Source organism: Oncorhynchus masou, chromosome 4 (genome assembly GCF_036934945.1).
Source record: "Oncorhynchus masou masou isolate Uvic2021 chromosome 4, UVic_Omas_1.1, whole genome shotgun sequence".
Taxonomy (NCBI): domain Eukaryota; kingdom Metazoa; phylum Chordata; class Actinopteri; order Salmoniformes; family Salmonidae; genus Oncorhynchus; species Oncorhynchus masou.
In genome coordinates this window covers 522,118-594,206 of record NC_088215.1, presented here as the reverse complement: position 1 = coordinate 594,206, position 72,089 = coordinate 522,118, and the positions used below count along the sequence as shown (strand labels likewise).

General features: G+C 43.8%; 2 protein-coding genes and 1 non-coding gene across 4 annotated transcripts; all 3 read left to right on the top strand.

Annotated features, from left to right (window-relative positions):
• Positions 1 to 14,766: 14,766 nt before the first annotated feature.
• LOC135520949 (serum response factor-like) lies at positions 14,767 to 45,911 on the top strand. 2 transcript variants are annotated; one of them, XM_064946825.1, is made up of 8 exons: positions 14,767 to 15,146; positions 24,260 to 24,529; positions 34,178 to 34,430; positions 34,958 to 35,113; positions 39,514 to 39,618; positions 41,577 to 41,753; positions 42,122 to 42,198; positions 42,304 to 45,911. In XM_064946825.1, exons 1-8 carry the CDS (start codon positions 14,808 to 14,810, stop codon positions 42,391 to 42,393), a joined length of 1,467 nt encoding a protein of 488 aa, XP_064802897.1. In that variant the 5' UTR covers positions 14,767 to 14,807; the 3' UTR covers positions 42,394 to 45,911. The 2 variants fall into 2 exon arrangements, with proteins under 2 accessions (XP_064802897.1, XP_064802905.1); XM_064946833.1 differs by lacking the exon at positions 34,958 to 35,113.
• Positions 45,912 to 59,673: 13,762 nt separating this feature from the next.
• On the top strand, positions 59,674 to 71,877 carry LOC135520938 (eukaryotic initiation factor 4A-III). Its single transcript, XM_064946817.1, has 12 exons — positions 59,674 to 60,253; positions 60,793 to 60,865; positions 63,725 to 63,791; positions 64,092 to 64,154; positions 64,583 to 64,715; positions 66,843 to 66,923; positions 67,232 to 67,373; positions 68,185 to 68,323; positions 69,195 to 69,310; positions 70,111 to 70,218; positions 71,311 to 71,438; positions 71,660 to 71,877. The coding sequence occupies exons 1-12, from the start codon at positions 60,100 to 60,102 to the stop codon at positions 71,674 to 71,676; spliced, it is 1,221 nt and encodes a 406-aa protein (XP_064802889.1). The 5' UTR covers positions 59,674 to 60,099; the 3' UTR covers positions 71,677 to 71,877.
• On the top strand, positions 67,871 to 68,004 carry LOC135524987 (small nucleolar RNA SNORA54). Its single transcript, XR_010453055.1, has one exon. It is a non-coding gene; the product is annotated as a small nucleolar RNA SNORA54 (small nucleolar RNA).
• Positions 71,878 to 72,089: the final 212 nt, after the last annotated feature.

The following is a 72,089-nucleotide window of genomic DNA, read 5'->3' as shown; positions in this document are numbered from 1 at the left end:
GCAAGCCTAAAATCGTTCTGAAGAAATGTTGGCTTAACAAATCACATAAGTTATATGGACTCACTCTGTGTGAAATAACAGGGGTTGACATGATTTTTGAATGACTACCCCTTCCTCTGTCCCGCATACATACAACATCTGTAAGGTCCCTCAGTCAAGTATTGAATTTTAAGCACAGATTCAACTACAAAGAATATGGAGCTTTTCGAAAGCCTCATAAAGAAGGGCAGTGATTGGTAGATGGGTAACAATAACAAATCAGATGTTGAATATATCTTTAAGCATGCTCAAGTTCTGTGGTTTATGTATTAATGCTCTTGCTGCTGGTGATTCTCTGATCCACCTCTACGCAGACAACACCATTCTGTATACATTTGGCCTTTCTTTGGACACTGTGCTAACAAACCTCCAAATGAGCTTCAATGCCATACAGCACTCCTTCCGTGGACACTGACTATCCTACCGATCCTTAACTTCGGCGATGTCATTTACAAAATAGCCTCCAACACTCTACTCAGCAAACTGGATGTAGTCTATCACAGTGCCATCCGTTTTGTCACCAAAGCCCCATATACTACCCACCACTGCGACCTGTATGCTCTTGTTGGCTGGCCCTCGCTACATATTCCACGCCAAACCCACTGGCTCCAAGTCATCTATAAGTATTTGCTAGGTAAAGCCCCTCCTTATCTCAGCTCACTGGTCACCATAGCAACCCCCACCCGTAGCACGTGCTCCAGCAGGTATATTTCACTGGTCATCCCCAAAGCCAACACTTCCTTTAGCCGCCTTTCCTTTCAGTTCTCTGCTGCCAATGACTGGAACAAATTGCAAAAATCACTGAAACTGGAGTCAATTAATCGGCTATGAAAAGCCAACTGACATTTAGTCCATTTAGTCCTGAGGTGCTGACTTTTAGTCCTGAGGTGCTGACTTGTTGCACCCTCGACAACTACTGTGGTTATTATTATTTGACCATGCTGGTCATTTATGAACATTTCAACATCTTGGCCATGTTCTGTTATAATCTCCACCCGGCACAGCCAGAAGAGGACTGGCCACCCCTCATAGCCTGGTTCCTCTCTAGGGAGTTTTTCCTAGCCACCGTGCTTCTACACCTGCATTGCTTGCTGTTTGGGGTTTTAGGCTGGGTTACTGTACAGCACTTTGTGTCACGCCCTGACCATAGAGAGCTTTTCTTCTCTATGTTGGTTAGGTCAGGGTGTGATTTAAGGGTGGGTTATCTAGGTGAATTGTATTACTATGTTGGCCTAGTATTGTTCCCAATCAGAGTCAGCTGTTTATCGTTGTCTCTGATTGGGGGTCATATTTAGGTAGCCATTTTCCCATTGTGCTTTGTGGGATCTTGACTATTGTTAGCATCACGTTTCATTTTTCTTCTGTTTTGTTTGGTGAGTTTATTAAACATGTGGAATTCTACACACGCTGCGCCTTGGTCCAATCATTATGACGAACGTGACACTTTGAGATATCCGCTGATGTAAGAAAGGCTAAATAAATAAATTTGATTTGATTTACAGACGTTAGGCAATTAAGGTCACAGTTATGAAACACTAAGGAGGACTTTCTACTGACTGAAAAACACAAAAAGAAAGATGTCCAGGGTCCCTGCTCATCTGCGTGAACGTGACTTAGGCATGCTGCCAGGAGGCATGAGGACTGCAGATGTGGCCAATATATTACAATGTCCGTATTGTGAGACGCCTAAGACAGCACTACAGGGAGACAGGATGGCCAGCTGATCGTCCTCACAGTGGCGGATCATGTGTAACAACACCTGCACAGGATCGGTACATCCGAACATCACACTTGCAGGACAGGTACAGGATGGCAACAACAACGGCCCGAGTTCCACCAGGAATGCACAATCCCTCCATCAGTGCTCAGACTGTCCGCAATAGGCTGAGAGCGGCTGGATTGAGGTCTTGTAGGCCTGTTGTAAGGCAGGTCCTCACTAGACGTCACCGGCAACAATGTTGCCTATGGGCACAAACCCACTATCGCTGGACCAGACAGGACTGGTCAAAAGTACTCTTCACTGACGAGTTGCAGATTTGTCAGATTCAGATGTGTGATGGTCAGATTCCCGTTTATCGTAGAAGGAATGAGCATTACTCTGGATCGATTTGGAGGTGGAGGGTCCGTCATGGTCTGGGGTGGTGTGTCACAGCATCATTGGACTGAGCTTGTTGTCATTGCAGGCAATCTCAATGCTGTGCATTACAAGGAAGACATCCTCCTCCCTCATGTGGTACCCTTCCTGCAGGCTCATCCTGACATGACCCTCCAGCGTGACAATGCCACCAGCCATACTACTCGTTCTGTGTGTGATTTCCTGTAAGACAGGAATGTCAGTGTTCTGTCATGGCCAGCAAAAAGCCTGGATCTCAAACCCCTTGAGCACGTCTGGCACCTGTTGGATCGGAGGGTGAGGGCTAGGGTCATTCCCCCCAGAAATGTCCGGGAACTTGCAGGTGCCTTGGTGGAAGAGTGGGGTAACATCTCACAGCAAGAACTGGCAAATCTTGTGCAGTCCATGAGGAGGAGATGCACTGCAGTACTTAATGCAGCTGTTGGCCACACCAGATACTGACTGTTACTTTTGATTTTGACCACCCCCCCCCTTTTGTTCAGGGACACATTATTCAATTTCTGTTAGTCACATGTCTGTGGAACATGAACAGTTTATGTCTCAGTTGTTGAATCTTATGTTCATACAAATATTTACACATGTTAAGTTTGCTGAAAATGAACGCAGTTGACAGTGAGAGGACTTTCCTTTTTTTGCTGAGTTTATATATAAAAAATGTAATAATGTTCAGTTCAATTAATATAATTTAAAAGTATGCATGAAGGAGACAGTAATCAAATATACTCGTCAAAAACAAATGTAGACATGTAACATGTCAGTGTGAGTAGTTTGTTCACTTGAAAGGAGGCCTAAACTTCCCTATGCACATTTCAATAACACAAATACAAGATACAAAACCCCTCATTTGGAAGCAAAATTCTCAAGTGATATGGTTATATTCAGATACAGTTTTAAGCTCATGATCTTATTGAGTTGATGCAAAAGAGGCAAGCTGGCTTTTCCAAAACAAATTGAAATCATTTTTCTGTAACCAACAGTTGGAATAGATTAGTACTCCTTAAAAGTGTGTTCCCAGCAAAACAATCTTGAATCCTCCCTCTGTTGTGTCTCTTTTCTGCAGCTGCCAACATCAACTGCTGGGGCCGACATTGAGCTGGGCTGCTCAACGCCTTGAGCTGAATACCTGCTAGATGCAGGTGAGCCGAACCTCTCCTAACTGGACTGCCTCTCTGTTTGGCTCTCTCAAACCAAACTACCAATCTCTATTTGAGATTCTCTCATCACTAACTTTAAGCGTCAGCTGTCAGAGCAGCTTACCGATCGCTGCAGCTGTACACAGCCCATCTGTAAATAGCCCATCCAACCACCTACCTACCTCATCCCCATATTTGTTTTGCTGCTCTTTTGAACACCAGTATTTCTACTTGCACATCCTCATCTGCACATCTATCACTCCAGTGTTAATTGCTCAATTGTAATTACTTTGCCACTGTTGGCCTATTTATTGCCTTACCTCCTTACTTCATTTGCACACTGTATACAGATTTTTCTATTTTGTTATTGACTTACGGTTGTTTATCCCATGTGTAACTCTGTGTTGTTGTTTTTGTCACACTGCTTTGCTTTATCTTGGCCAGGTCGTAGTTGTAAATGAGAACTTGTTCTCAACTGGCCTACCTAGTTAAATAAAGGTGAAATATATATATATATATATATATTTAAATCCTCATTTCAACCATTATCGAAACTCACTGGGCTATCACCAAAACCAACATTTCCTCCAAAGTTTTGCTTTGTTATCCTGATCTCACACACAACCTTCTATAATATGTCATTATAAACCTGTGCTCTTGTCCTCAAGAGCCAATGTCCATGCCACAATGGCGACAGGAGAACGGCTCTGGCGTACGCCTGTGATAACAGACGTGACTGAGTTGCTGCGGCAGATGGAGGCTGACCTGGTGAGGCCGAGGAAACACACTTCATGTCAATACACAGTGTTTTTGCATTAGTTGTTCACATGTTTGCATAACTGTGGGTGTGCTTCCCGAATGGCACCATATTCCCTTCATAGTGCACTAATTTTTACCAGGGCACTGGTCAAAAGTAATGCACTTTATAGGGCACGTGTCAAACACAAGGCCTGCGGGCCAAATCCGCCTGTGACAGATTTCTATCCGGCCCGCACAATGATTTGGCTTGTCAATCCATTTTGGCCCTGTTCCATACCGCCCCGCGATGCGCTGCACTACAAGTCACAGCAAGCACTGCCAACGTGATGCATGCCAAATAGCAGTGCATTGCCACACACCCCTCCTCCCAGACCCACACACACAAGAGCCAGCCAGTGTGGTGTATCATATAATCACTTATGGCACTGACTAAATTTTTTACCGGATCGAAAGTTTAAAGTGTTGAAGGCTTAATGTCCATGCCAGGTTTCGCTCTTAAAGGGTCATTGCTGTAGCCTACAGAAAATGTCAGTTTGCTCATCAACAAATTATAAGATAAAGGATTCACACATGGGTATAAATTACTACTAAAGGACAATAGGACACTGCAGGTAGGACACGGGGATGCAGGGTAGCCAAGTGGTTAGAGTGTTGGACTAGTAACCGAAAGGTTTCATGTTCAAATCCCCGACCTGACAAGGTACAAATCTGTTGTTCTGCAACCTGATCAGGCTGTTCCTAGGCCGTCATTGAAAATAAGAATTTGTTCTTAACTGACTTGCCTAGTAAAATAAAGGTCAAATAAAAAACAACACCCAGGCTGCATCCTAAATGCCACCCTATTCCCTATAACAGGGGTATCAAACAGCGCATGGGGGATTGGAACTAGGGACAGTGGGTTAACTGCCTGTTCAGGGGCAGAACAACAGATTTGTACCTTGTCAGCTCAGGGATTCGAACTTGCAACTTTTCAGTTACTAGTCCAACGCTCTAACCACTAGGCTACCCTAGATGCATGAATGCTTGAATACGCTCATGTGTTTCCATGTGTCTGTTTTACACCTGTTTTTCTCTTTGTCTTGCGGAGCGGGACAGAACCACTCTAATGAAAGTCAAGAAAGACCAAAGTTTAGTAAGGCCATCTGCAGAGTCCAAATTGTTAGCATTGTGCATCCTACTTTTGTGTCAAATAGCTATAAGGAAATTGTGGTCAGTTAACAAATATTATGCCTTGTTTGATTTTTGCCCTGTTCAAGCCAAGGCCAATGTAAATATGCATGTATTTTTGCTAATACAGTCTTACAATTGGTAATAGTTTTAGCTGAATGCACATGGATTTAGATGGTTTTGTGTGTTGTTTTTTCAGTTGCAAGAAGGTCCATGAAGTTAACATGGACAGCATCGCTAAGCCTGAGTTCCTGTCGAGTAAAGCTAAGGTGGGCTCACCTATGGAGCTCTATACTCACAATTCCCTTTAGTTCAGGGACTGAATGGCCATTCTTATGGAGAAATCAATTCAACTGAATTGAGTTTAAATTGATCTGTAACTCTTGACTTGCTCTGGCTACTCCCAGTGTTGAATAGGGCAGTGCATTTCCTCAAAGGTGGTCCCTGACAGCTGGAAGACGGACATGAACAAGATCTTAGAATCGTCCAGCATCGTCCAGATGACATGGAAGGAAAGGAGAGGAGAAGGAGGTGGTAAGGGCGGTCACACCATTGTGGTGTCCTACCTCCTCAACTACCCCAACAATATCCTATCGGTCCCCGCACAAGACCTATCTCAGCTCACACCCCTCTCCTATAACACCTCTCAAATAAAACTGTGAAGGACCTTACCCTGGACCCTGATCTCTCTTTTGACGAACATAAATGATGCAGAAAAATGTATCCATGCTTTTAGACTACTGCAATGTTCTACTTTCCGGCTACCCGGGAAAAAGCACAAAATAAACTTCAGTTAGTGCTAAATCCGGCTGCTAGTATCTTGACTAGGACCCCAACATTTGATTATATTACTCCAGTGCTAGACTCTCTATACTGGCTTCCTGTTAAGGCTAGTGCTGATTTCAAGGTTTAACTGCTAACCTACAAAGCATTACATGGGCTTGCTCCTACCTATATTTCAGATTTGGTCCTGCCGTACATACCTACACGTACGCTTACGGTCACAAGACACAGGCCTCCTTACTGTTCCTAGAATTTCTAAGCAAACAGCTGGGGGCAGGACTTTCTCCTATAGAGCTCCATTTCTATGGAATGGTCTGCCTATTCATTAGAGACGCAGACTCGGTCTCGACCTTTAAGTCTTTATTGAAGACTCATCTGTTCAGTAGGTCCTATGATTGAGTGTAGTCTTGCCCAAGAGTGTGAAGGTGAACGGAAAGGCACTGGAGCAACGAGCCGCCCTTGCTGTCTCTGCCTGGCCGGTTTCCCTCTCTCCACTGGGATTCTCTGCCTCAAACCCTATTACAGGGGCTTAGTCACTGGCTTACTGGTGCTCTTCCATGCCGTCCCTAGGAGGGGTGCATCACCTGAGTGGGTTGAGTCACTGACGTGATCTTCCTTTCCGGGATCCCTTGGGTTTGTGCCGTGGGGGAGATTTTCGTGGGCTACACTCGGCCTTGTCTCAGGATAGTAAGTTGGTGGTTGAAGATATCCCTCTAGTGGTGTGGGGAGCTGTGCTTATATCGTGCCTGTTTGGACCTGTCCGGGGGTATCGTCGGACGGGGACACAGTGTCTCCCGACCCCTCCTACCTCAGCCTGCAGTATTTATGCTGCAATAATTTGTGTAGGGGGGCTCGGGTCAGTCTGTTATATCTGGAGTATTTCTCCTGTCTTATCCAGTGTCCTGTGTGAATTTAAGTATGCTCTCTCTAATTCTCTCTAAGGACCTGATCCCCACGACCATGCCTCGGGACTACCTGGCCTGATGACTCCTTGCTGTCTCCAGTCCACCTGGTCGTGCTGCTACTCCAGTTTCAACTGTTCTGCCTGCGGCTATGGAACCCTGACCTGTTCACCAAATGTGCTACCTTGTCCCAGACCTGCTGATTTCAACTCTCTAGAGACAGCAGGAGCAGTCGAGATACTCTCAATGATCGGCTATGAAAAGCCAACTGTCATTTACTCCTGAGGTGCTGACCTGTTGCACCCTCTACAATCACTGTGATTATTATTATTTGACCCTGCTGGTCATCTATGAATGTTTGAACATCTTGGCCATGTTCTGTTATAATCTCCACCCGGCTCAGCCAGAAGAAGACTGGCCACCCCTCATACCCTGGTTCCTCTCTATTTCCTTCCTCGGTTCCGGACTTTCTAAGGAGTTTTTCCTAGCCACCGTGCTTCTACACCTGCATTGCTTGCTGTTTGGGGTTTTAGGCTGGGTTTCTGTACAGAACTTTGACATCAGCTGATGTAAGAAGGGCTTTATAAATACAATTGATTGGTTGATTGATTGATTGACCGCTATTTTACTAATAGACAAACAACTACTGTACCTCTACAAACATGTCTGAATGGAGTTATATTGACACCAATTTGATACCAAATATTGATACCAAATATACTTATTATGAGTTCCAAGCTCTGGCCATGGTGGAGCCAGACAGGGTACCCTCCAACATTACAACACCTTCACCCGTCATCAAAAAGGTCAGTCCAACAGTAAATATAGGTCTAACATTAGTTGACCAAGAAGACAACTAGACACCAGTTGACTACACAAGGCATCGATGCGTTATAATGATTACTGTAATATTGGTTGGTACAACCTTGTAACTCACTGGTTGTGTTGTCCTGTGTGGCTGTCTCAGGTGGCTCCAAGCAGAGGCTGTGCCCCCTACAGCATAACCCTGTCGTTACAGACGGTTCAGACAGACATGCTGCCCCCCTTCCACCCGTACCAGCCCTTGGAGTGCATTGTGAAAGAGACAGCGTGCAAGCTGATCTCAGCCATAGAGAATCTCAGCCATAGAGAAGACCCAGCTGCAGAATAAGAAGATGTTCCTCAAGGAGCAGTAAACTAAAGAGTACATGAAGGCCGAAGGCCTGAAGGATGACCCGGGGCAGCCCCTACCCAGCAGACTATCTTCACACCTTGGCCACCCAGCAGTTCAGACTTGAGCATGGCAGATTACCCTGACAGCTCCAGCCCTGACCTGCTGATGGTGAGCAAGCAGCAGATGTTGGGCAGCAGTTGACAGGCCTGGGACTGGACCTTCTCACCCAGGCCCCCGACAGACTCATACTGGTCTTCCCCGTACAGATCGTCACAGACATGCTGGTTGACATCATGGCAGGTACAGTGACTTCCGAAAGTATTCATACCCTTTGACTTTTTCCACATTTTATTGTGTTACAAAGTAGGATTCAAATTAATTTAATACTCATTTTTTGACAACGATCTACACAAAATACTGTAAATGTCATAGTGGATGAAACATTCTAACAAATAAAAAATGTAAAACTAAATAAAACACTTGACTAGATAAGTATTCAACCACCTGAGTTAATACATGTTAAAATTGCCTTTGGCAGCATTTACAGCTGTGAGTCTTTCTGGGTAAGTCTCTAAGAGCTTTGCACACCTGGATTGTACAATATTTGCGCATTATTATTTTTTCAATTCTTCAAGTTGGTTGTTGATCATTGCTAGATAGTCATTTTCAAGTCTTGCCATATATTTTCATGCCGATTTAAGTCAAAACTGTAGCTAGGCCACTCAGGAACATGCAATGTCATCTTGGTAAGCAACTCCAGTATATATTTGGCCTTGTGTTTTAGGCAATTGTCCTGCTGAAAGCAAACTGAACCAAATGTTCCTCTGAGATTTTGCCTATGCTCAGCACTATTCTGTTTACTTTTATCTGATGATAAGCAAACCCATAAAATGATTCAGCCACCACCATGCTTGAAAATATGAAGAGTGGTACTTAGTCATGTGTTGTGTTGGATTTGCACTAATCATAACACTTTGTATTAAGGACAAAAAGTACACTTCTTTTCCACATTTTTGCAGTATTCATTTAGTGCCTTGTTGCAAACAGGATGCATGTTTTGGAATATTTGAATTATGTACAGTCTTCCTTCGTATCAGTCTGTCATTTATGTTAGTATTGTGGATGTTGATCCATCCTCAGTTTTCTTCTATCACAGCCACTAAACTTTGCAACTGTTTTAAAGTCGCCATTGGCCTCGTGGTTAAATCCCTGAGCGGTCTCCTTTTTCTCTGGCAACAGAGTTAGGAAGGGCGCCTTTATCTTTGTAGTGACTCTGTGTATTGACACACCATCCAAAGCGTAATTAATAACTGCACTATGCTCAAAGGGATATTCAATGTCTGCTTCTATTTTTTACCCATCTACCAATAGGTGCCCTTCTTTGCGAACCATTGGAAAACTTCCATTGTCTTTCTAGTTGAATCTGTGCTCAAAATTCCTTGCTCGACTGAGGGACTTCACAGATACAGTGAATTTGTAAAGTATTCAGACCCCTTGACTTTTTCTACATTTTGTTACTTTACAGCCTTATTCTAAAAATGATTCAATCATTTTTGTTCCCTTTTATCAATCTACACACAATACCACATAATGACAAAGCAAAAACAGGCTTTTAAGAAATTTTGCAAATGTATTAAAAATAAAAAACTGAAATATCACATTTACATAAGTATTCGGACCCTTTACTCAGTACTTTGTTGAAGCACCTTTGGCAACAGTTCCAACCTCGAGTCTTCTTGGGTATGATGCTACAAGCTTGGCACACCTGTATTTAGGGAGTTTCTCCCATTCTTCTCTGCAAATCCTCTCAAACTCTGTCAGGTTGGATGAGTAGCGTTTCTACACAGCTATTTTCAGGTCTCTCCAGAGTTGTTTGATCGGGTACAAGTCCGGGCTCTGGCTGGGTCACTCAAAGACATTCAGAGACTTGTCCCGAAGCCACTCCTACGTTGCCTTGGCTGTGTGTTTAGGGTCGTTGTCCTGTTGGAAGGTGAACCTTCGCTCCAGTCTGAGGTCCTGAGGGCTCTGCAGCAGGTTTTTATCAAGAGTGTGCAAAGCTCTCAAAGGTAAAGGGTGGCTACTTTCAAGGATCTCAAATATAAAATACATTTTGATTTGTTTAACACTTTTTTTGTGACTACACAATTCCATACGTGTTATTTCATAGTTTTGATGTCTTCACTATTATTCTACAATGTAAAAAATAAAGAAAAACCATGGAATGAATAGGTATGTCCAAACTTTTGACTGATACTGATGTTTGAACAATTCCATGCTGGATGTAACTTTGAGCCGGATGCTGGGTGTAACTCTCTGCTGGATGTAACTGAATGCTGTATGTAACTGAGATAGATGCTGGACGTAACTCTGAGCTGAATGCTGGATGTAACTCTGAGCCGGATGCTGGATGTAACTCTGAGCCGGATGTTGGATGTAACTCTGAGCCGGATGCTGGATGTAACTCTGAGCCGGATGCTGGATGTAACTCTCAGCCAGATGTTGGATGTAACTCTGAGCCAGATGTTGGATGTAACTCTGAGCCGGATGCTGGATGTAACTCTGAGCCAGATGCTGGATGTAACTCTGAGCCAGTTGCTGGATGTAACTCTGAGCCGGATGCTGGATGTAACTCTGACCCGGATGCTGGATGTAACTCTGAGCCGGATGTTGGATGTAACTCTGAGCCGGATGCTGGATGTAACTCTGAGCCGGATGCTGGATGTAACTCTGAGCCGGATGTTGGATGTAACTCTGAGCCGGATGCTGGATGTAACTCTCAGCCAGATGTTGGATGTAACTCTGAGCCGGATGCTGGATGTAACTCTGAGCCGAATGCTGGATGTAACTCTGAGCCGGATGCTGGATGTAACTCTGAGCCGGATGCTGGATGTAACTCTGAGCCGGATGCTGGATGTAACTCTCAGCCAGATGTTGGATGTAACTCTGAGCCAGATGTTGGATGTAACTCTGAGCCGGATGCTGGATGTAACTCTGAGCCGGATGCTGGATGTAACTCTGAGCCGGATGTTGGATGTAACTCTGAGCCGGATGCTGGATGTAACTCTGAGCCGGATGCTGGATGTAACTCTGAGCCGGATGCTGGATGTAACTCTGAGCCGGATGTTGGATGTAACTCTGAGCCGGATGCTGGATGTAACTCTCAGCCAGATGTTGGATGTAACTCTGAGCCAGATGTTGGATGTAACTCTGAGCCGGATGCTGGATGTAACTCTGAGCCGGATGTTGGATGTAACTCTGAGCCGGATGTTGGATGTAACTCTGAGCCAGATTTTGGATGTAACTCTGAGCCAGATGTTGGATGTAACTCTGAGCCGGATGTTGGATGTAACTCTGAGCCAGATGTTGGATGTAACTCTGAGCCGGATGCTGGATGTAACTCTCAGCCAGATGTTGGATGTAACTCTGAGCCAGATGTTGGATGTAACTCTGAGCCGGATGTTGGATGTAACTCTGAGCCGGATGCTGGATGTAACTCTGAGCCAGTTGCTGGATGTAACTCTGAGCCAGATGTTGGATGTAACTCTGAGCCGGATGTTGGATGTAACTCTGAGCCGGATGCTGGATGTAACTCTGAGCCAGTTGCTGGATGTAACTCTGAGCCGGATGCTGGATGTAACTCTGAGCCAGATGCTGGATGTAACTCTGAGCCAGTTGCTGGATGTAACTCTGAGCCGGATGCTGGATGTAACTCTGAGCCAGATGTTGGATGTAACTCTGAGCCGGATGCTGGATGTAACTCTGAGCCGGATGCTGGATGTAACTCTGAGCCAGATGTTGGATGTAACTCTGAGCCGGATGTTGGATGTAACTCTGAGCCGAATGCTGGATGCTAGATGTAACTTAGCCAGATGCTGGATGCTATACTGGATGCAAAATCCAGTATCCAGCTCAGTGTTACAGACCCTACTGCAACCTGTCTGACCTGGGGTCTGTTCAGTAGGGTGCATTGTTACAGAATGTCAGCAGTTTAGATAGAAACGTATTGCGTGAACAGGTACACTATATATACAAATGTATGTGGACACCCCTTCAAGTTAGTGGATTCGGCTATTTCATCCACACCCGTTGCTGACAGGTGGGTCCATCATAGGATGCCACCTTTCCAACAAGTAAGTTCATAAAATGTCTGCCCTGCTAGAGCTGGCCCGGTCAACTGTAAGTGCTGTTATTGTGATGTGGAAACGTCTAGTAGCATCAACGGCTCAGCAGCGAAGTCATTCCAAACTGCCTCTGAAAGCAACGTGAGAACAAGAAGTTCATCGGGAGCTTCATGAAATTAGTTTTCATGGCCAAGCAATCGCACACAGCATACAATGACATTCTAGACGATTCTGTGCGTCCAACTTTGTGGCAACAGTTTGGGAAGGCCCTTTCCTGTTTCAGCATGACTTGACTGGCCTGCACAGAGCCCTGACCTCAACCCCATCAAACACCTTTGGGATTAATTGAAATGTCAACTGCGAGCCAGGGCTAATCGCCCAACATAATTTCCCGACCTCACTAATGCTCTTGTGGCTGAATGGAAGCAAGTCCCCGCAGCAATGTTCCAACATCTGATGGAAAGCCTTCAGGCTATTATATCAGCAAAGGGGGACCAACTCCATATGAATGGCCATGATTTTGGAATGAGATATTCGACGAGCAGGTGTCCACATACTTTGGTCATGTAGTGTATGATTGTCTGTCAGGTAGAATAGGTTCGAATTTAATATGAGACAGTGTTTTTCTAAACTTGGTGCATGAGGTTGTAGGTCACACCATGTTCTTTAGGCAGCAAGTCTTATGGCAGAATGACAATGCACAAGTGGAGGCTGCTGAGGGAGGGCAGCTAATAATAATCACTGGAACCGAGCAAATGGAATGTCATTAAACACCTGGAAACCATGTGTTTGGTACCACCAACCTCCTGGAATGCACATCTAGTTTGGAAGCAGTGCTGGAGAAAGTGTTTGCAAGTTGCTTCAAAATGCAGCATGAGTGCTAGAACAGTTGTATGATTGTTATATGCAAAGTTTTCCTTGCATAAACCTGAACAAAAAGGAAACGTGGCTTGCCTTACAACTTCCCTGACTGTGGAAATCATAGACTTATACCGCCACCTTGTGGCTACAGCAAAGCCTACAGTCTTTAACGAACATGAATTTGTTTGATGAATCTCCAAGACAACTCGTATAAGATACATTTATTTAAATGCATGTATTCCAAATGTATCTTATTCCCCATAATTGTCTACTTCATGTTGCATGGTTGATTTACATTTAATTCACAGGGTGGGTCTACAGGGTTAATTCGCTAGAGTCCCAAATATGGAATAAGAATCGAAATGCTGTATGTATTGTTATATACTGTTCCATTATGAGTAAATCAAGTAATGCTGTAATTAAAAATGCTAGAGAATTTATCATCACATTTACAATGGGGGGGGTGGTATTTGACCTCACATCCTACGTTTAGAACACAGGTAAAGTTGGTAGTTTTTTATAGGCAAAACTATTCAAACATCACTGGGAAAAAAATACGTTACGTGGTTTGCAATTTTAAAATCACTTTTATCCAAGACACATTTGGCTCTTTTCAATTACGAAACTATGTGGATGCCTTTTCGTCCAATCACAACCATGTTAAGGGCAAAGGAGATCTCTTATATTTACAAGATAATTGAGTGGCTGCTCTAACAATGGAAATGCATGTCCTCAATGATTGAAGGCAGGCGAGATCCGGTGGGACCATTCTAGCCAATGAGAGGGCAGGTACGCGTGATAACAACATGCACAACTAGGTAGTTTTATATCAGTACATTTGTAACAGCCTAAACATGACGTAACTTCTATTTGATCAAATAAACCTCACGAAATTCGACCCTCTGTCATAGACCTTTATACAAAAAAAGGGCTGATCTCACACAAACATTGTTTGGGTGGAGTAAATGCTCTCGCTTCGCCCTCTTCCTCTCTGCCTAGGGTTCGGAGCTATGACTCACCAAATAAGGAGCGACAACACCATAAAAGGAAATGTATCTCTGTATATGGCGGAAAGTAGATCTCGAAAGAACGTTTCCCCGGATAGAATTCATGCGCGCTAAATTGGTTACTCTTGTACATCTAAAATGTATTTTCAAATGAATACATTTTCCAGATGTTAATAACATAAATGGTCTATATTGGAAGAGAGACTGGGAATTGTCAAGCGTTTTCGTGGTGAATTATATGTGATCGCGGAGTAATACTAATGGGTGTAAATCGAAATGTCCTTAAGTGGAGAAGAGTAGGGGGTTGGGCTTGATTGATTAGTTGTAGGAGGAAACATAACTTCTAACTAACGTTACAACTTTGCACAGTTATCGTAAATTATATACAATGGTCAATTCATTTCGTTTACACGAGTCTGAGGTTATTAATTTGATCGTGTTTTGCTAAAGCTCACAGATAACACGCAGCAGCACTATATATCTAGCTAGCTAGGCTTTACTTGTTGATAAAGTCGTTAGCTAAAAGCCATTTAACTAACTAGTTCTCTCTCGAATAGCTGGATTCCAAGGTAATTTGCACCAAAAAGCTGAGGAATGGAGAGTTTTTGAATAATTTCTGTAAGATCACAACATCGTTCATTTACGCATAGACCAGTGGGTCCATCGACCGCAACGGGGCGAGAGGTTTGAAGGCCTGGGGGATGGGACTGGGTTGACCGCTTTGCAAGTTAATCACCCAGGGACGAACATGAGTGGTGCCGAAGGTGGAAGGTTTGACGACCGAATCAGACAGTACTCAGCTGACGTGGTGTACAGCGGCTCTGAACTAGAGTCCGACTCCGGGGATGATGATGAGACCATGGGTTCAGCCGGGGACAAAAGAGGGGTGAAACGGGAGAGAGCTGAGATGGAAGTCGCTGCATCGGCGACGTCTGTGGGGCTACCCCCGGGAGGTTATGGCGGTGCAACAGGGGCAAAGCCAGGCAAGAAAACCCGCGGACGAGTCAAGATCAAAATGGAATTTATAGACAACAAACTTCGGCGGTACACAACTTTTAGCAAGAGGAAGACTGGCATTATGAAGAAGGTTAGTTGTCAGTATTCGGTCTCTTTGTTTTCATTGCAGACATGCTGCCGACCTGTGCTCGTGCTCCCACACCTGCGCAGACGTTCGGTTTCACAGGCACACGTGTTGCGGCTATGGTATAAATGTGCTTTTGTCTTCATTTAAGGTTAGGAATACAGTTAGCGGTGTGCTTAGGTTTACAATCCATTTTAAAATAGGCGGTGACTGTGCTAGCTAGTGATGACCCTTTCTCATGTGATGTAATTTATAGCTAACTAATTGATTTAACCTTTATTTTATCAGACAGTCATACTGAGACCAATGTCTCATTTACAGATGAGCCCTGAATTCCATAAATCACAGAAATGCACATCAAAATATAAATGCAAGCAGAAAGAAAAACATGGTCATAAAAAAACATCAGTAACACGGTCCTTAATCAGCTTTCTGAATTGCCCTAGAAGCACAGACATCACATTTTAAGGACATTTTGAAGATTGTTAAACATAAGGTACACGAAAGGTAAAATCAGCGTTTAGTTAGCACGGATACCAAAGGAATTTCCGGAGTTAGCCATCCCCGAGACCAGTGTGGAAACGTGTATGTCGCCCATAAGAACTGCGTCTAACGACTAATGAAGTGGCAGCTGCGTTCATATCGATGTCGCCATAATCTAGGACCGACTTCGACTGAACAATCTGCTTTCTACTATTTAGTGAGAGGCAGGATATTTATATAGGAAATGACCAAATATTTGTAAGCACTGACATGATCAATATGAACACCATCCAAAGTACATATGCTTAAATCAGACATTTTTATGCGCTCTAGAAAACCACATACTTAGTTTTAGCTGCATTCAGTACTAATTTGAGGCCAGTCTTTCTGTAATACATTAAAGGCAGACTAGTTCAGAGAGCCTGATCAATCGTGGGGGCAATAGCATACACAACAGTATAATTGGCATACAAGTGCAGGTTACAATCTTTTGCAGACATATCTATTGTTAGTAAACATTAAAGTATCAGAATCAACCCCTGTGGGACACCTTTCGTAATGTCCAGGAAAGTTGAATTTGCACCATCAGTAGATATTGAGTTCTATCTGTCAAATATTTTTTTACGTGGTAACTTACAGCTAACTAATTTGAGTTCAATGGTCTGAGGGCCTATTATAGATTTTATTCAAAACAATGTTTTCACGAGTGGTTCTTGATTAGGTTGTCCAGGGTAGCGACTTTTCATGAGCTGCTATAAAGTTGCAGGACTGATTTTAGATGTGTATAGCAATTCGGCTTCTACAGAGGATCAAGAGACTGGTGCGAAGAACATTTGAATGCATTCCTGCAATCACCTCCCCAAGTTATAGCCAAGTAAAAACCTGAGCATGCAAATTCTTGCTGCCAAAGCCACGTTCTTTTCAAGGCAACTCAATATTGTTTGATCTGGCCTGTTTGGTTAGGTATAACACTATTTGCATTTAGGTTGGGTCATGTGTAGGCTGATAACCTCATCCTAGATAAGTCTGTCAAATGAGACTGCAGCATGCATGTGTTTCTCAGGCCTGTGGTCACGTGTCAAGTTTTAATGTCACATGCACAAGTATACTGAAATGCCTTTCTTGCAAGTGCCACAAAATAACAAGGTAGAACAAAAACATGCAAATGTAAGAAGCTATATACAGGGTCAGGTCCAATACCATATTTGCAATGTGCAGGGATACTGGAGTGATAAGAGGTAGGTATGTATAGGGGTAAGGTGACAAGGCATCAGGATATGATAAACAGAGTAGCCGCGGCGTAAATTATTGTGTGCGAGTGTGTGTCGAGTCATTATAAATGTGTGTGCATGTTTGAATTTTTTTTTTTTTTATTGATTTTATTTCATGTTTATTTAACCAGTTAGGCCAGTTGAGAACAAGTTCTCATTTACAACTGCGACCTGGCCAAGATGAAGCAAAGCAGTGAGACACAGAGTTACACATGGAATAAACAAATGTACAGTCAATAACACAATAGACAAGTCTATATACAGTGTGTGCAAATTAAGAGGGAGGTAATGCAATAAATAGGTCATAGTGGCGAAATAATTACAATTTAGCAATTAAACACGAGTGATAGATGTGCAGAAGATGAATGTGCAAGTAGAGATACTGGGGTGCAAAAGGAGTGAAATAAATACAGTATGGGAATGAGGTATTTGGATGGGCTATGTACAGGTGCAATGATCTGTAAGCTGCTCTGACAGTTGATGCTTAAATTTAGTGAGGGATATGAGTCTCCAGCTTCAGTGATTTTTTTTGCAATTTGTTCCAGTCATTGGCAGCAGAGAACTGGGAAGCCAAAGTAGGAGTTGGCTTTCAGGGTGACCAGTGAAATATACCTGCTGGAGTGCGTGCCACGGGTGGGTGCTGCTATGGTGACCAGTGAGCTGAGATAAGGCGGGGCTTTACCTAGCAAAGACTTATATACATGGTCATGTTGGCATGTGAGTGTAGAGTTGGTGCAAAAATAAAATACAAGGGTCAACTCAGCCTGTGTAGCCATTCTGTCAGCTATTTAGCAGTCTTATGGCATGGTGGTAAAAGCTGTTCAGGAGCCTGTTGGTGTCAGACTTGATGCAGAGACAAGTCTATGGCTTAGGTGGCTGGAGTCTTTAATGATTTTCTGGGCCTTCCTTTCACACCACCGGATATTGTTGTGAATAGTCAGATTTAATAACGGTTTGATTTTAAACTTTTAGCCTACATGCTGTGAAAAAATAATGATTTTCCCTAATCTTGTTTACATGACACATCTGCATGAAATCAGGCCACCTGATGGGATTTTGTAAATGCACAATGTTCCACCACAGCGACCATGTTATTTTGAGGAAGCCGATTTGATTCTGAGTTTGGACATATAACGTTTGTATGTGGACTCTTTGTAAGATGCATACTTTCAGTTTTTTTCTGAACTTGTTCATAAGCATAGTGAGGCTTGTGCTGCTGCCACATGTGCAGATCAAATACCCCGCTGCAGTTGACGTAGCCTCACAAGCCAATCGCCATATGTGGAGACAGAATTTAAGCAAATCGTACAATCTGGCCAAGTTGAAATCAAGATTATAATTTGGTAACATCATAGTGTAACGTGATAATCTTAAAACTGATTCCGACATACAGTCTGCAAAGGCCTTTGGGAGTTAAATAATCCCGCTCAGGGCAGGGTACTTTACTGATTTTTGTACCCAAGTGTGCTGTATGCAGCAGGGAGGGGCTTAAAAAAAGTTTGTCAACCTCTCTTACAAAATACAGGCAAGGAAAGGGGCTGCATAGTCAGTTGCACAGCTGAATGCATTCATCTGAAATGTGTCTTCCACATTTAACCCAACCGCTCTGATTCAGAGAGGTGCAGGGGGCTGCCTTAATCTACATCCACGGTGCCCGGGGAGCAGATGTGTTTGTGGGGTTAACTGCCTTGCAGATTCTTCCCCCTTGCCGGCTCTGGGATTCAAACCAGCAACTTTTCGTTTAACTGTCCCAATTCTCTTAACCACTAGACCACCTGCAGCCCCAGTAGGCTCTGGTTCGCTTGGAAAATCAGACTGCAATGTGGAAGGTAAGGTACTGCTTTGATGTGCCACAAAATCTGAGCTATCACTGCTCCTCCATAGTGCACTGCCAAAGCACACACCCCCTCTGTGGGTGCCTAGGCAACCACAGGGTTCCTTCCACTCTGCAATGATGAGGCAATGCCACTTGTGCATATACAGTGTGGGAAAGGGGATACTGAGTCAGTTGCGCAACTGAATGCATCCATCTGAAATGTGTCTTCCGAATTTAACCCAACCCTTCAATCGGAGCGGTGCAGGGAGCCTTCATCGACATCATCGGCACCCAGTGAGTAGTTGTTGGGGTGTTGCTCAAGGGCGAACGGCAGATCTTTCCACCATGCTGGTTCGGGATTCGAACCAGCGACCTTTCAGTTATTGGCCCAATGCTCTTAACCACTAGGTTACATACCGGCCCAGGGTTGGTGTGTGGGTGGGTCCGCACAAATGACAGCCTACAGAAAGTGTTGCTGCAAAGTAGAGGACACAGGAGAGCTAGTCCTAACTCGCTCAAGCTCTTCAACTCTATTCTCCTTCCTATCCTTTGCCCCTTCCTGACTTTGTAGCCTTGTTTTCTAATTAACACTGGTTGCTTTCTGATGTTGTCCCTGTTTTATGAGCACCATAAAGTGCATCAATACATTGAATTGCATACGCAGCCAACTGGCCAATGGCTGCTGACAAAACGATCCCATTTCCGTCCTACTACTACTATCCCATAGTGCCTGAGAGCCCTGGGCTTGTTAGAGCCATGCTCTCTGCTGCCTAAGGCACAATGTTATGCTTGGCTGTGGGATTCCCCTTGGAAACAACAGCTTTGTGCTCACCGAGATGCTGTTTAAAAGCTTTTAAGAAATGGCTATGCATGGTGGAAGGAAGCTTGGTCTAGGCTGCATTAAGTTGGGCACTGGGTTGAGGTACTATGAGCCTGTGTAGAACAAACATGACCTTCTGAAATGCTGAGTAAGGAATCCTGTTAATTATATTCATGACATTTCTATTTGCAATGTTCCACAACGTTTGCCTTCTGAACGTGGCCCTGCACTGCTCTAAGCAACTAATGTGCTTGTTCAGAAATATTGACCTCTTACTCTCCCAATAACCTTTTGCCTAACTCTCCACTCTTGGCCTTTGTCGGACTACAGCCCAGAGACCACATTGATTGTTCTCGCCAACATCAATAAATAAATGGTTAGATGTGCTTGCTGCCATACCACATTGCACCAGTGCTGAGCAATTGTGTGTGTTTGCTGAGCACATTTGTAGAAAGATCTCATTGAATATTCATGTACTGTGTTAGGCAGTACATGGATTGTGTTATTGACTGTACGTTTGTTTGTGTAACTGTTTGTTTTTGTCGCGCTGCTTTGCTTTCTTTGCTCATGAGTTTGTATGAATGGGTTTGCATTTAGATACAGCTTTTCATGAGGTCTCAAATGAAAAAAAAACACTAGGCCTAAATCCTAAATGCACATTTTTGTAGTCATTCATCCATTTTGTCATACAACAATATTCAAATCAAATTTATTTATATAGCCCTTCGTACATCAGCTGATATCTCAAAGTGCTGTACAGAAACCCAGCCTAAAACCCCAAACAGCAAGCAATGCAGGTGTAGAAGCACGGTGGTTAGGAAAAACTCCCTAGAAAGGCCAAAGCCTGGTTCCTCTCTGGGTTTCTTCCTAGGTTATGAGGGGTGGCCAGTCCTCTTCTGGCTGTGCCGGGCAGAGATTATAACAGAACATGGCCAAGATGTTCAAATGTTCATAAATGACCAGCATGGTCGAATAATAATAAGGCAGAACAGTTGAAACTGGAGCAGCAGCACGGCCAGGTGGACTGGGGACAGCAAGGAGTCATCATGTCAGATGGTCCTAGGGCTCAGGTCCTCCGAGAGAGAGAAAGAAAGAGAATTAGAGAGAGCATATGTGGGGTGGCCAGTCCTCTTCCGGCTGTGCCAGGTGGAGATTATAACGGGTCCTGTGTGGCTCAGTCGGTAGAGCATGGCGCTTGCAACGCCAAGCGTCGTGGGTTCGATTCCCGCTGGGACCACCCATATGTAAAAAGTAGTGGCCCCAGCCGACTTGTAAATCGCTTTGGACAAAAGCGTCTGCTAAATGGGATATATTATTATTATTATTATATTTAACAGAACATGGCCAAGATGTTCAAATGTTCATAAATGACCAGCATGGTCGAATAATATTATTATTATTATTATTAAGGCAGAACAGTTGAAACTGGAGCAGCAGCACGGCCAGGTGGACTGGGGACAGCAAGGAGTCATCATATCAGGTACTCCTGGGGCATGGTCCTAGGGCTCAGGTCCTCCTCCGAGAGAAGGAGAGAATTAGAGACACACTTAGATTCACACACTTAGATTCACACAGGACACCGAATTGGACAGGAGAAGTACTCCAGATATAACAAACTGACCCCAGCCCCCGACACATAAACTACTGCAGCATAAATACTGGAGGCTGAGACAGGAGGGGTCAGGAGACACTGTGGCCCCATCCGAGGACACCCCCGGACAGGGCCAAACAGGAAGGATATAACCCCACCCACTTTGCCAAAGCACAGCCCCCACACCACTAGAGGGATATCTTCAACCACCAACTTACCATCCTGAGACAAAGCTGAGTATAGCCCGCAAAGATCTCCGCCATGGCACAACCCAAGGGGGGGTGCCAACCCAGACAGGATGACCACATCAGTGAATCAACCCACTCAGGTGACGCACCCCTTCCAGGGACGGCATGAGAGAGCCCCAGTAAGCCAGTGACTCAGCCCCTGTAATGGGGTTAGAGGCAGAGAATCCCAGTGGAAAGAGGGGAACCGGCCAGGCAGTGACAGCAAGGGTGGTTCGTTGCTCCAGAGCCTTTCCGTTCACCTTCCCACTCCTGGGCCAGACTACACTCAATCATATGACCCACTGAAGAGATGAGTCTTCAGTAAAGACAAAGGTTGAGACCGAGTTTGCGTCTCTGACATGGGTAGGCAGGACTAAATCAGAGAGATAGGTAGGAGCAAGCCCATGTAATGCTTTGTAGGTTAGCAGTAAAACCTTGAAATCAGCCCTTGCTTTGACAGGAAGCCAGTGTAGGGAGGCTAGCACTGGAGTAATATGATCAAATTTTTTGGTTCTAGTCAGGATTCTAGCAGCCGTATTTAGCACTAACTGAAGTTTATTTAGTGCTTTATCCGGGTAGCCGGAAAGTAGAGCATTGCAGTAGTCTTAACCTAGACGTGACAAAAGCATGGATTAATTTTTCTGCATCATTTTTGGACCGAAAGTTTCTGATTTTTGCAATGTTACGTAGATGGAAAAAAGCTGTCCTTGAAATGGTCTTAATATGTTCTTCAAAAGAGAGATCAGGGTCCAGAGTAACGCCGAGGTCCTTCACAGTTTTATTCACTGAAACTGTAGGCTATACTGAACCTATTACCATATCACAATTGTAACAATATATTGATAAAGATGCATGCAAGGGCCTGTTTATCTATTGATGCTAGGGCTGGGCGATATGGCTAATAATTATCACAAGATGTGTGTGTGTTAAATGTTTAATTCGATAACATTAATTATCCTGATATTAATCAAATAATGTTTAAAAATCTGCTTCAGACTCTAGAATGCCTGAACAAACCAAAGGCTTTAATGTCCGAAGTAGAGCTGTAAACCCTTACAAGTCATGAGCAAGAAATACAATTTTAAAATAGTGCAAGTCAATATGCATTGTAACTGTTAGCCTAATAGCACATCACAGTTTGTTGGGTTTGTCTACGGTTTCTGGCTTTAAAGCTGCCCTATGGCAGGTCACTATGTTGCCACCTGTGCTAAAAACACTGGTTGCAGGAATGCACAGGTAGCGCTTTGCCAGGTGGCTGACTTTGGGAACGTTTTCTTTTGGTGGATCTTCCACCAGTCCAGTGGATTAGTTTCACTGTCAGAGTCAGGAGATGTTCAGGAGGTCATCTGTGGCTAGGTCATCATATGTCTCATTCAGATAGTCCATGACTATCGTTTTGATGGTTTGGGTGAGCTCTGTTTCACCATCAGGTTTCATGACCTCTGTATTGAACAGTTGTTGTACTGGCTTCAGATAAGACACACTGACATAAGACTCACCCGACAGAGCATCTGTGAATTCTAGGAGTGGGGTCAATGCCTGGTTGATGGACTCAAGAACATCTATATCTGTATAGGTGGGAGTTAAGTCCCGGGTCTTCTGGTCTCTGGACAAGACCTGTGAAATGGCTTTCTCCGGCTCCAGTACTCTTTGCATCTTTTGACGTGATCACCACCTGGTAAGCGACCCTGTCACCAACTTGTGCTGGGGTAGGTTGTTCTTTTTGAGCAACTGTCTCTTCTTTTTCCACGGATAGGAAAAGGCACCTACCACTTTCTTACACACTCCAATTGCTCGATCCACCCATTTTGTCTCTACCCACTCTCAGAGAAATCAAGAGATTTTAATGAAATGTTAATCACAATCATCCCTTTAGTTATGTACAAATGTAATATTTATTAATCTGTTGGAGAGAAAAAAAGACATTTAGTTACATTTAGTTTCATCTAACCAATCACTTCAATATACACAATTGACAAGGTTACTTACCAATGGCCAAGTGCAGAAGATGTCCAAAACATTGCAGTCGGGTCCATTTGTTGATTTGAGCAGCCTTCATCACGTTCGCACCACTATCCATCGTAATGCAGACCTGTCTGTCAGTCCCCAGGAGGCGAGAGCGTCAATGAGCCCCTCTGCTATAGCTTCAACTGTGTGGTCGTCGGGAAAGTGTGATGTTTGAAGGCATTTATTTAGAAGATTCTGTGAGGCTAATATAAGGCTCTGACGTGTGACTAGACCACCGATCTGGTGGTGGTAGTAGTAGCAAAATATGTAAAACAACTACCCCAAAATCACTTCAGAGAAACCGATTTTTGTCATTTTGGTGCGTATAGAATGGAGTCATGAGTGCATTCAAGTGTGTGTGTTCCGTGTCTAATTTTCTTCACAATAAAACAAACTCATTATCTTCAGGGCGTAACGTATGTCATCCTTGTAACTGTGGATCAAACATAAACCTTGATACTGTAAATTGGATGTCTTCAAATATGAAAATGTGATGTACATTTGGACTCACGGGTGTGTAGTTTGCTTGTATGACGAAGCGGTATTTATTATAACCCTCAGCGTATTATCTTTCAGAACAGCGACTCGTCTCTATTTACAGCATTTCCTTCACTCAAACGACATGTGCAGAGGTAGCCCAATTAGCAGGAAGGTTGGAGGCATCTTGTTGTCGCGCACATGCTCAAGATTATAATAGCTGTCAGTTAAAACCCATACAGTGCTGTGAAGCGGCGAACCTGAGCTCTGACGTCAATGTATAGCATGTCACTCTACAGCCACTGCGTTCCAATTTAGGCACTTATCAATGACCCGTATACGGGATAACATGACTGTGGGTGGAAAGGGCTACATTAAGTTTGATTTGATGCCTGATGTTCTCTCATCCCTCTTCCCACTCCCCCAGGCCTACGAGCTCTCCACTCTAACGGGAACCCAGGTCCTCCTCCTGGTGGCCAGCGAGACAGGCCACGTCTACACATTTGCCACACGCAAGCTCCAGCCCATGATTACCAGCGAGACGGGCAAGGCGCTCATCCAGACGTGCCTCAACTCACCTGACTCGCCGCCCCGCAATGACCCGTCCACCGACCAGCGCATGAGCGCCACAGGATTCGAGGAGACGGACCTCACCTACCAGGTGTCGGAGGGGGACGGCTGCACAGAGCCCACCAAGGTGAGGTGGTTACAGTCTCCTGGGGTTAACGCAACCGATAGCTGCTTCATAGCATCTGGGTTACCATGCATCAAGTTACCTAATGCTGTCTTATATGGTGCTTTTAGCCTAGCAGTTGCATGGAGGTGTTTTTTCGAACTCCTAGATCAACAAACCTGTTGTCACACTTTTTTTTGCATACTGTGCGTAATAATAATAATGCAGTATGTGGAAGAGGTATATTTTTGCTCTGTTCATTCTTTATCCTGTTGGGAAATGGGCACAGGCTTCAGAACCAAGGAGGTTTGCTAGGATGCTATAGAGTGCTGGAAAGAGAACCAGTGTAGGATGTCTTAACTTGTAGTAGCATTCACTTGAAAAGCAAAGGTGTTAGCGGTCTTAGAATTAAAGGCACTAGCCAGTGGTAGTTTCACCTCTGGTAAAGTGTGTGTGTGTGTGGGAGAACAAACTTTCCAGCCAGAGAAACCTTTTGTAGCCACCAAAAAAGAAATGTATTCATGCCTCAACAACAACAACAACAAACTGGATCAAAGTCATAGTACAACATCACAGGACCATCATTTTGCTTAAACGGTTGACATCACTACATGGGTCCTTTAACCAAAGCTGACCGATGGGTTAACTGGTACGTCTCCTTAGACTTCACTGTTATTCATGGGCAAATGAAAAACAAAAAATGCTTCACAGTAGATTGGTGAAAATAATATTTGGCCTCTTTGTCCTTATATGGGATGGTTTCCTCTAGTTTCTCTCTTGGCAGAGGGCTGATTGCATTCCATATAAGCTGCAGCTGTTTTCAGCGTTGGTTGGAGGCTGTGATTTTCAAGGAAACGTGGTGAGCTCTATGTGAGGAGGTTCAGCGATGTACGCCAACCTGAGGCTAAATGTTTTGCTTGAGTAAATAAAAAGGGCCTTTGTTGGGCTAGTTTTGCGCTTTATTGTCAACCACTTGTTGTCAGTTTTATCTCTCACCTGGCTTAATACCGAGGGGAATAAACAGTAGCTTCCTCGGATGGTCATGTTGCTGGTTAATTCACCAGGCACAGGCCTACACTTTTCGCTTTGGAAATATAGCGTGAGCTACACAAGTTCACATTAATATTTTTATTTATAGATGGACCATTGACCCCCATTTTAAAGCAGAGAAGCTTATGATAAGTGACAACAAATCATGTCATGATGCGCAGTTATTTTAATGAAATGGAAACAAATGCGGTAGTGTTAATTATGAGTGATGGCGAAGATTCTGGATTTTTCAGCTCATTAAGATTCTTTACTCAACCAAAAGCCAGACTTGCTTTGAAATACAATTGGTTGTTGGTGATGAACTACGGTACTACTTTTGCTCACAGGTGCTGTGGTGGGAGGAATCCTCACTGCTCACTCTGTGGAGAGAAAGTTTCTATTTAAAGGGGTTTCTGTCTGACTAGTCACCTCAGCTGTGGTGTTGCGCAAAGCACTGATAGAAAGAAAGTAAGTAAGTTGTCAGGAACACTGAAATACAGATGGACATGGATGCTGTTCAGGAGCAAAAGTGGGCTGGGCTTGGGTTCTGGACTCAATCAGACCACAGCCAGACGCCCACAGTCAGTGTCATAACAAGAAACAGGCCATCCAACGCAAACATAGTAGGGCATTACACTCAACCTAGTTTTTCATTGTTTGCTTTGCTCTCAGTAAAGAGAGTGAGCCCGTTGCATGGTGCTATTTCCTGACAGGTGAGCCGCGGGGCCCCTGGGGTGTTTGTTTACTAGTTTTGTCCCCTCTTTTGGAAGAGACTCGTTCAGCAAATGTTTATGGAGGAGGAAATGGACTTATGCTCAGAGGGATAACTTGTTCAAATAGGCTAATGTAGATATCCTCTAGAAAGAAAAAAGGAAACCAAGTGCCCTAGACTAGAATGCACTATAATGAATGCAAGACACTGAATGCGGTCAGTTGAGTCGGTTTATTTTCGCTTTATGGGCCGAGTGTCTGAGGGTTTTCACTCCACCTCGTACTTGATTGATGTATTAATGTCACTAATTAGTAAAGAACTCCCCTCACCTGGTTGTCTAGGTCTTTATTGAAAGGGAAAAACCTATACTCTGCCCTCCGTGGAATTAGTTCGATACCCCTGAGGTAGTACCTCCCTGTGGGCCCCCAAAAAGGCTAAAATGTCCCATCGTTGACACTTTGATCCCGGTTCCTTCAATTCGATACCGGTTCCAAAGATGTTTTTGTGTGTTGAATCATTTAATTAGGTTTCTGACTATATTCAATGGAAATAAGTATAACCACTAACAAATGTTTTTTACATTTTATTTACATTTTCATAAGCGCTTCAAAGGTAAATTTTTAGTGCTGCTGGAACAAAGTTGCGGCTGAATGCAGCATTGCTGTCGGCACACATGACATTTCCTGCTGTTGAGTAGTAGCCAGCCAGCCTACTACCAAAATGTTTCTGTTCATGTTTTCCCTTTGCAGTTTGTTTATTGACTAGCTTTAAACGAAGCCAAACTGTTACATCTTAGTAGAACTGCAGCACACATCTGTGCGTTTTCTCTCCGCTGCGCTATAAACTGTGGGTAAACAATGCAGGTGATGGTGAATACACCCAATGCAAGCTCAGAAAGTACATGGCAACTATTAGTGGCACTCCAGTCTCCTTTTCATCTCATTTAACACCTGATTTACTTAAAGCTGCAATATGTCACCTTTGGGCGACCCGGCCAAATTTACATAGACGTATGTCATTCTCATTGAACGCAAGTCTATGAAGCAGTATATCTGTTTTTATATGCGCTATTTCTATGCTTGCTGTACTTAACTTCTTGGATATAGGGGGCGCTATTTTAATTTTGGGATGAAAAACGTTCCCGTTTTAAACAAGATATTTTGTCACGAAAAGATGCTCGACTATGCATATAATTGACATATAATTGAAAACACTGACGTTTTCAAAACTGCAAAGATATTGTCTGGGAGTGCCACAGAACTGATGTTACAGGAAAAAACCCAGATAAAAATCCAATCAGGAAGTGCCGCATTCTTCGAAACCGCCTCATGCCAATGACTCATTATATGGCTGTGAAGGAGCTAGGAGTCAGCTTACGTTTTCCACATTTTCCCCAAGGTGTCTGCAGCATTGTGACGTATTTGTAGGCATATCATTGGAAGATTGACCATAAGAGACGACATCTACCAGGTGGTCGCTTGGTGTCCTCGGTCGCAATTATTGCATAATCTCCAGCTGCAGTATTTTTCCGTTTGCTTCTGATGAGAAGCCAACTGCCACCACTGATAGATTATCGAATAGATATGTGAAAAACACCTTGAGGATTGATTCTAAACAACATTTGCCATGTTTCTGTCTATTATGGAGCTAATTTGGAAAAAAGGTTGTAAGTGACTGCATTTTCCGGTCTTTTTCTTAGCCAAACGTGATGAACAAAACGGAGCTATTTCGTCTCCACAAATAATCTTTTTGGAAAAAATGAACATTTGCTATCTAACTAAGAGTCTCGTCATTGAAAACATCCGAAGTTCTTCAAAGGTAAATGATTTTATTTGAATGCTTTTCTTGTTTTTGTGAAAATGTTGCCTGCTGAATGCTAGACTTAATGCTATGCTAGGCTATCAATACTCTTACACAAATGCTTGTGTAGCTTTGGTTGAAAAGCATATTTTGAAAATCTGAGGTGAGTGTTAAAGTTTTGTACACCAGCTTAAAATACAATATTTTTGGTTATGGAAAATATATATATCAAACTCATTCCACAGAGGGCCGAGTGTCCATGGGTTTTCACTCCTCTCTTGTACTTGATTTATGAATTAAGGTCACTAATTAGTAGGGATGCACAATATATTGGTGAACATATCGGATGTCTAGTTTAACGCCGATGTGAAAAAATGATGTCAAAGCTGACGTGCATACCTATATAACGTAGATACATAACATAATGACACCACGTAAAATGTAGCGCTACACGTGCAACACAGCATTCCTAACCTAGCGAACCTGTCTGAAGTGTGAATCGAGCAGTCAACAAGTCGAGGAATCATTTGAAAGAGTAACATTTCAGCGAGACAACTCAAAGGAGAAATCCATTAAAACCAAGATAATGGAATTCATTGCCCTTGACAATCAACCGTTCTGTCGTGGGTGATGTTGGCTTTCGCCGACTGGTCGAGCACCGGGACACACTACCAAGTGCGCTATTTTTCAGATGTTGCCCTACCGGAGTTGCACAGTAATAGCGTCACTGCTTCAGACATACTATGGAATGGCGTTTGGGTCTTCACGTGTCAAAGATACAGTAGTACTGTCAAAGCTGTACAAAAAGTCTGCAAACACCGGCCCCAAACAATGCGTTTACAATACCGCGTTGGTAATAAAGCATTTGTTTGACCGCAACTTCTGGGGTAGCTAGCTTCAGCTTGGTAACTTTACCTAGCTAGCACCAATACAATCAGCCTGAAAACAATGACCAGTAGAAACATCAATTATTTTAATTCTTAGCAATGATTTATGAATCCTTGTAAGTATTTTTGTTCGCCTATTGAAATTTAACTTCAGTTCATGAAAATAAATAGTCAACTTAACCCTGTTGCCCAAAGCTAACGGTATATGCAGCCGGCTAGCTTCCTCTGGCTAGTGAGGCTCGACCGGACCGGGATGTGTTGTGAAGCTCGCCACAATAGTGGAATTTGCCTTCAAAATAAAAGTATGTAATTGACAGTGATGCAAATGTATACAAATAGAATTATGCCATACTTTTATTTTGAAGGCTAACCACAAAGTCCACTAATATTAACCTGTAGTGACACCCCATCCCGTGAACGGGACCGTTGTCATCATCTGACACTAATTAGCATAACGCAACGGACATATCTTCCTAGAAAATATTCCTATTCATGAAAATCACAAGTGAAATATATTGGAACACCGCTTAGCCTTTTGTTAATCACCCTGTCATCTCAGATTTTCAAAATATGCTTTACAGCCAACGCTAGACAAGCATTTGTAAGTTTATCATAGCATAGCATTATGCCTTGCTAGCAGCAGGCAACCTTGTCACGGAAATCAGAAAAGCAATCAAATTAAGTTGTTTACCTTTGATGAACTTCGGATGTTTTCACTTACGAGACTCCCAGGTAGACAGCCAAAGTTCTTTTTTTTTTTTTCAAAATATTATTTTTGTCTGTGAAATAGCTCAGTTTGTTCTATACGTTTGGCTGAGAAATCGCCCGGAAATTGCGGTCACCAAAAGAACTTAGCTAGGAACTTAAATATTCCAAATTAGCTCCATAATATCGACAGAAACATGGCAAATGTTGTTTAGAATCCATCCTCAAGGTGTTTTTCTAATATCTATTCGATAATATATCCGTCGGGACAATTCGTTTTTCACTTGGACCGATTGGAGTAATGGCTACCTCTGTATTTTACGCAAGAATCTCTCTCGGAGCCACCATGTGACCACTTACTCAATGTGGCCGCCTACGGCTATTCTTAAACAGAAATGAGTAAAACTACGTCACAATGCTGTAGACACCTTGGGGAATACGTAGAAAGTGTAAGCTCGTTGATGGTACATTCACAGCTGAATAGGGAGTCATTGGAACGCAGAGCTTTCAAAACCTGGGGCACCCCCGGATTGGATTTTGCTCGGGCTTTCGCCTGCAACATCAGTTCTGTTATACTCACAGACAATATCTTTACAGTTTTGGAAACGTTAGTGTTTTCTATCCAAAGCTGTCAATTATATGCATATTCTAGCATATTTTTCTGACAAAATACAGGAACGTGTTTTTTTTTTTTTTTTTTATGAAAATACTGCCCCATAACACCAAAAGGTTAAAGAAAATATTGGATATTGGTATCGGCCAAAAATGTCATCGGTGCATCACTACTAATTAATAAGGAACACCCCACCTGGTGGTCTAGGGCTTAATTGAAAGGAAAAAACAACCTGCAGACACTAGGGCCTCCATGGAATGAGTTTGATCACCCTGATCTACACTACTGAACAAAAATATAAAAGCAACATGCAACAATTTCAAATATTTTACTGAGTTAGTTTATAGAAGGAAGTCAGTCAATTTAAATACATTCATTAAGCCCTAATCTACAGATTTTTACATGACTGGGCAGAGTCTTCCCCCCCCCCACATCAACAGGTATGTATACAAACTTGTGCCCAACATTTGAGATAGAGGCACTTTTTGTGCGTATGGAACATTTCTGGGATCTTGTATTTCAGCTCATGAAACATGGGACCAACACTCTGTTTATTTTTGTTCAGTATCTTTTTCAGGGGGTAAATCAGCTTTAATATTGCAGATAAATTGTGTCTTCTATCATTCTAATTGTCTGCATCATTTCCAATCCCCCATATTTGTGTGTACAGTACCAGTCAAAAGTTTGGACACCTACTCATTCCAGGGTTTCTTTATTTTGACTATTTTCTACATTGTTGAATAGTGAATACATCAAACTAAGAAATAACACATATGGAACCAAAATAGTGTTAAAATATATTTGAGATTCTTCAAAGTAGCCACCCTTTGCCTTGATGACAGCTTTGCACACTCTTGGCATTCTCTAAAACCAGCTTCATGAGGTAGTCATCTGGAATGCATTTCAATTAACAGGTGTGCCTTGTTAAAAGAAAATAATTGCTCTATTTAGTAAAAGACCAAGTCCATATTATGGCAAGAACAGCTCAAATAAGCAAAGAGAAACAACAGTCCATTACTTTAAGACATGAAGACCCAGAGTTTTCTCTGCTACAGAGTATAAGTTCATTAGTTACCAGCCTCAGAAATTGCAGCCCCCCAAAAATGCTTCAGAATTCAAGTAACAGACATCTCAGTATCAACTGTTCAGAGGAGACTGCGTGAATCAGGACTTCATGGTCGACTTTCTTTGGCTAAAAAAACATGAGCAATGGATGTTATTAGACCATTGGAAATCTGTCCAAATGTGCTTTTTTTTTTTTTTTTTTTTTTGGTTCCAACCGCTGTCTTTGTTAGAAGCAGAGTAGGATGATCTCCGCATGTGTGGTTCCCACCGTGAAACATGGAGGACAGTCAGCTGAACATGTCCAATCAGCTGAATTTACCACAGGTGGACTCCAATCAAGTTGTAGAAACCTCTCAAGGATGATCAATGGAAACAGGATGCACCTGAGCTCAATTTTGAGTCTCATAGCTAAGGGTCTGAATACTAATGTGAATATGTATTTCTGTTAAAATATATTAGTGAAAATTTCTAAACCTGTTTTTGCTTTGTCGTTATGGGGTATTGTGTATAGATTGAGTAAAACATTTAATTTAATCCGTTAGAATAAGGCTGTAACGGAACAAAATTGGAAAAAGAAGGGGTCTGAATACTTTTTGAATGTAAGTTATATTATTTTAAATGTATTTAATATATTTTCCTTTTATTATTTACTAACCCTTACACCCCTCCCTTAATTGGAGAAAACTAATGGACAACAATACTTAGGCTTCTACTTTCAGTTTATACATACTATATACACTGCTCAAAAAAATAAAGGGAACACTTTAACAACACAATGTAACTCCAAGTCAATCACACTTCTGTGAAATCAAACTGTCCACTTAGGAAGCAACACTGATTGACAATAAATTTCACATGCTGTTGTGCAAATGGAATAGACAACAGGTGGAAATTATAGGCAATTAGCAAGACACCCCCAATAAAGGAGTGGTTCTGCAGGTGGAGACCACAGACCACTTCTCAGTTCCTATGCTTCCTGGCTGATGTTTTGGTCACCTTTGAATGCTGGCGGTGCTTTCACTCTAGTGGTAGCATGAGACGGAGTCTACAACCCACACAAGTGGCTCAGGTAGTGCAGCTCATCCAGGATGGCACATCAATGCGAGCTGTGGCAAGAAGGTTTGCTGTGTCTGTCAGCGTAGTGTCCAGAGCGTGGAGGCGCAACCAGGAGACAGGCCAGTACATCAGGGGACGTGGAGGAGGACGTAGGAGGGCAACAACCCAGCAGCAGGACCGCTACCTCTGCCTTTGTGCAAGGAGGAGCAGGAGGAGCACTGCCAGAGCCCTGCAAAATGACCTCCAGCAGGCCACAAATGTGCATGTCTGCTCAAACGGTCAGAAACAGACTCCATGAGTGTGGTATGAGGGCCCGACGTCCACAGGTGGGGGTTGTGCTTACAGCCCAACACCGTGCAGGATGTTTTTCATTTGCCAGAGAACACCAAGATTGGCAAATTCGCCACTGGCGCCCTGTGCTCTTCACAGCAGGTTCACACTGAGCACATGTGACAGACCTGACAGTCTGGAGACGCCGTGGAGAACGTTCTGCTGCCTGCAACATCCTCCAGCATGAGCGGTTTGGTGGTGGGTCAGTCATGGTGTGGGGTGGCATTTCTTTGGGGGGCCGCACAGCCCTCCATGTGCTCGCCAGAGGTAGCCTGACTGCCATTAGGTACCGAGATGAGATCCAAAGACCCCTTGTGAGACCATATGCTGATGCGGTTGGCCCTGGGTTCCTCCTAATGCAAGACAATGCTAGACCTCATGTGGCTGGAGTGTGTCAGCAGTTCCTGCAAGAGGAAGGCATTGATGCTATGGACTGGCCCGCCCGTTCCCCAGACCTGAATCCAATTGAGCACATCTGAGACATCATGTCTCGCTCCATCCACCAACGCCACGTTGCACCACAGACTGTCCAGGAGTTGGCGGATGCTTTAGTCTAGGTCTGGGAGGAGATCCCTCAGGAGACCATCTGCCACCTCATAAGGAGCATGCCCAGGTATTGTAGGGAGGTCATACATGCATGTGGAGGCCACACACACTACTGAGCCTCATTTTGACTTGTTTTAAGGACATTACATCAAAGTTGGATCAGCCTGTAGTGTGGTTTTCCACTTTAACTTTGTGTAACTCCAAATCCAGACCTCCATGGGTTGATAAATTTGATTTCCATTGATCATTTTTGTGTGATTTTGTTGTCAGCACATTCAACAATGTAAAGAGAAAAGTATTTAAGAATATTTCATTCATTCAGATCTAGGATGTGTTATTTTAGTGTTCCCTTTTATTTTTTTGAGCAGTGTACATTTTATGGACAGTATATATTTTCTTTACTTGACAATTGCTACCAAAGCAAGCGGCTTTGATCTTGGCGAGCTACACAAGCATATTTAACTATTTTCTTTGGTAGTTTGCCAATTCAAGCGACGGGTCCTAAGCCTCAATTATTTCCCAGCATTGTTTGTTCAAATTGGAAAATGTTCTCATCTCGTCATCGTCGTCTCTCCCCTCCCATCCCCAGACTCAAATCTGCTTTGCTTGATTTTCATAAAGCTAGTTAGCACACCAGCTTGCTCACAAACTACTCCAGGAGTTGAAGCTTAGCCCTTCAATGGAATCCTTGACATGTATCAACAACTTGTAAAATCTAAAAACACTCAGTGTGCTGACTGATGGACAGAGTGCATTATTTACCTGCAATGTTTCTCGGCATGAGAGAACGCAAATACATTTGGTTGGTACGTCCCCTTATATTTGGCTATCAAATTATCTACATATCATAAGCTACATAAGTAAAGATTCTCTCCAAATGCTCTGATAACAGATCAGTAAATATCTCTCCTGCTTTCTCCTTTTCTCAGGACATGATGAAGCCGACGTTCACCATGGCCAATCTGCCTGCCGGTGTCAACACCCAACCTACGTCGACGTCTTCTTCCTCCACCACCACCTCCGTGGCCATGCACTTGCAGAACAGCATCCCTGCCACCTGCTGGCAGGTCTCGGCGGGCATCAATACTCACAGTGCCACCAGCTGTGCCAACGGCACGGTGCTGAAGACCTCGGCCACGTCAACGAGCGTCATGCTACCTGGAGGGTTCACCCTGATGTCCGGTGAGTGAGGGGGGGTGTCCTGTTTTTGTTTTTTGTCTCACTTTCTTTGCCTCATCATTACCCACCTTATTGACTTGATTTATCTGTGTTGCACCCAACTTTATTTACTTCTATTCACCCCCCTGAATTGTTCCCTCATTTCAGAATTGCCCTTTTTTTTTTTATTGGTTGAAAATATTGCACCCCAATAAAACAAAAAATCCTCTGGGGCTTTTTGGCTGTGTTTGCATGTGGTTTGTCTGTGTGACTGTTATGACTGAGTGTGTTTTGTTTGAGTCTGTGTTGTCTGTGGCTGTACATTTTTCTGTGAAACTGTCTGTATTTTGTCTGAGGCTTTGTTCTGTCTGTGTTTGAGTATGTTTTGTCGGTGATGCTGTGTTTTATGTGGCTGTTTTTGTTTGTGTGGCTATGTCTGTTTACCCTCTATCTTTCTTTGTCTTTCTCGCTGTGTTGTGTTTTCTTGGTCTATTTGCTGGTTCCACTGCGTGAGACCTGGGCACCGCTAATTTTCTCTGCGCGTCCTCTAGGCGCACCGCTTCCCCTTGGCACGCACACCATTCCACTCAGTCAGCTGCAGGCCCTCCAGGGCCCCTTGGCCCAGACCAGCATCACCACCGCAGGGCACACCCAGCAGGGCCAGCAGACCACCCTGCTCCGCCTACCTGCAACTGTCTCGTTTACAGGTCAGGGGCTTCTTCACCCCGCCACGTTTTGTTTCCTTGCCACGATACTTCCGAGCATCAACTCTCCCTGAATTGCAAATCAACCCCTAGCTCCTAGACTTTTGGCAAGCAATATGGCAACAATTCTGACTTAATGGGGGAAAAAATGGTCTGCACAACAAATAATCTTTATTAATTTATTCTCTGTATGACTGCAGCCGCCTCTAGTGTACAGCTTAATCAATTTTGTTATATTTTTTAGATGATTCTGCCTTACCTATCAGAGGGCATGATGGAGCTACCACTATTTTGTTACATACATCCAATCTTCTCCGATCAACCATGGGGTTGATTTGGGATTTCTCCCTCTGTCTGCATGCATCTCTCACTGTTGATGTTTGTGTCGAGTGTCTCCAAATTGAGCCCAGTTTGTTTGCATCTAGGATCCCAGTCATTTCTCTGTAGCCACCTCTTGTCGCTGTTCAAAACTGGATCTCCCAATATCGCTATGCCTGTCTGTTAGTGTCCTTTTCGAGGTTTGTCTTTACCTCACTGTCTCTGTTAGAGGTCAACCGATGAATCGGAATGGCCAATTACTTAGGGCCGATTCCAAGTTTTCATAACAATCTGCATTTTTGGACACTGATAATGGTGTACAGTGTTTCCTCCGACACATTGGTGCGGCTGGCTTCCGGGTTGGATGGGCATTGTCAAAAAGCAGTGCGGCTTGGTTGGGTTGTGTTTCGAGGACTCATGGCTCTCGACCTTCGCCTCTCCCGAGTCCGTACGGGAGTTGCAGCTATGAGACAAGACTGTAACTACTACCAATTGGATACCACAAAATTGGGGAGAAAAAAGGATGTAAAAAAATAGACAATAAATCTTAACATAACTAGTGATTAACTACACATGATTGATGATATTACTAGTTTATCTAGCTTGTCCTGCGTTGCATATAATCGATGCGGTGCCTCTTAATTTATCATCGAATCACATCCTACTTCACCAAATGGGTGGTGATTTAACAAGCGCATTCGTGAAAAAAAGCACTGTCGTTGCATCAATGTGTACCTAATCATAAACAATGCCTTTCTTAACATCAATACACAACTACCGTGATTTCTGGACTATTAAGCGCACCTGAATATAAGTCGCACCCACTGAATTTTTTTTAAATATGTATTTTGTACATAAATAAGCCGCACATGTCTATAAGCCGCAGGTGCCTACCGGTACATCGAAACAAATGAACATTGCCCTTGTTGTCCTGTCTCCCTAATTCAGCTTTTAAATGAAACACGTCTTGTAATAAACAGTAGCCGACCAAGAAAGTCAGTGGTCACGATCTTCCTCCTCCTCTGCACTGAAACCACTGAAGTCATCTCCTTTGGTGTCGGAATTGAATAGCCTCAGTTGAAACACCTCGGCCGTCTGCTCTCTGTGTGTTGACCCAGTCTTCAAGCTCATTTTCTAGTTCGGGCCATCTGCTTTTCTTCCCTCTGAAAGCTTTTGTTGTCTTTTTGCACTGAGTCAATTCCTCACGCTGCTGTTTCCAACGTCTTATCATCGACTCATTAAGGCCAAGCTCCCATGCAGCAGCTCTATTTCCTTTTCCAACAGCCAGATCGATCGCCTTCAACTTGAAAGCTGCATCATATGCATTTATCTGTGTCTTTGCCATGATGAGGGTGACAAAATGACTATCGTAATCAGAATGATGGGAAGTTTGAGCGCGCTCGATTTACGTCAGTTTTTTGGCGGGAAAAATCCATAAATTAGCCGCGTCATTGTATAAACCGCGAGGTTTAAAAAAGTAGCGGCTTATAGTCCAGAAATTACAGTATATATTTTTAAACCTGCACATTTAGTTAATATTGCCTGCTAACATGAATTTCTTTTAGCTAGGGAAATTGTCACGTCTCTTGCGTTCTGTGCAAGCAGAGTCAGGCAGTTTGGGCCGCCTGGCTCGTTGCGAACTGTGTGAAGACCACTTCTTCCTAACAAAGACCGTAATTGGGCCTCCCGGGGGGCGCAGTGGTTAAGGGCGCTGTACTGCAGCGCCAGCTGTGCCATCAGAGACTCTGGGTTCGCGCCCAGGCTCTGTCGTAACTGGCCGCAACCCGGGAGGTCCGTGGGGCGACGCACAATTGGCCTAGCGTCGTCCGGGTTAGGGAGGGCTTGGCCGGTAGGGATGTCCTTGTCTCATCGCGCACCAGCGACTCCTGTGGCGGGCCGGGCGCAGTGCGCGCTAACCAAGGTTGCCAGGTGCACAGTGTTTCCTCTGACACATTGGTGCGGCTGGCTTCCGGGTTGAATGCGCGCTGTGTTAAGAAGCAGTGCAGCTTGGTTGGGTTGTGTATCGGAGGACGCATGACTTTCAACCTTCATCTCTCCCGGGCCCGTACGGAAGTTGTAGCGACGAGACACTACAAACAATTGGATACCACAAAATTGGGGAGAAACAGGGGTTAAAATTTCAAATAAATAAAAAAAGACCGTAATTAATTTGCCAGAATTTTACATAATTATGACATAACATTGAAGGTTGTGCAGTGTGACAGCAATATTTAGACTTGGATGCCACCCGTTAGATAAAATACGGAACGGTTCCGTATTTCACTGAAAGAATAAACATTTTGTTTTTCGAAATGATAGTTTACGGATTTGACCATATTAATGACCTATTTCTGTGTGTTATTACAGTTATGCCTATTTGATTGAGCAGTCTGACTGGCCGGTGGTAGGCAGCAGCAGGCTCGTAAGCATTAATTCAAACAGCACTTTCCTGCATTTGCAAGCAGCTCTTCTTGAAGCACAGCGCTGTTTATGACTTCAAGCCTATCAACTCCCGAAATTAGGCTGGAAATACTATAGCGCCTATAAGAACATCCCAATAGTCAAAGGTATATGAAATACAAATGGTATAGAGAAATAGTCCTATAATAACTACAACCTAAAACTTCTTACCTGGGAATATTGAAGACTATTAAAAGGAACCACCAGCTTTCATATGTTCTGAGCAAGGAACTTAAACGTTAGCTTTTTTACATGGCACATATTGCACTTTTACTTTCTTTGCCAACACTTTGTTTTTGCATTATTTAAACCAAATTGAACATGTTTCATTATTTGAGACTAAATTAATTTTATTGGTGTATTATATTAAGTTAAAGTAAGTGTTCATTCAGTATTGTTGTAATTGTCATTATTATATATACACACACACACACACAAAATTGGCCGATTTTAATCGGTATCGGCGTTGAAAAAATCATAATCGGTCGACCTCTACTCTCACTGCATCTGTCTCCCTATGTATGTTTGTTTGAGCCTGAGCTTTAGTCTCTCTTTACATTGCGATAAAGGCAAGAATACTAACATTTACAATGCAGTGAGAAGCATGTTTTTTATCTCCTTATGAGATTTAAATATGGTGCTCTGCTTGCAAGCAGTCACAGGAGAGGGCTCATTTGTTGACGGGACAAAGAGGCAATGAGGATGGATAATAAGGACTCATGGAAGGGTAAACAGGAGCTATATTTTAGGGACAAGGAGCGGGAGGAGTACGGTAGGTAAGTCAGTGTGTAGATAGGGACAGGAATGTAGGGAAGTGGATATTTTAGTCCGTTCACTGGTCAGTGTTTGTTACTGAATGGGTGTGTGTGCGCGTGGGGGGGGGCTCGCATTACAGCTGTTACTGATGGTGTGTATGTAGCCCAGCTCTAAACTCTTATCATAAGAAAAAGGCAAGTTGACGCCCTAAGTTATTTTTGAGCAGTCCTAAAGGTAACCCCCCACCCAGAGACAGAAAAAAAGTGTGAGTTGAAAGTCCCACACTTGTGTCCAATGTACCCTCACTTTTTTTTCTGCACTTGAATGTTGTGAAAATTCTGTGCAACTTCCAGCACGCGTTTACTGTGAACACTGAGGCTGTAGCCACATTAGCCCACTTCTCTCAGTGGGCTAATATTTCTTCTGCGCAGCAGTCCCGGGGCTACTGCGTAGAAATGCGCAGCTTAGAGGGAACATTGCATGTGTCAGTTTTCTCACTTGGTCATCATCTTCATGAACTGTAGTGAATGTAGGCTAACAATGGGGAAATTCTGTAAAATTGTCTAATAGCCCAAGTACTTCATTTATAAAATCACAACTGCTGAAAATGGAACACCTTTGTGTTGAATAGTATATCTGACAGCTGTATAGATGGGGATTCTGTGTTACTTTTCTATAGGTCTGTTAACCCTTGCTCAGCCACTTAACTGGTACACACCACTTCACTAACCCATTCATATTTACCACCCAACTTTAGTTATGTACCTATCAGAGGTAACATGCAAACTTGGCCTCCTATAATGAGTGTGCGAAAGTAGTTGAATGGCAAATTTAATATTGTCACTCTACGTGTGTGTGCGTCTTCTCAGGCGGAGGGATGGGCCAGCAGCTGCAGGCCATTCAGGTTCACCCCAGCAGCCAGCAGAGCTCTGTGAGCCACAGTGACCTCTCCCACATCACAAGCAACTCCACAGGTAAACAACAACCACCATACACTCACAGCAGCCTGTCTGCTTATGAGCCCATTTGACTATAATGCCAATATGATTTGAGGGGGTAAACAGCAATGCAATGATATTAGTATTGAGGGGGGGGTTAATGTTAAGTGTTAAATTGCTATATGATGACTGGTAGGCTTTTTACCCCACTCTCAAATGCGACAAGCAGCAGTCTGTTTACAAGTTGCCGTAATAATGAAATGTGCTCCTTGATGGACCCAATCCCAAGGAGGAGGGTCTGGAATGACTGGTGTAGCAGAGCATTAGCCCCATCTAGCGGGCAAATGGAGAGACTGACTTGAGTGCTACTTCTCAGTGGCAAGTGAAATTGACCTCTAGGCTCTAGCTCTTCGTCACTAGGCATTCCAATAGATCTGAAAGCACTGGACAGGTATTGACAATATGGTAATTGCTTTTCCTTGCCTTCTCATAGGCTGAGATACTGTACACTCGCATTATCTGCTAACCTTGTGTATGTGACCAATAAAATTGTATTTGATTTGAGCTGGTCTTGTCTCCGCCCTAACAATGGGAGTCATCCCAATGGTGGGAAGGCAGGCGTTCTGCTTATCCTTGACTGATTTTGATGGAGTAAACCCTCTCGCTATTGGGCCCAGTTTTTCAAAACTTTTCTGATTTCGGCAATGGGATTGGATTAAATGTTCGATTCTGGTATTTCAAAACAGAAAAACTAGAATGATTCTGATCATTTGGATTTGGTAATCCAATCTGACCTTTTAACCTAGATTTATCAATGATGGGAATGGAATTCTACAGGATTTCATTAATTTAAGGTCAAAATGACACATTCCGGTATTGTATTTGTTGTAGTAGGGACACTAACATTTGGTACCCTTAAAAAAATTGGTTTAGGTTTTTGGTTAAAAAATAAAAAGGATTTTTGTATTTTTATTTTGTCAGTTCACATAATATAATTTAAAAGCAAGCATTAAGGTGTCTAATAGAATATAGACATTTAATTAATGCATTTATAAAACATCCAAAATCTCTTTTCTTTTTTTTTACAAGAAAATAAACAAATGGCTGTGTGGTGGCTTCAATACAGCGTTCCCTGTCAGTCATCCAGGGTTCATACACATTAAAATTATTAAAGGAGAAGTTTCCTTTTTACAACCAAATCTCTCTCTTGATGTAAATGTTGTTTTATAGAAGGGTTCAGACATCTTTTTTTTGTTTTGTAATTTCACATGTTTTTGAGAAATGTACCCCAAACAGCAAATCACTTCCTGGTGCTCTTGTGTAGTATGGAGGCCCTGAAAAAACGTGAAGGAAAAAATAGTCGGAAACACCCAAATACATAATTTTAGAAAAGAGTCAAGCGCTCAGTATAGTGATGCAGGTCTTTAGCTGTTGTACAAATGAAATTGTCATTCCAAACTTTATCCGCAATGTTATATTCCCTTGTGTGTTTCTCAAACATGTGAAATCACAAAGGTGTCTGGATCCCCTTCAATAATAGAGATTTGGTTGTGAAACAGTTTTTCCAAACTCAAAGGTAGTGATTATGATAGTTTTGATGCCATAAATGTGGCTGTTGATCCCACTGGAAGGGTGGATATAGAATGGTGAAAGGCACTACAACCGAGAAATGTCAATGTCACTAAGGTGGGGAGATCAAACAACAGTATTCCATCCGAAAACCAAAGGTAACTAATTTTATGAAATGCTTGATTGCAGTATTGGTATGTGGTCATTTGTTAAATTGAGAAGTGTCAAATATCATGTACTTGCAGTACAAGTAATATGCAGGCTGTTTTTAATCTTACTTGCCTTTATTAACATCGGTCTTTGTTTCACTATGACTGTGTAGAAGTAGTAACATTTAATGTTGAAGTCACCATTCTATGAATGAACCATGTAGAATATTGATATGCATCCCTCATTGCCCTTGTTGTCCTGTCTCCCTAATTCAGTGAGCCTCCCCACCACCATCGTCACGTCCTCAGTGCCCTCATCGATGGGTGGTCACATGATGTACCCCGGCGCCCACACTGTTATGTACGCCACACCTACAACCTCGTTGGGCGACGGCAGTCTGACCGTGCTCAACACCTTCCCACAGACAGCCCATACACAGTCCCATGACCCCGGTGAGCCAATCAAGAGTCCAGACACCACAACTGGCCTAACAGGGCACTGATATACAGTGAGCTCAAAGTATTGGTACAGTGACAACTTTTTTTGTTGTTGTTTTGGCTATGTGCTCCAGCATTTGGATTTGAAATGATACAATGACTGAGGTTAAAATGCAGACTGTCAATAATTTGAGAGTATTTTCATCCATATCGGTTGAACCGTTGGTAATGTAATTTCTAATGTCATATCACCATGATGTCACTATCGACGGTGGCTGTCAATCATCCTCAATAGACGATACTATCGTAATATCGGCCAACCCTACTGGCTCGTTTATGTGTGCGATTTAATTTATTGGATTCGTTTTTCCCATCCCAACTAGGCGCTGTATCGCAGGTGTTCCTCACAGGACATCCTGGGACAGTTCAGATCCCTGTGTCCGCAGTGCAGCTCCACCCGGTAATGACACCCATGTTCCCTCTGTCACCACAACTCTGTTACCTCAACACTACCCTCACTGCTCAACAATACTGTCACCTAATCCCCTCTCCTTTTGACCTGTAGATGATGATTGGTCAGCAGTCAAGCAGCAGCAACCTCACAGAGCTTCAAGTGGTCAACCTGGATGCCCAGCATCACTCAAAGGATGATTGACCCACCCACATATCAATAGACTGCTTTACCCAGACACACATTTAAATGCACACACACCAGGGGATCACTGACGCCTTGCCAACAGACTGCCACCCCTATTTATTACTGCCTTTTCACAGCAATTATGTTTTTCTTCTTCTTTAAAAAAGAATAAACCTTGTAAGAATATGCACACACACACACTTACAAAGGATTGAGGTGTGGTACTGCCATTTTACTTTGTATACATTTTTGTATATTTGTCTTATTTTCTTTCTCTGCAAGAGTAGCTTGGCTTGACCTATCCACACATTGCTGGGGCTACAGCTTCACATTTCAATCAGACACTTGTAGTGTGTGCACATACCGGTTATACGTATGTGAACTGAAGAGGTTTTAAAATTTTGTTCTTCTTACGAATGTATTCTCTTTTAAGCCCCCTGGGTATCCAAATGTTGATTACTTATTTTTCTAATGTTGGCATATGAGTGATGGCTCTACACTACCAGTTGCTGTCATTAGGGTAATCATGTTTTTATTTCATTTCTGGGGGGCAAATGTACCATTGATGCCAGTATCTATTTGCTGATAATGATATATATATATCTCATTATCTCATTAACAAAGAATTCCCCTCAAAATCAAGCAAATGTCAAATTGACATATTTGTACCTTATGACTCTGCCATGTAGCTTGACTGCTATGCTTCTATGCTGTGCTAGAGTGGGCTGATACACTGACTTGCCCTTGTACTCGGGCAGGGTACAACCACTGGTTTAGGTCGTGCCCTATCATTCTGTAGGTTAAGGAATTACTTTAGAACATCGCAAGGTTAATCTGGAAGACTGGCGCAGGCATTTTGTCTCTTCTGTGTGAATCTACAGCACTTACTGTGTTGCTGCATAGATGGTACTGTATTTCCCATCAACTACTGAACTATTACCCCAATTGTAAAGGGGTGTTTTCAGGATGCTGGTTATGATTTCAATATTGAAGGACATTGTCTTAGTACCTAATACCCAAGTTTTTTTTTTTTTTTTTTTTAAACACATACAAGTATGTCAGTCGAGACCTATTACAGGATTTTGAAGATTTAACTATCTGGGTTGTGTTCGACCGCTGCACCACTTGGGAGCCCAGATGAAGACATCATCTCAGTGGAGATGTCACTACAGCCCCTGGTTCGAATCCAGGTTGTATCACAACCGGCCGTGATTGGGAGTCCCATAGGGCGGTGCACAATTGCACAGCGTTGTCGGGTTCTGGCCGGAGTAGGCCCGCCATTGTAAATAACAATTTGTTCTTAACTGACTTGCCTGGTTAAATATAAAAAAATATATATTAAATTAGGCACTAAATGGAGGAAAACTACCATATCAAAGGCTGTTTAGCCCATATTTTAGAAATCCGCTCTGCAATGTTGGGTGTTAGTATAACTGCACAAGTGTGGTTTTTAAAGAGAAAATCATCAAGCCAGTATTTATCGGTGTGTTTCTCTTGAGCTCATCCGTTGCCATCATAAGGGAAAAACAACATCAAAATGTTTAATGGGTAGTAATGTTAATTTACTTTTGTGGGAATCCTTCAAGGGCAAGCACCACTTTCTATCACTTAACTTGCCTGAAAAAAGACACACACACACACACACATACAGCTTCATGCCCACATTCTCTACCACGTGAAGATCTTCTGAGATGGGTGACAATGGTTAACTGTCAAAAACTATGTCAAATATCTATTCTTCAATTTAAATGTATGAATAAAAAATGTTTGTAGACAGTCACCAATATTTCCCCACTTCCTGTATGAAACAAACTGAAAAAGAATGGCTGTAATTGGGCTCCCAAGTGGCACAGCGGTCTAAGGAACGGCATCTCGGTGCTAGAGGTGTCACTACAAACCCTGGTTAGATTCCAGGCTGTATCAAAACCGGCCGTGATTGGGAGTCCCATAGGGCAGTGCACAATTGGACCAGAGTCGTTAGGGTTTGGCCGGGGAAGGCCGTCATTGTAAATAAGAATTTGTTCTTAACTGACTTGCCTAGTTAAGTAATGTTTGCCTTGTCGAGGTCGTTTCAGTGCGTTCTGTGTGGTGCTTAGGGTTGGATTTATTAATCCAATGTATGCGTCAAACGATGCGTAATGGTCGCAGAAGGTGAATGTTGAACTTTTGTTGCACACATATGCAGATGATGCTGCGTTCCATTTTGCTCAATAATACTGTTGGTGTGATCGAAGCGTTATTGTAATTCTGGTGTACCAAAACGCAAAAACACTAGGTGTGATCGAGGCATAAAGCAGAAAAGTGAAATCCTACAGCCTGTTTCCAAGCCACTAGACAAGTTCTGGATCTGGTACAGGGTCAGAAGGTACAAAGTACGACTGAGTAAGATCCATGGACCTCAGTACAGATCTATAACTAAACTCAGCAAAAAAAAATGTCCCTGTCTTTCAAAGATAATTTGTAAAAATCCAAATAACTAAACAGATCTTCATTGTAAAAGGTTTAAACACTGTTTCCCATGCTTGTTCAATGAACCATAAACAATTAATGAACGTGTACCTGTGGAATGGTCATTAAGACACTAGCAGCTTACAGATGGTAGGCAAGTAAGGACACAGTAATGCAAACTTAGGACACTAAAGAGGCCTGACTGAACGGACAATCCCTCCATCCGCAATAGGCTGAGAGAGGCTGGACTGAGGGCTTGTAGGCCTGTTGTAAGGCAGGTCCTCACCAGACATCACCGACCAGCAACGTTGCCTATGGGCACAAACCAACCGTCGCTGGACCAGACAAGACTGGCAAAAAGTGCTCTTCACTGACGAGTTGTGGTTTTGTCTCGCCAGGGGTGATGGTCAGATTTGCGTTTATCGTCGAAGGAATGAGCATTACACCGAGGCCTGTACTCTGGATCGATTTGGAGGTGGAGGGTCCGTCATGGTCTGGGGCGGTGTGTCAGCATCATCGGACTAAGCTTGTAATTGCGGGCAATCTCAATGTTGTGCATTACAGGGAAGACATCCTCCTCCCTCATGTGGTACCCTTCCTGCAGGCTCATCCTGACATGACCATCCTGCATGACAATGCCACCAGCCATACTGCTCGTTCTGTGTGTGATTTCCTGCAAGACAGGAATATCAGTGTTCTGCCACGGCCAGCAAAGAGCCCGGATCTCAATCCCATTGAGCACGTCAGGGACCTGTTGGATCGGAGGGTGAGGGCTTGGGCCTTTCCCCCCAGAAATGTCCGGGAACTTGCAGGTGCCTTGGTGGAAGAGTGGGGTAACATCTCACAGCAAGAACTGGCAAATCAGGTGCAGTCCATTAGGAGGAGATGCACTGCAGTACTTAATGCAGCTGATGGCCACACCAGATACTGACGGTTACTTTTGATTTCTGTTAGTCACATGTCTGTGGAACTTGTTTGGTTTATGTCTCAGTTGTTGAATCTTATGTTCATACAAATATTTTATGTTTATACAAATATTATACACATGTTAAGTTTGCTGAAAATAAACGCAATTGACTGTGAGAGGATGTTTTTGCTGAGGTCATCTTGCTGAGTCCCAACAGTGAGAAAATCAGTTAAAGGTCAGACCCCGCGCTGCTACATCTACCACGGTCTGGACCATCAGGTCAGAGATTGTCATTAAACAACTGTACCCCCGCCCCCAAAAAAGCTCCATATTACAACCTACGTGTTGTGATAATTGCTTTGCTTGCTTTATAAGCGGTTAGTTCAGATGCCTTGCTACCGTGATATATAGGCGTAAGGCCGAGACAATAAGACATCGTGGCAAAATAAATAGAACACGTAGCATTAAAAAGATTGCGTTTTAACCACCTGCTTTAAGACCCAAACAACGTTCCATAGAGAGTTACCGCAAGTTTCCAAGAAAACACGAGCAGTTTCCGCTATTTCAGCACCATTTCAACATTGTCAAATCACTTCTGCTTAGTCTAATACAGCTAAATGATACCAAAAACAATTTAGTCCAATCAACGTAAGCTAAATATCATGTGTCCTTTGTACTGATGTTATGTGTGCGAGCCTAAGTAGAAAAACATGTCGACTCGCCCTACTTGTAGAGAATTGCCAATGCCATCCTCCTCTCTCTCATGTTACCGAAATGCAAATGAATTACTTAAAAATCATAATGTGATTTTTCTGGATTTTTGTTTTAGATTCTCTCACTCAAAGTTGAAGTGTACCTATGATAAAAAATTACAGACCTCTACATGCTCTGTAAGTAGGAAAACCTGCAAAATCGGGAGTGTATCAAATACTTGTTCTCCCCACTGTACATATACATATGAGGTGGGTAATGTAGGGTATGTAAACATTATATTAAGTGGCATTGTTTAAAGTGGCTTGTGATACATTTTTTTACATCAATTTCCATTATTTAAGTGGCTGCTGTTGAGTCAGTATGTTAGTGGTGGCTGTTTAACAGTCTGAAGGCCTTGAGATGGAAGCTGTTTTTCAGTCTCTCGGTCCCTGCTTTGATGCACCTGTACTGACCTCGCCTTCTGGATGAGAGCGAGGTGAACAGGCAGTGACTCGGGTGGTTGTTGTCCTTGATGATCTTTATGGCCTTCCTGTGACATCGGGTGGTGTAGGTGTCCTGGAGGGCAGGTAGTTTGCCCCCGGTGATGAGTTGTGCAGACCTCACTACCCTCTGGAGAGCCTTACGGTTGTGGGCGGAGCAGTTGCCGTACCAGGCGGTGATACAGCCCGACAGGATGCTCTCGATTGTGCATCTGTAGAAGTTTGTGAGTGCTTTTGATGACAAACTGAATGTCTGAAGAGGCGCTGCTGCGCCTTATCACAACGCTGTCTGTGTAGGTGGACCAATTCAGTTTGTCCGTGATGTTTACGCCGAGAAACTTAACTAACTTCCCTCTCCACTACTGTCCCGTCTGTGGATAGGGGGTGCTCCCTCTGGTGTTTCCTGAAGTCCACAATCATCTCCTTTGTTTTGTTGACGTTGAGTGTGAGGTTATTTTCCTGACACCACACTCCGAGGGCCCTCACCTCCTCCCTATCGGCCGTCTCGTCGTTGTTGGTAATCAAGCCTACCACTGTGCTGTCATCCACAAACTTGATGATTGATTTGGTGGCATGCATGGCCACGCAGTCATGGGTGAACAGGGAGTACAGGAGAGGGCTCAGAACGCACCCTTGTGGGGCCCCAGTGTTGAGGATCAGCGGGGTGGAGATGTTGTTACCTACCCTCACCACCTGGGGGCAGCCCATCAAGAAGTCCAGTACCCAGTTGCACAGGGCGGGGTCGAGACCCCGGGTCTCAAGCTTGATGACAAATTTGGAGGGTACTATGGTGTTGAATGCCGAGCTGTAGTCGATGAACAGCATTCTCACATAGGTATTCCTCTTGTCCAGATGGGTTAGGGCAGTGTGCAGTGTGGTTGCGATTGCGTCATCTGTGGACCTATTGGGGCGGTAAGCAAATTGGAGTGGGTCTAGGGTGTCAGGTAGGGTGGAGGTGATATGGTCCTTGACTAGTCTCTCAAAGCACTTCATGATGACGGAAGTGAGTGCTACAGGGCGGTAGTCGTTTAGCTCAGTTACCTTAGCTTTCTTGGGAACAGGAACAATGGTGTCCCTCTTGAAGCATATGGGAACAGCAGACTGTGATAAGGATTGATTGAATATGTGCGTAAACACACCAGCCAGCTGGTCTGTGCATGCTTTGAGGACGCGGCTGGGGATGCCGTCTGGGCCTGCAGCCTTGCGAGGGTTAACACGTTTAAATGTTTTACTCACGTCGGCTGCAGTGAAGGAGGGTCCGCAGGTTTATGTAGTGGGACGTGTCAGTGGCACTGTACAGTCCTCAAAGCAAGCAAAAAAGTAATTTAGTCTGTCTGGGAGCAAGACATCCTGGTCCGCGACAGAGCTGGTTTTCTTTTGTAATCCGTGATTGACTGTAGACCCTGCCACATACCTCTTCTGTCTGAGCTGTTGAATTGCGACTCTACTTTGTTTCTATACTGACGCTTAGCTTGTTTAATTGCCTTGCAGAGGGAATAGATACACTGTTGGTATTTGGTCATGTTTCCGGTCACCTTGCCCTGGTTAAAAGCAGTGGTTTGCGCTTTCAGTTTCGCGCGAATGCTGCCATCAATCCACGGTTTCTGGTTTGGGAATGTTTTAATCGTTGCTGTGGGTATAACATCGTCAATGCACTTTCTAATGAACTCGCTCACCGAATCAGCGTATTCGTCGGATGCAATGGATCCCAATCCACGTGATCGAAGCAGTCTTGAAGCGTGGAATCAGATTGGTTGGACCAGCGTTGAACAGACCTGAGCGCGGGAGCTTCTTGCTTTAGTCTCTGTCTGTAGGCTGGAAGCAACAAAATGGAGTCGTGGTCAGTTTTTCCGATAGGAGGGCGGAGGAGGGCCTTAAATGCGTCGCGGAAGTTAGAATAACAATGATCCAGGGTTTTACCAGCCCTGGTTACGCAATCGATATGCTGATAGAATTTAGGGAGTCTTGTTTTCAGATTAGCCTTGTTAAAATCCCCAGCTACAATGAATGCAGCCTCAGGATATGTGGTTTCCAGTTTACATAGAGTCAAATAAAGTTTGTTCAGGGCCATCGGTGTCTGCTTGGGGGGGGGGAATATACGGCTGTGATTATAATCGAAGAGAATTCCCTTGGTAGATAATGCGGTCGACATTTGATTGTGAGGAATTCTAAGTCAGGTGAACAGAAGGACTTGAGTTCCTGTATGTTGTTATGATCACACCACGTCTCGTTAATCATAAGGTATACCCCCCCCCCGCCCCACTTTTTACCAGAAAGATGCTTGTTTCTGTCGGCACGATGCGTGAAGAAACCAGCTGGCTGCACCGACTCCAATAGAGTCTCTCGTGTGAGCCATGTTTCCGTGAAGCTAAGAACCTTACAGTCTCTGATGTCTCTCTGGAATGCTACTCTTGCTCGGATTTCATTACCCTTGTTGTCAAGAGACTGGACATTGGCGAGTAGTATGCTAGGGAGTGGTGCACGATGTGCCCGTCTCCGGAGCCTGACCAGAAGGCCGCTTCGTTTGCCCCTTTTACGACATCGTTGTTTTGGGTCGCCGGCTGGGATCCGATCCATTGTCCTGAGTGGAAGGCAGAACAGGATCCGCTTCGGGAAAGTCATATTCCTGGTCGTAATGATGATGAGTTGACGTTGCTCTTTATATTCAGTAGTTCCTCCCGACTGTATGTAATGAAACCTAAGATTACCTGGGGTACCAATGTAAAAAATAACACGTAAAAAAACTAAATACTGCATAGTTTCCTAGGAACGTGAAGTGAGGCGGCCATCTCTGTCGGCGCCGGAAGACATTACTGGACAATCTGGACCCTTTCTTTGCACACTCTTGACGTTCTCTCAACCAGCTTCATTAGGAATGCTTTTCCAACAGTCTTGGATATTCCCACATATTCTGAGCACTTGTTGGCTGTTTTTCCTTCACTCTGTAGTCCAACTCATCCCAAACCATCTCAATTGGTTTGAGGTCAGGGGATTGTGGAGGCCAGGTCCTCTGATGCAGCACTCCATCACTCTACTTGGTCAAATAGCCCTTACACAGCCTGGAGGTATGTTTTGGGTCATTATCCTGTTGAAAAATAAATGATAGTCCCACTAAGCACAAACTGGATGGGATGGCGTATCGCTGCAGAATGCTGTGGCAGCCATGCTGGTTAAGTGTGCCTTGAATTCTAAATAAATCACTGACAGTGTCACCAGCAAAGCACCCCCACACCATCACAACTCCTCCATATTTCACGGTGGGAACCACACATGCGGAGATCATCTGTTCACCTACTCTGCGCCTCACAAAGATAAAGCGGTTGGAACCAAAAATCTAAAATTTGGACTCATCAGACCAAAGGACAGATTTCCACCGGTCTAATGCCCATTGCTCATGTTTCTTGGCCCAAGCAAATCTCTTCTTATTATTGGTGTTCTTCAGTAGTGGTTGCTTTGCAGCAATTTGACCATGGAGGTCTGATTCTGCCCACTTTTGCTGCCCACTGCACTGAAGATAGGAAACACTGTCACCACTGATAAATCCACTATAATTGAGATTTTCAATAAGCATTTTTCTACGGCTGGCCATGCTTTCCACCTGGCTTCCCCGACCCCGGTCAACAGCACTGCACCCCCCACAGCAACTCGCCCAAGCCTTCCCCATTTCCCCTTCTCCCAAATCCAGTCAGCTGATGTTCTGAAAGAGCTGCAAAATCTGGATCCCTACAAATCAGCCGGGCTAGACAATCTGGACCCTTTCTTTCTAAAATTATCTGCCGAAATTGTTGCCACCCCTATCACGAGCCTGTTCAACCTCCCTGTAACGGATGTCATCGGGAGAAAGGGAGGACAGTACCCCCCCTCCCCCCAAAGGTGCGGACGTGGACCCCACTTCACCATAGTTTTTGCCCGCCTCCTCAACCGCCCCCTTGGCCTCTTATGAGCGGCAAGCCTCGCCACTGACCTCGGACTATGGACCCTCACCACGGGTCCCGAATGGACGGGAGATTCCGGCAGCTCCTGGCTGGCTGACGGCTCTGGCGGCTCCTGGCTGGCTGACGGCTCTGGCGGCTCCTGGCTGTCTGACGGCACTGGCGGCTCCTGGCTGGCTGACGGCACTGGCGGCTCCTGGCTGGCTGACTGCACTGGCGGCTCCTGGCTGGCTGACTGCACTGGCGGCTCCTGGCTGGCTGACTGCACTGGCTGGCTGACGGCTCTGGCGGCTCCTGGCTGGCTGGCGGCTCCTGGCTGGCTGACGGCTCTGGCGGCTCCTGGCTGCCTGGCGGCTCCTGGCTGACTGGCGGCTCTGGAGGCTCCTGGCTGGCTGGCGGCTCTGGAGGCTCCTGGCTGGCTGACGGCTCTGGAGGCTCCTGGCTGGCTGACGGCTCTGGAGGCTCCTGGCTGGCTGACGGCTCTGGAGGCTCCTGGCTGGCTGACGGCTCTGGAGGCTCCTGGCTGGCTGACGGCTCTGGAGGCTCCTGGCTGGCTGACGGCTCTGGAGGCTCCTGGCTGGCTGACGGCTCTGGAGGCTCCTGGCTGGCTGACGGCTCTGGAGGCTCCTGGCTGCCTGACGGCTCTGGAGGCTCCTGGCTGACTGACGGCTCTGGAGGCTCCTGGCTGCCTGACGGCTCTGGAGGCTCCTGGCTGCCTGACGGCTCTGGAGGCTCCTGGCTGCCTGACGGCTCTGGAGGCTCCTGGCTGCCTGACGGCTCAGGACAGACGGGAGACTCTGGCAGCACTGGACAGGTGGGAGCACCTGTAGTGAGAACACGGAGAGACAGCCTGGTGCGGGGTGCTGCCACCAGAGGTCTGGTGCGTGGAGGTGGCACAGGATAGACCGGACCGTGCAGGCGCACTGGAGCTCTTGAGTACCAAGCCTGCCCAACCTTACCTGGTTGAATGCTTACCATAGCCAGGCCAGTTTGGCGAGGTGAAATAGCTCGCACTGGGCTGTGCTGGGGAACCGGGGACACCATGCGTGAGGCTGGTGCCATGTACGCCGGCCCGAGGAGATGCACTGGAGACCAGATGTGTAGAGCAGGCTTCATGGCACCTGGCCTCCACTCTAATGGCAGCCTCCACCTATTCCCATGGGAGGTGTTCCCTTCCAGCCAGGATCTCCTCCCATGTGTAGCAACCCTTGCCGTCCAAAACGTCTTCCCATGCTTAGGAGTCCTGAGATCGCTGCTGCCCGTTACCACGCTGCTTGGTCCTTTTGTGGTGAATGTTTCTGTAACGGATGTCGTCGGGAGAAACAGACGAGGACCAAAGCGCAGCGTGGTAAGTGTTCATGATGATTTTTAATCAAAACTCAGAACACTAAACAATAAATGACAACGTGAATTTACAAAACCGAAACAGTACCTCGTGGCCCAAACACTCACAAACCAAAAGTGAAACCCAGGCTACCTAAGTATGATTCTCAATCAGAGGCAACCAACAACACCTGCCTCTGATTGAGAACCATACTAGGCTGAACACAAAAACCAACATAGAAAAACAGACTGCCCACCCCAACTCACGCCCTGACCATACTAAAACAAAGAATAAAATAACAGAACTATGGTCAGAACGTGACACTCTCATTCGTGTCGTCTGAGATTCCCAAAGATTGGAAAGCAGCTGCGGTCATCCCCCTCTTCAAAGGGGGGGGACACTCTTGACCCAAACTGCTACAGACCTATATCTATCCTACCCTGTCTTTCTAAGGTCTTCGAAAGCCAAGTCAACAAACAGATTACCGACCATTTCGAATCCCACCATAACTTCTCCGCTATGCAATCTGGTTTCAGAGCTGGTCATGGGTGCTCCTCAGCAACGCTCAAGGTCCTAAAGGATATCTTAACTGCCATCGATAAGAAACAATACTGTGCAGCCGTATTCATTGACCTGGCCAAGGCTTTCGACTCTGTCAATCACCACATCCCCATCGGCAAACTCGATAGGGTTGGTTTCTCAAATGATTGCCTTGCCTGGTTCACCAACTACTTCTCTGATAGAGTTCAGTGTGTCAAATCGGAGGGGCTGTTGTCCGGACCTCTGACAGTCTCTATGGGTGTGCCACAGGGTTCAATTCTTGGGCCGACTCTCTTTTCTGGATACATCAATGATGTTGCTCTTGCTGCTGGTGATTCTCTGATCCACCTCTACACAGACGACACCATTCTGTATACTTCTGGCCTCCAGACGAGCTTCAATGCCATTCAACTCTCCTTCCGTGGCCTCCAACTGCTCTTAAACGCAAGTAAAACTAAATGCATGCTATTCAATTGATCACTGCCCGCACATGCTCGCCTGTCCAGCATCACTACTCTGGACGGCTCTGACTTAGAATACGTGGACAACTACAAATACCTGGGTGTCTGGTTAGACTGTAAACTCTCCTTCCAGACTCACATTATTAAGCATCTCCAATCCAAAATTAAATCTAGAATCGGCTTCCTATATCGCAACAAAGCATCCTTTGTCATGCTGCCAAACATACCCTCGTAAAACTGACTATCCTACCGATCCTCGACTTCGGTGATGTCATTTACAAAATAGCCTCCAACACTCTACTCAACAAACTGGATGCAGTCTATCACAGTGCCATCCGTTTTGTCACATACACTACCCACCATTGCAACCTGTACGCTCTCGTTGGTTGGCCCTCGCTTCATACTCGTCGCCAAACCCACTGGCTACAGGTTATTTACAAGTCTTTGCTAGGTAAAGCCCCGCCTTATCTCAGCTCACTGGTCACCATAGCAGCACCCACTCGTAGCACGCGCTCCAGCAGGTATATCTCGCTGGTCACCCCCAAAGCCAATTCCTCCTTTGGTCGTCTTTCCTTTAAGTTCTCTGCTGCCCATGACTGGAACGAATTGCAAAAATCTCTGAAGCTGGAGACTCGCATCTCCCTCACCAGCTTTAAGCACCAGCTGTCAGAGCAGCTTACAGATCACTGCACCTGTACATAGTCCATCTGTAAACAGCCCATCTATCTACCTACCTCATCCCCATACTGGTATTTATTTATTTATTTATTTTGCTCCTTTGCACCCCAGTATCTCTACCTGCACATTCATCTTCTGCCAATCTACAATTACAGTGTTTAATTGCTATATTGTAATTAATTCGCCACCATAATCTATTTATTTCCTTAATTAACTTACCTCATTTGCACTCACTGTATGTAGACTTTTTTTTCTCTTTTTTTTTAGCCTACCTGGTTAAATAAAGGTGAAATTAAAATAAAATAAACTCTTCAGAGACTGCTTGAATTGTATTTATTTATTTTATTTCACCTTTATTTAACCAGGTAGGCAAGTTGAGAACAAGTTCTTATTCACAATTGCGACCTGGCCAAGATAAAGCAAAGCAGTTCGACACATACAACGACACAGAGTTACACATGGAGTAAAACAAAAATACAGTCAATAATACAGTAGAAAAAATAAGTCTATATACAATGTGAACAAATGAGGTGAGTTAAGGGAGGTAAAGGCAAAAAAAAGGCCATGGTGGCGCAGTAAATACAATATAGCAAGTAAAACACTGGAATGGTAGATTTGCAGTGGAAGAATGTGCAAGGTAGAGAGAAATAATGGGGTGCAAAGGAGCAAAATAAATAAATACAGTCGGGGGAGAGGTAGTTGTTTGGGCTAAATTATAGATGGGCCATGTACAGGTGGAGTAATCTGTGAGCTGCTCTGACAGCTGGTGCTTAAAGCTAGTGAGGGAGATAAGTGTTTCCAGTTTCAGAGATTTTTGTAGTTCCAGTCATTGGCAGCAGAGACCTGGAAGGAGAGGCGGCCAAAATAAATTGCATATCCCGGGGGCTATTCGATGCTAATGCAGAACGCCACAGGATGTTTTCGTGCTGGTCAAGCAGGACCTGGATTAACCTCCACATCACCAGAAGAACAAAGGAGAGGTAGGATAAGGGTACGGCTAAAGACTATACGAACTGGCCGTCGAGCACGTTCAGAACAGAGTAAAAGTTGATGTTGAGATGTGCGTTACTTGAACTCTGAGAAGCATTTATTTGGGCTGCAATCTGAAGTGCAGTTAACTCCAGTGAACTTATCCTCTGCAGCAAAGGTAACTCTGAGTCTTCCTTTCCTGTGGCTGTCCTCATGAGAACCAGTTTCGTCATAGCCCTTGATGGTTTTTGCGACTGCACTTGAAGAAACGTTCAAAGTTTTTGAAATGTTTCGTATTGACTGACCTTCATGTCTTAAAGTAATGATGGACTGTTGTTTCTCTTTGCTAATTTGAGTTCTTCTTACCATTATTTCGACTTGGTCTTTTACCAAATAGGGCTATCTTCTGTATACCACCCCTACCTTTTCACAAAACAACTGATTGGCTCAAACGCATTAAGAAGGAATGAAATTGCACAAATGAACTTTTAGTAAGGCACACCTGTTAACTGAAATGTATTCCAGGTGACTACCTCATGAAGCTGGTTGAGAGAATACCAAGAGTGTCCAAAGCTGTCATCAAGGCAAAGAGTGGCTACTTTGAAGAATCGCAAATATCAAATATATTTTGATTTGTTTAACACTTTTCTGGTTACTACATTGTTTTATTTCATGTTTTGATGTCTTCACTATTATTGTACAATGTTGAAAATAGTAAAAATAAAGAAAAACCCTGGAATTAGTAGGTGTGTCCAAACTTTGAATGGTACTGTACATATTGAACTTCCATCCTCTCAGGGCAGGGTCAACAATGTATGAATCTGAATCACAATTATAATCGTTGGCCAGTACAGAGAATCAAATAAAATCAAATGTTATTGGTCGCATACACATTTAGCAGGTGTTATAGCGAAATGCTTGTGTTCCTAGCTGCAACATTGCAGTAATATCTAACAATACACAACAATACACACAAAGTAAAAGAATGGAATTAAGTTTTTTTTAAATGCTAGCTAGCTAGTCACTGGAGGACAACAACAGGAGATGCAACAATTCAAGCTTTTTCATGCAATGATATTTGGCTTTTGATGTGATATGATTGGTGTGAATCCAAACTGGCTTCCCTTCACACTTCTTTTCCCATTCACAGTTGAGCTCACTGTTTCGCTCAATGATGCTTCACTTGCATTTAACGCTATGTGCAGCAACAATGTCATACTCTTTTTGACCAGACAACATCAGATAGATGGGCTACACATACAGAGATAGAAGGGCACTGTTTTGCAAGCTCTGATACTTTCCCTGGTGAGATACATTCAGCCTCTTACAAACTGAAGGAAAATTATGAAACACAGACGAAAGATACATTGATGTATTTTTTTGGCACATTTTTTGTGAAAGCTTGGCTTCCCTTGGCATCCATGAATACACGCCATTGACTGTCATTAATAAAGTTAGACTAAAAGATCTTAGCGGAAATAATCATGAACAGACTAAATGGGGTTCTTGATACCATAAAAGAAAGAGCAAACATTTGTCATCAAAGGGCGTTTTCATGTGGGACAACATCTGTACGCTGAAAGATATTACTACATCCACATCTTAATTTGATTTCTACATTTTGTGAATTGTTTAGAAAAAGCTTTTAATTATGGTTTACGTGAATATTGATGGTCTGTATTGAAATGTTATGGGTTCCCAAGTCCATTAATTGATATGATTAAGTTACTGTATGCCGATCTCCTGTCCAAGTTAATGTAAATGGGGGGGGGGTGAAGCAGGGATGCCCACTTAGCACAGTCTTGTATGTAATAGCTATTAGCCCTCTCCTAAAGCAATTGAAAGAAGATCCAAGTATTCAAGGTACTATCACCAGCTCTAGACAGCCTGTTGTCGCACTTGCTTATGCCAATGATGTCATAAGCAAAAATCGAGTTGAATAGATTAAACAATCGTTTTTATTTATACAAAGAAGTCACTCGAGCTAAATTGAACCAAGATAAAAATGGAGGGTGTTTGGATTGGAACTCCAATAAACATACAAGTAAGGGGTGAAATTAGAATTTGGGGTGTATAAATATGTAACCGTAACATAACTTTAGTCCGCTTCCTCGTCGGACTCGAACCAGGGACCCTCTGCACACACACACAACAATCACCCACGAAGCATCGTCGCGCAACGAAAGCTGCAGCCCTTGCAAAACAAGGAGAACAACTACTTCAGGTCTCAGAGCGAGTGACGTCACCAATTGAAACGATATTAGCGCGTATTGCTACGGTCCTGTGCTTGTCAGAACTAGGAAACTGGTAGTAGTTATACACGCAATGTGTTCAACCAGTAAGCAAGTCAGAAATGTTCTGAGTTTTCTATTCCATACTAGTACGTGAACGTGGCATATATTCCTATATTACACTGCTCAAAAAAATAAAGGGAACACTAAAATAACACATCCTAGATCTGAATGAATGAAATATTCTTATTAAATACTTTTTTCTTTACATTGTTGAATGTGCTGACAACAAAATCACACAAAGTATCAATGGAAATCAAATTTATCAACCCATGGAGGTCTGGATTTGGAGTCACACTCAAAATTAAAGTGGAAAACCACACTACAGGCTGATCCAACTTTGATGTAATGTCCTTAAGTCAAAATTAGGCTCAGTAGTGTGTGTGGCCTCCACGTGCTTGTATGACCTCCCTACAATGCCTGGGCATGCACCTGATGAGGTGGCGGATGGTCTCCTGAGGGATCTCCTCCCAGACCTGGACTAAAGCATCCGCCAACTGCTGGACAGTCTGTGGTGCAACGTGGTGTTGGTGGATGGAGCGAGACATGATGTCCCAGATGTGCTCAATTGGATTCAGGTCTGGGGAACGGGCTAGCCAGTCCATAGCATCAATGCCTTCCTCTTGCAGGAACTGCTGACACACTCCAGCCACATGCGGTCTAGCATTGTCTTGCATTAGGAGGAACCCAGGGCCAACCGCACCAGCATATGGTCTCACAAGGGGTCTGCGGATCTCATCTTGGTACCTAATGGCAGTCAGGCTACCTCTGGCGAGCACATGGACGGCTGTGCGGCCCCCCAAAGAAATGCAACCCCACACCATGACTGACCCACCGCCAAACCGCCCATGCTGGAGGATGTTGCAGGCAGCAGAACGTTCTCCACGCCGTCTGTTACGTGCTCAGTGTGAACCTGCTTCGATCTGTGAAGAGCACAGGGCGCCAGTGGCGAATTTGCCATTCTTGGTGTTCTCTGGCAAATGCCAAACGTCCTGCACGGTGTTGGGCTGTACACAACCCCCACCTGTGGACGTCGGGCCCTCATCCAACCCTCATGGAGTCTGTTTCTGACCGTTTGAGCAGACACATGCACATTTGTGGCCTGCTGGAGGTCATTTTGCAGGGCTCTGGCAGTGCTCCTCCTTGCACAAAGGTGGAGGTAGCGGTCCTGCTGCTGGGTTGTTGGCCTCCTCCACGTCTCCTGATGTACTGGCCTGTCTCCTGGTAGAGCCTCCATGCTCTGGACACTACGCTGACAGACACAGCAAACCTTCTTGCCACAGCTCACATTGATGTCCCATCCTGGATGAGCTGCACTACCTGAGCCACTTGTGTTGGTTGTAGACTCTGTCTCATGCTAACACTAGAGTGAAAGCACTGCCAGCATTCAAAAGTGACCAAAACATCAGCCAGGAAGCATAGGAACTGAGAAGTGGTCTGTGGTCTCCACCTGCAGAACCACTCCTTTATTGGGAGTGTCTTGCTAATTGCCTATAATTTCCACCTGTTGTCTATTCCATTTGCACAACAGCATGTGAAATTTATTGTCAATCAGTGTTGCTTCCTAAGTGGACAGTTTGATTTCACAGAAGTGTGATTGACTTGGAGTTACATTGTGTTGTTACATTGTGTTGTTAAAGTGTTCCCTTTATTTTTTTGAGCAGTGTATATTATATATATTCCTAGTTAGCAACCAGGAAATGGCGGAGCGATTTCTGTAGTGCACCCACAGATAAAACAATGAGACATATATTTCAATGAGACAGATATTTAATGGTTGTATAAATGTGAAGCATCCAGTTGACGTTTCCACTTACTACCAAATTTGGTAGTGAGAGGACGCCCTCTGGCCGGAAGTGGGATATGTATTTTGGCCGACATTCTGCAAATTTTCTCATCAATGAAACGTTTGATCTTAATACAGTTTTATGTTCGCAAAACCAGAATATTGTAGCGACCCGCACAGACAGCTATGTGTTATGTGTTAGGCTAGTAGGTGGTTGTGTTGTACTTACCAGTACCTAGTGTTCGCGGGGTCCGACATGCCAATCAACCTGCTATCTGACAATTACGGGAATGTCTGGAATGTTCTGATGCCAGGCATCCTGGCGGTTGGCGGAGTGGCGTGGAGGGGTGATGGAGCATTGGAAGTTAAGACCATGTTTAGCCTTTGTTCTCTCTCTTACGTCTGGCCTTCACAGTTGAAGGTCACGGTTGGCTTGTGGGGTATCTTTCGTTTATTTGGCGTGGGCTACGGCCAAACAGTAGCCTGTGTAAAGTTGGGTTAATAAACCGTCGATTCGTAAACTCAACCCTCTGTCTGGACAATTGTTCCTTTATGATCTAGTCAGGTCATTACAATATGTTATGAACAGAATGGACTAAGTTTTGTAGACTTTAACCTAAATAATAAAGTAGCGCTGTTTAGAATTAGTTATTGGGGCTCCCGAGTGGCAAAGCGTTTTTAAGACACTGCATCTCAGCGCTGGAGGTGTCACTACAGACACCCTGGTTCAAATCCAGGCTGTATCACAACAGGCCGTGATTGGGAGTCCCATGGGGCGGCGCACAACTGGCAAAGCGTCGTCCGTCATTTGAAATAATAATTTGTTCTTAATTTGACTGAATTCCCTCGTTACAAAGTAGGCCTTCCGTAACGAAAATATTCAGATACTAGAACGCGCCAATAGAATATCACTAGCGCGTGCTTGGCTCAACCCACCTCGTTTGTTCTGCCCACTATGACTCATTGTTTCCATTGAAAACAACAAGCTGTGATCTATAGTGGTTTATTTCTTGGTACACCTTTAATCGGATCTCTATGGTGACGACACAGAAAACGTCATGCAAATTCTCGTCTCTTGCTTTTGGCGTCACTAGAGCGACACATGCGGCTGTCTTTTTTCTACCTACCGCAGCAGAACTCGAGCTGGTGAAGTTGTCGATTTCATTCGTATTTTGTGAAAACTCTCACGAAAGCCATGGAAGTAGCCACCGTACCGCGCACGAGGCGTCTGTTAAAGGAGGAAGACATGACCAAGATCGAGTTTGAGACCAGCGAGGAGGTCGATGTTACTCCTACTTTCGACACGATGGGCCTACGAGAGGATCTCCTCCGTGGGATATACGCATACGGTAGGGCCGGGGGTTTGTTTGGGACAGTGGGCCCATATAGGCAGCTAACGTTACCCAAGTAAGTTATTTGAACACACTTTCTGTACTTCATGACAACTACGGTTGCACACTCAGAACCAACACATACTGCGAGTGTTGGATGAAAAAAGCTTGTTTTTCATTAGTTAGCGTTAGCCAACTAACGTTACCTAGTTAATAATTCGTTTCATTGAACCAAGCTAACTCGCTACCTAGCTAATGTTAGCTAACTAGCATGCCCCACCTCCTTTAGTATTTAGTACATGTTGCATTTTCCTCACTTGTTGATTTACTATTTTTGTGAGCATTTTGCTCTGCATGTGCCGCCATCTGTTCTAGCCGCTGATAATAACATTTGACACGAACAGTCTGCACAACTGGAAAAGTATTCAGTACTACCAGCTATATTTTCCAGTTGCTCAAAGGATTACATGAATAGTATGTGGTGTTCATGGAACTATTTCACTGGAAAGAGTATCATGGGCCTACATAATTAACCACCTTTTATTTCTTATTCTCAGGATTCGAGAAGCCTTCCGCAATCCAACAAAGAGCAATTAAACAGATCATCAAGGGTAGAGATGTCATTGCACAGTAAGTAATGACTGTTTACGCTGGAGAAATACAATGTCCAGAGCCACTTTGGCTATTCACCAGGGGTGTATTTATTAGTCGGATTGTTTTGTCTTTTGCAATGGGAACCGTTTGCTTTAGGAATCAAATAGGGAGGGGGGACAACATTTTGGAGTAGGGATGCACAATATATTGGTGAACCTATCAGAATCTGCCAATATTAGCTAAAAAAGTAAACAACGGTATCTGCTGATGTGTAGTTTAACGGCGGCATTAAAAAAACGATGGCAAAGCTGACGTGCATACCTATAATAACGTAGGTACATGATATAATGACGCCACGTAAAATGTTGCGATACACCAGCAACACAGCATTCCTAACCTTGCCCACAATGTCTGCTGAGTGGATCGAGCAGTCAACAAGTCGAGCAGTCATTTGAAAAAATAAAAACGATTCAAAGGAGAAATCCATTAACGCCAAGATAATTGAATTCATTGCCCTTCACAATCAACCGTTCTCTTGTCGTGGGTGATGTTGGCTTTTGCGGTCGAGCACCAGTACACACTGTTACCAAGTGCGCTATTGTTCAGCTGTTGCCCTACCGGAGTTGCACAGTAATAGCGTAACTGCTATTAGCTTCACGATATACTATGGAATGCAGTTTCGGTCTTTGCGTATCACATGACGCTATTTGACAATCGCGTTATTTCATACGTTAAATAAGCTTTTAAGTTGACATGTCAAAACAGTTCTATCATAGAATGTTGTGTGTTCTGAATTTGCACATGCAAGCTTCACACAGCTGTGAAGAGTTTACGCAAATATTAGCATTGTAGCTCTTATCGCGGGACTGTGACTGTGAAGTCACCTCCCCAGTCAGCCTATTGTATGTATTGACATTCATATTGCACTGTACAGCTTTACCTAAGGATTTGGGATCAATGAAATGGGCTAACGGTCGACTCAATACCGAAGATATTTTTTTTTCCCCAACGTCCTCCTCAGAGTTATCAGACTCCAAAACATCATGGCAGTATTGTTTTTCCTCGGGAATAGTGCTCAATACACACAGGTAGACAATAATAAATGTGTCTCAATTAATTTGTTTCAGAGTCCCGCAATAAGAGCTATGATGCTAATTTTATTTATTTTTTTTTATTTCACCTTTATTTAACCAGGTAGGCTAGTTGAGAACAAGTTCTCATTTGCAACTGCGACCTGGCCAAGATAAAGCATAGCAGTGTGAACAGACAACACAGAGTTACACATGGAGTAAATAATAAACAAGTCAATAACACAGTAGAAAAAAAAAGAGTCTATATACATTGTGTGCAAAAGGCATGAGGAGGTAGGCAAATAATTACAATTTTGCAGATTAACACTGGCGTGATAAATGATCAGATGGTCATGTACAGGTAGAGATATTGATGTGCCAAAGAGCAGAAAAGTAAATAAATAAAAACAGTATGGAGATGAGGTAGGTAAAATTGGGTGGGCTATTTACCGATAGACTATGTACAGCTGCAGCGATCGGTTGGCTGCAGCTAAAGAGATAAAAGTCTCCAACTTCAGCGATTTTTGCAATTCGTTCCAGTCACAGGCAGCAGAGAACTGTTCCCTGGGTGTCACTGAGAAGACTGATACCCCATGTCATTGATCCACAATCCATAGATAAGGCTGTACAGTGAAATAAGTATGCCCCAATGCAGTTCTAAAGTATAATACATCCAGTGTGATTTCAACAGTTTTGTTGTCAAACTAACAAATTATTGTATTTTGTTGGTTTTATATAACATTCCAACCTTGTTCGTTCAGCATGATCTATTCAATTATGGCATAATTCTACTATTTGTATGTATTTGAATCCCTGTCAATGACACACTTTTATTTTGAAGGCTAACTGCAAAGTCCACAATTGTGGCTAATCCTTATTGTGGCTAGCTTCACATAGATGGTTCAGACCACCATTAAACAAATAAGACTTGTCTTATAAATCAGTGTTATTTTAGATGATGACACCTAGCTATATAGATAAACAGATTGTCTTTTTGCTATATTTTGGGAAAGAACATTGTTTGCATCCATGAGCGAGCTAGCTAGCTGTTTTTTTTTAATGACCAGCATTGTAGGTGCGCGAGACAACTTTACCAGCATCATAGCATACGTATCGATTAATCGTTGTGACATATTAACTTGTTAAATTATGCAACGTGCAGTCATTCAGGTCCTGATTGGTCAACAAGCTTAATTGACAGGTGTATATTTTTTGACATGCAAAGACCCAAATGGCGTTCCATAGAAATCCGGGTTGAGTATGAAACGACGAAACAAATGAACATTGGAACAGCAAAGCAAGTAAGTGAATGAATTTTGATTATGTTTTGCTGATAATGGGGTTATACGTAAATGCCATCAAAATAACTTTTTGGTCAGTGTGGTGTGTGTGTAACCTTTAATTAACTAGGCAAGTCAGTTAAGAATAAATTCTTATTTACAATGACGGCCTACCCCAGACGACACTGGACTAATTGCGCGCTGCCCTATGGGACTCCCAATCACGGCCGGATGTGATACCGCCTCGGTTCGACACAGGGACTGTAGTGACGCCTCTTGCACTGAGATGCATTGCCTTAGACCGCTGTGTGTTAACTATTTAACTGTACTAGAATGCTTAAAAGGCTGTTAAATGTCGGGTAATGTTTGTTTTTTTGCCATGGAAAAATATCGGTATCGGCCAAAATATTCATGTCGGTGTGTCACTAATTTGGAGTAAACCGTTTCCAACCTAATGATTATAAATACTCCCCAAGGCCATTGTTCAAATGTTTATCATGGCTGTTGAATACCATCTTTCTCTGTTCTTCAACACCTTTCTTTAGGTCTCAGTCCGGAACAGGAAAGACTGCCACGTTTTGCGTATCAGTACTGCAGTGTCTTGACATTCAGGTATTTGAGAAAGGTTATATGCAGACTAGGGCCCGTATCCAGCGTCTCGGAGTAGGAGTGCTGATCTAATACCAGTTTTTTTCCTTTTAGATCATAGTTAATCATTTTATATCAACGTGTAGGACGAGATCCTAGATCAGCACTCTTACTTTGAGAGGCTACATGAATACAAGCCCTGTTGTAGGTACCATTATCATGACATAGCAGTTTTGGATCATCTAACATTTTGTGAAATTTCTCTCGCTTTGAATATGTGGAGTTTGGACAAAGTGATTTCTTTTGTTGTTTGTTTTGTCACAGGTGCGTGAAACCCAAGCACTGATCCTGGCTCCCACCAGAGAGTTAGCTGGACAGATACAGAAGGTATGTGACTGAATATCAAGTGTCTTCTGATGGACTGGGGAAAACTGCTTTGGGAGATGAGGGTTGTTTGTGTTCAGTAGGACACACAGTAGCAAAATGTAAAGTGTTTCTATTAGGCAGGTTCGGGGTCCTGTTCATTCATCAGAACGCTGTGCAACGGAAAATGGGAACAAGTGTTTATTTGATATGTTTAGATTGTACCTTTCTGTTTCAAAACATTATCTCCTGTTGTATGCCGACTGCATACGGCACAGATCAGAACATTGGCAAAGGTTTGAATTGGTGAAAGCCTTGGCTGGATGGAGTTTCCATAGTTAAATCTGTGACGGGGAATGTGCAAGTGCACATTCCGGTGGAAGAGTAGACAATTTGGATGCAACCATTGTCTCCTATTATTCACATGTTTAAATCCCTTCACCCCTTTCTAGGTGCTCCTGGCCCTAGGTGACTACATGAACGTCCAGTGTCATTCCTGTATCGGAGGGACAAACGTGGGTGAGGACATCCGCAAACTGGACTATGGCCAGCACGTGGTAGCAGGGACCCCTGGGAGAGTGTTTGGTGAGTTCCCTGGACCCTAACCTTCTAGTATCCAGAGGTATGAACGGCTGTGTCTGCCCAGCTAAGAAGACTAGATATTTATTATCTGTTAGAATTCTGTCACAGGAATCAAAACTGAATTTCGCTGTTTCACTGGGTTCAGTCTGGATTAGAGTTCGACCGATTCATCGGAATGGCCGATTTAATTAGGTGACGATTTCAAGTTTTCATTTTTTACACCTTTATTTAACTAGGGAAGTCTGTTAAGAACACATTCTTATTTTCAATGGCGGCCAAATAAAGGTGGGTTAACTGCCTTATTCAGGGGCAGAGCGACAGATTTTTACCTTGTCAGCTCAGGGATTCGTTTTTACAACCTTCCGGTTACTAGTACAACGCTCTAACCACCTGCCTTACATTGCACATAGTAGGCTGACTACCTGTTACTCGAGGGCAGCAAGACACCAAGGTAAGTTGCTAGCTAGCATTAAACTTATCTAATAAAAAACAATCAATCTTAGCATAATCACGAGTTAACTACACATGGTTGATGACATTACTAGTTTAATCACAGCCTACCTCGCCAAACAGGTAATGATTTAACAAGCGCATGCGTGAAAAAGGTACTGTCGTTGCACCAATGTGTACCAAACCATAAACATCATTGTCTTTCTTAAAATCAATACACAAGTATATATTTTTAAACCTGCATATTTAGTTAATATTGCCTGCTAACATGAATTTCTTATAACTATGGAAATTGTCACTTCTCTTGCGTTCCGTGCAAGCAGAGTCAGGGTATATGCAGCAGTTTGGGCCGCCTGGCTCATTGCGAACTGTGTGAAGTTCATTTATTCCTAACAAAGGCCATAATTAATTTGTCAGAATTGTACATAATTATGACATAACATTGAAGGTTGTGCAATATTTAGACTTATGGATGCCACCCATTAGATAAAATACGGAACGGTTCCGTATTTCACTGAAAGAATAAACGTTTTGTTTTCGAACTGATAGTTTCCAGATTTGACCATATTAATGACCAAAAGCTTGTGTTTCTGTGTGTTATCAGTATGACTGGGCAGTGGTAGGCAGCAGCAGGCTGTAAGCATTCATTCAAACAGCACTTTCATGCATTTTGCCAGCAGCTCTTCGCTGTGCTTCAAGCATTGAGCTGTTTATGACTTCAAGCCTATCAGCTCCCGAGATTAGGCTGGTGTAACCGATGTGAAATTGTTAGCGGGGTGCATACTAATAGCGTTTCAAACATTACTCGCTCTGAGACATGGAGCCACGGCTTTTGTGGAGCGATGGGTAACGATGCTTCAAGGGTGGCTGTTGATGTGTTCCTGGTTCAAGCCCGGGTAGGGCCCAGGAGAGGGACGGAAGCTATACTGTTACACTGGCAATACTAAAGTGCCTCTAAGAACATCCAACAGTCAAAGGTATATGAAATACAAATCGTATGGAGAGAAATAGTCCTATAATAACCTAAAACTTCTTACCTGGGAATATTAAAGACTCCTGTTAAAAGGAACCACCAGCTTTCATATGTTCTCATGTTCTGAGCAAGGAACTTAAACGTTAGCTTTCTTACATGGCACATATTGCACTTATACTTTCTTCAACACTTTTTTTGCATTATTTAAACCAAATTGAACATGTTTCATTATTTATTTGAGGCTAAATTGATTTGATTGATGTATTATATTAAGTTAAAATAAATGTTCATTCAGTATTGTTTTAATTGTCATTATTATAAATAAATACATTTTTTTAAATTGGTATCGGCTTTTTTTGGTCCTCCAATAATCAGTATCGGCGTTGAAAAACCGTAATCGGTCGACCTCTAGTCTGGATCTGCCTTCATTGAAACAGTTTGTACCTTTATGTAATGAGGCATACTTACGACAAAAGTAAAGTCAAGAGAATCAGTGTTTGCACTGTTCGCAACCTGGCTCAGTCCTCCAGTGTGAACTGTGGGTTCCATTCCAGTGCCACAGTAAAGCCCAGAGAGTGACAGGGGTCACGAGTAGACAATCATGACATGGGCTCCCTGTAGTCACCAAGGGTTGTGTCTTCAAAGTCAGAGTATGAATTGAGAAGATTCCCCTCTATAATGCAGGCACTGCTCTCTCTGTTCTTTAGATATGATCCGCAGGAGGAGTTTGAGGACGCGTGCCATCAAGATGCTGGTGCTGGACGAAGCAGACGAAATGCTCAACAAGGGTAAGCCAGACACAAAGATGAAACGAAAGACCTCTTCCAGTTGTGTGTTTCTGGTCTCCTGTTGCCCAAAAAACAACAAGAACATGAGGTCAGGTGGTAAAGCAGGATAAGTTTCAGGGCTGCGTTGTCGTTCCCCCTGCACACATCAACTAGTTTCCAACTATCCCTGTCTGCAACCCACGGCAGGCAGGGATGCTTTGGTCTCAGACACTTTTGCACAGGAAAGTCGTTTTGACGGACTGCGCGACTTTTCCCAGAAAGTGAAGTGTAATATGAAGGGGGACCTGAATATCTTTCCCGTCCGGCAGGTTTCAAAGAGCAGATCTACGACGTGTACCGGTATCTGCCCCCCGCCACCCAGGTCTGTCTGATCAGCGCCACGCTGCCCCACGAGATCCTGGAGATGACCAACAAGTTCATGACCGACCCCATTCGCATCCTGGTCAAACGGTGAGTCAAGCGTTACTCGGCTGTATATTAGGAAGTACCACCCTGGTTTCTATTCTAGTGGCACAAACCTGGACTCGTTCAAGTTGTGAACTCTAGGGGGCAGCATTGTGTAATGTATACAAGGAGGGAAGTAAACCAGCCAGTCCTAAATCACTCCCTACCCCATGGCCCTAACCCTTTGTTTCTGCAGGTCTGTAAGGTGGAAGCAATATAGTGGATGCTCCACCACTGAACTGCTTATATGTATCCAGACCCTATACGTCTGCAATCATCCAGGGGTTAGGGACGAGGGGTTGGGAGTGATTTGGGACCGGTTTAGTCTAGTACTTAGTCTGAATACAAACCTCATATAGTCATCAGAGAATCAGCCATGCTTAAATCGAAAAGGCCCCCACCGTCCCTGTGGGACCTTTCAGAAGAGAAAAGACGGAGCATTTCTCTTATCTATACCACTATTTCTGATTTATTATTTAGCCGAGTCAAGGAAATCTTCCCTTTGGCACTGTTCGTAACCTGGCTCAGTCCTCAGTGTGAGCTGTGGGTTCCATTCCAGTGCCACAGTAAAGCCCAGAGAGTGACAGGGGTCCGGTACGTCTTGTACCGCTTCTCTGTTCGCTCTCTGGGAACATGAAACGAAAACCCTTTTGGGGGCCTTTGCGCCCTGCTTAGAAAAGATTACATGGAAGGAAAGAAAGGAGTTGAATAGGAAGACCTGCACTCACTGGAAAAAGTATTTAGATGTGTTCCTTTTCTTTAGCAGCAGAAGAGGTCCAATACTGAGTTAACCCCTCTCTTCCTTTCCCAATCCCAGTGATGAGTTGACTCTAGAGGGCATCAAGCAGTTCTTCGTGGCAGTAGAGAGGGAGGAGTGGAAGTTTGACACCCTGTGTGACCTGTATGACACCCTCACCATCACACAGGCTGTCATCTTTTGCAACACCAAGCGGAAGGTCTGTACACAACTAAAACAAAGTTACATTTATTGCGAGGTTGTCCCTAAACACTGATCTTCGGTCAGTTTTGCATTTTCCCCAATAATAGTTGGGATTAAGGGAGGGGAAGCTGATCCTAAATCTGTGCCTTAGGAGAAACTTCACTGGAAGTACTTGGGTTGTTGGCAGCTGTTGACAGTTGTATGTTTTTCCTCCTAGTGAGTACTGTCTCCCTATATGTACTGGTAAAAAAATAGGGATGGGCAGGAGTACTCCATTGACAGTTTGTATTCGATCGATAATGTGTACTTGACATTATTAAAAGCAACTATTTAGCAGGTTCAATTTATAAGCACTGTCAAAATGTCCCGACACGAAGATGTTTGCTTGTGGAATATGTCAAGCGCAGTGAAGATATGTTGCATACCGTTTTCAGTTTTGTATCAGAACCAAATACATTCTTTGAAATGCCCACCATTGTTAGAAAAAAAATGAAGCGGTCGTGCTTCCGTCTCCCCAGGGCCAACATGCTTTGACATTGTTAGTTTGACCAATGAATGCCAGTGTTTCCTCAACCTCTCATTGAACACCATGAATGTCATGATAATCTTTGTTTGCACTGTTAGTAACCTGGCTCCGTCCTCAGTGAGAGCTGTGGGTTTCATTGCAGTGCCGCGCTAAAGCCCAGAGAGTCGCAGGGATCCAGCACGACTTGTACTGTTTCTCTGTTCACTCTCTAGGAACATAAAGCCCCGTCAAAGGATGTGTCCTAAATGGCGCCCTATTCCCTACATTGTGTATTTCAGGGAGCATGTTTGGCATGATCCCTGAAATGCATTGTCATACGTTTGGCCTGAGCCTCTATCTGTCCTCGCTCTGCTCGCGATAGGTTGACTGGCTGACTGAGAAGATGAGGGAGGCCAACTTCACTGTTTCCTCCATGCACGGAGACATGCCCCAGAAGGAGAGGGAGTCCATCATGAAAGAGTTCCGGTCCGGTGCCAGGTAATGATGAAATAGTCTGTTTTAGCATCCCAATCAATCTTTGAAGGCTATTCAATAAGTTAGTTGACCTTTTTATTTATTTTTTCATTTTGGGTGTGTGACCACTGGGTCAATATTTATCAATAGTGAATGTGCTCTCATGTCAGTAGTTACTTTGTCATATTTCTATGAGAAAGTTGAAGCTGGTCTTACACTTAACTTAAAAAAATATATATATTATTGTCCGTGTGCAATCACCAATAATTTGCACATCTCGGTGTATATCTGACTTGTTTGATTGCCAGAGACGTTAACTTAGCTTAGTTGGTCGAACAGTCTCTTAGCAGGAAGAACATTTAGATCCTATTATGACAATGTACTGTGTCGCCTGGTTTCTTTCTGGTCCACCTGATAGAGAATGTTGTCTTTCATATACAATACTGGACAGTTTCCCACACTAGATAAAACCTACTAGTGGACTGAACACTTAAATGAACATTCTTCATTGCACTGTTTGTAACCTGGCTCAGTGCGAGCTTTGTTCCATTCCTGTGCCACAGTAAAACCCAGAGAGTGGCAGTGGTCCAGTATGTCTTGTACTGTTTCTCTGTTCACACCCTGGAAACATGTCTACGCATTGTTCTTTTAAATCTCCCAGGGCTGGACTTGGGTCGTATTAATTGGTGCACACCGTAGCAAAACATTTAGCAACGTTCAGATAGTCCCTCTCTGTTTGAACCCGTTTAGTTTCAAGTGACAAGTGAATACGACCTTGGTGTGGCCTAACGTGGATCTCCTCTCCCCCCCCCCCCAACCCGTAGCCGAGTGCTTATCTCCACTGATGTGTGGGCCCGAGGTCTGGACGTGCCCCAGGTGTCCCTCATCATCAACTACGACCTGCCCAACAACAGAGAGCTGTACATCCACAGGTATGTCTGGCTGCCCAGCTCAGAGAACTACTATGCATACCTAATATCGCTTAGTTTCTAGTGTGGCTATTCGGACAACGGTGAAGTTGAGAAAATCACCTGGCTCAGTCCTCAGTTTGAGCTGTGGGTTCCATTCCAGTGCCACAGTAAAACCCAGAGTGGCAGAGGTCAAGTACGTTGTGTACCTTTTTCTCTGTTCGGTCTTTCAGGACACTAAAAGCCTATTTTTCTGGTCAATCCGACATCTGTAGTGGTCGTACAGCGTTTACAGCGATGCAGACTCCGCAGAAGTCAGATCATTCATACTTGCTCTTTGGGGAGCTGTCATACGCATCCAATAAATTGGTCTGCGCCACACCACTCGTAGCAATACAAAGCTAATCGCTATAGCCATCCAGCTAGTTGTGAACAACTGGCTCAACGAAAAGACAAGACCTTACCTCTTCAGATGTTGGCGTCCGTTTCCCGGTGATTGACATAGGAGCTCAGCCAAGATGGCATTAAAAAGGCTGCACCGTTTTCCCACCTGTATCTCTTTCCTGAATCTCCCCATTGCCCCCAGCGAATTGTGCCTACATTTAGGCTGTTAATGTGTGTTTCACACTGTTAAGGTAAAAATTAGTCTAATGCTTGTTTGAATGTCAACCCCAATACATGTTCGTGTCATCAATCAACTGCATTACAGTTAAGAATGACTGACTACCACCACCGATTTCTGTATGCTAGCTATGCTACCAGATGATACAAACAGGAGTTAGCATTTAGCAGTCACTTGTTCTAACTTGGAAAAATGTCTAAATGTTATGCAGCGAAAACAGCCAAATATATCCAAATTGGATTTTAGTAACCACATTCGGGTCCTGTTACAGTACATCAATTATGACGGTTTTGACATCCACTTAGATCAGATTTGTTGAATGTAGGCCAATCCAGTGCCCTTCGCTCCCCCATGGTCTGCATTCCATTGATCCCTTTTACCGCCCTGATCTCTTTCCAGGAGCTTCTGGCCCGCATAGTCGGATCAAGCAAAAATCGGGATGTCAGTGCAAAGATTTACTGGTGTTTTTGTCCCTCAACCTCCTCTCTTCATAGGATTGGCCGATCGGGTCGTTACGGCCGCAAGGGTGTGGCCATTAACTTTGTGAAGAATGACGACATCCGTATTCTCCGTGACATTGAGCAGTACTATTCCACACAGATCGATGAAATGCCAATGAACGGTAAATTACCATTTGTAAATCTTCTGTCTGAGTACTTAATTGACAATGTTGATATGTTTAGTATTGCTGTTTTGGTTCAAGCAACTACATGTAAGTGTTCAGTTTTGTTTCAACCATATACTGGGTTTACAGATTTATGGCCATATAGACCTGGGGTTGTTTTACAAAAACGGGCATTGACATTAGATGGCTGTCATTAACATTACATTTGTCCTCCTCAGTGGCTGACCTGATCTAAGGCACAGGTGACGGAAGTGGAGAGACCACTTTGATTACACTTTGGACCCCTTTTTATTTACTGTTAGAATTCTTGTCTCATTTGTTTTGTTTTTAATAGTCGCTTTGGAACAGCCTTCGAATACTATTGTATTCTTAGGGAAATGCCTACTGCAACCATCAGTTGTTTTGTAAATAAAGAACATTTTGTTTCCCATTTGAATGCAGGTTCATTTCTTGTCCCTGTTTTTTAAAGGGGCAACCCGGGATTTTGAAAAAACAACAATGGGTACCCCAACCATTTTGTTTTGATAAACATCAAAGGGATTGGGCTGGAAAAATGTAACAACTCTCAAATTCATAGAAAGGGCTATGGTTGCAAGAACTGACCATCCATCCTTGAGATCAAAAGTGTAGTTTTAACCATGTTATGAG

Coding starts and splice junctions, on each gene's coding strand:
- LOC135520949 (XM_064946825.1), top strand. CDS start 14,808: ATGAGTGGTGCCGAAGGTGGAAGGTTTGACGACCGAATCAGACAGTAC. Junction 39,619..41,576: donor CATCACAAGCAACTCCACAG/GTAAACAACAAC, acceptor TCCCTAATTCAG/TGAGCCTCCCCACCACCATC. Junction 41,754..42,121: donor TACACAGTCCCATGACCCCG/GTGAGCCAATCA, acceptor CATCCCAACTAG/GCGCTGTATCGCAGGTGTTC.
- LOC135520938 (XM_064946817.1), top strand. CDS start 60,100: ATGGAAGTAGCCACCGTACCGCGCACGAGGCGTCTGTTAAAGGAGGAA. Junction 68,324..69,194: donor TTTGCAACACCAAGCGGAAG/GTCTGTACACAA, acceptor TGCTCGCGATAG/GTTGACTGGCTGACTGAGAA. Junction 69,311..70,110: donor GAGTTCCGGTCCGGTGCCAG/GTAATGATGAAA, acceptor CCCAACCCGTAG/CCGAGTGCTTATCTCCACTG.